At 36.0% G+C, this 72,089-nt stretch overlaps 3 protein-coding genes and 1 pseudogene across 10 annotated transcripts; 1 reads left to right on the top strand and 3 right to left on the bottom strand.

Annotated features, from left to right (window-relative positions):
- Window positions 1–14,785: 14,785 nt before the first annotated feature.
- On the top strand, window positions 14,786–39,699 carry LOC114295692 (Thioesterase superfamily protein). Of its 3 annotated transcripts, none has more exons than XM_028239997.2 (4): window positions 14,786–15,112; window positions 30,230–30,376; window positions 37,609–37,791; window positions 39,340–39,699. In XM_028239997.2, exons 1-3 carry the CDS (start codon window positions 14,915–14,917, stop codon window positions 37,750–37,752), a joined length of 489 nt encoding a protein of 162 aa, XP_028095798.2. In that variant the 5' UTR covers window positions 14,786–14,914; the 3' UTR covers window positions 37,753–37,791; window positions 39,340–39,699. The 3 variants fall into 3 exon arrangements, with proteins under 3 accessions (XP_028095798.2, XP_028095797.2, XP_082725821.1); XM_028239996.2 differs by lacking the exon at window positions 14,786–15,112 and adding an exon at window positions 26,023–28,808; XM_082869695.1 differs by lacking the exons at window positions 14,786–15,112; window positions 37,609–37,791 and adding an exon at window positions 26,622–28,808.
- Window positions 33,736–35,078, bottom strand: LOC145790370 (F-box protein At1g67340 pseudogene; annotated as a pseudogene).
- Window positions 39,700–40,382: 683 nt separating the features above from the next.
- CPFTSY (signal recognition particle receptor protein, chloroplast (FTSY)) lies at window positions 40,383–64,519 on the bottom strand. Of its 6 annotated transcripts, none has more exons than XM_028239992.2 (12): window positions 64,069–64,519; window positions 61,551–61,655; window positions 61,228–61,301; window positions 61,064–61,122; window positions 60,780–60,817; window positions 58,859–58,979; window positions 58,661–58,729; window positions 58,476–58,558; window positions 45,356–45,424; window positions 41,671–41,733; window positions 41,166–41,293; window positions 40,383–40,757 (listed from the first exon to the last, which is right to left on the bottom strand). In XM_028239992.2, exons 1-11 carry the CDS (start codon window positions 64,357–64,359, stop codon window positions 41,180–41,182), a joined length of 1,086 nt encoding a protein of 361 aa, XP_028095793.1. In that variant the 5' UTR covers window positions 64,360–64,519; the 3' UTR covers window positions 40,383–40,757; window positions 41,166–41,179. The 6 variants fall into 6 exon arrangements, with proteins under 6 accessions (XP_028095793.1, XP_028095792.1, XP_082725820.1 ...); XM_028239991.2 differs by having other exon boundaries at window positions 41,169–41,293; window positions 64,069–64,503; XM_082869694.1 differs by lacking the exon at window positions 45,356–45,424 and having other exon boundaries at window positions 64,069–64,459.
- Window positions 64,520–69,003: 4,484 nt separating this feature from the next.
- On the bottom strand, window positions 69,004–69,862 carry LOC114279334 (ABC transporter B family member 1-like). The gene is made up of 2 exons (XM_028221567.2): window positions 69,699–69,862; window positions 69,004–69,594 (listed from the first exon to the last, which is right to left on the bottom strand). The coding sequence occupies exons 1-2, from the start codon at window positions 69,858–69,860 to the stop codon at window positions 69,394–69,396; spliced, it is 363 nt and encodes a 120-aa protein (XP_028077368.2). The 5' UTR covers window positions 69,861–69,862; the 3' UTR covers window positions 69,004–69,393.
- Window positions 69,863–72,089: the final 2,227 nt, after the last annotated feature.

Below are 72,089 nucleotides of genomic sequence, written 5' to 3'. Positions count from 1 at the left end.
AGGTGGGAGGTAGAAAACAATTTCGGGGGCAAAATTCCCTAAGGGGGAGAGATTGTGACATTTTGTTTCCAGGTCCGCTCGAGCGGGGAAAACGCCGCTAGAGCGTAGAATTGATGCCCTCAGTATTTTGTTACGTTACAGGCGTCTCCGCTCGAGCGTGGAAAGTCCCGCTCGAGCGTGAAATGCTAGCATCCAGTAATTATACTGTAGCTCTACTGAAACCTCTGAGACTCTTCTTTCTCCGCTCGAGCGGGGAAGTCGTCTGGACGCTCGAGCGTGGGAAGTCGCGCTCGAGCGGGGAACACGATATCAGCTTTTTAAACACTGCGATTCTAGATCATTCTGGGACATTTTCTTTTTCTATTCTCCATCTACTCTCCTTCTCTCTTTGAAACCCTAAATTTCTACCATCAAATACCTTACATACACTTGAAATCCACCCGAGATCGTTTACTAGGGGCGAAGAACACTTGAAGGGTATCATTGTCAACCGATTGGATTGTGGCTTAGCGATAGATCCGTGAAGGAGTTTGGATATTTAGTTTGATAGTTGAGGTAGGGACACTTTTATCTTTGTATTTCTTCATTGTTGAAGGGATTCCATGGCAATGTGTGTGATGTGTGAATTAATTTGGGGATTTTATTAGATTAAACCATTATTACATATGTCTAACCTCTTGTTTTATAATTTGTTTGAAATTTCTCAAATTCCTTTTCTAAAAATGAATGTAAATGTTGTTAAAACTTAGATTGGTGACAAGAGCGATAAAACCCCCAAAATTTATAAAACCCTAAGTTCTATTTGCATAGGAATTACTTGATATAATGAATTCTTTCTTGATTCATGGAAATTGAGGAAGAATGGAGAGAAGAAAGGTGGGGATTGATATAGTTAAAGAAAGGGTTACTGAAATGTTATTGTTTGATAGATTTTGTGTGATGGCTATTTATGATAATGTTGAATGTTGTATTATGGGACTGGAATGTGATTGAATTGTCGAGAATGCATGAGTCCATGTGTGAGTTGGTGATGTCTAAGAGTGGTGTTGTGTTAGTACCTGCGGGGGAAGTTTAAAAAGATGCCCAAATGCCCTGTCTAGGCTTATCGCTGAACGAATGTGGGAAAAATGTTTTTGGGTGTCCACACAGTCCTGCCGTATAGTAGTTGGCAAAAGTGGAAAAACGGATGATTTTCTTAGGGTGCCCACTTCCCGCCATATAGTAATCGGCGAATGTGGGGGTTGTCTTCAAAAAAGTAAAAGGTTGTTTTCATTTGGATCCATATAGAGAAATGTGTGGTTTGATTTCCATAATTGTAGATACTAAATTGTTGTGCATGATGATACAAGCTACACGAGCCTCATTGTATTTTGTGTTACTGTAGACACCCCATTTTTGACCGCCCTTAAGACTTGGGCGTTACTGATGGTTTACTTGGTGGTAAAAGATGTGCAGGGCAAAGGTTCAATCTCTTCGGCAAGGAGAGAGCCAAATCCCAACTTCACACCCATTTTGGATCAAAACTATTTTGAATGGTTTTTAGACCTTAAAACCCTCTCTTTCAAAACATTTTTGAAATAAAGTTTCTGCGATGTTCCGAGGCTCGCATTTTGTCAAACGTTGCGCTTTTCGGTAAACCGAGCAGGGACGAAGTGGAAATGAATGAAAGAGAGATGAAATCTTTGAAAAATCTTTCAAAACACTTTGTTTAGGGGTTTGGAGTTGAAGAAAGGAGGGGAAGAGAGAAGAAACCAAGTTGGAGGAGAAGACAGGCATGAATCTGGGTAGAAGGGAGTCGAGCAGTCCTCGCCGAATCGGGCTTATTAATCTGCGTACTTGGATTTTAGCTATGGGGCCACCACCGTCGGAAAGCTCACTTCTGGGGCTTCATTTTTCGCTCAAGAATCTCTTAAAGCCAAGTCCGGGTGGGGGAGATACGATCAGTTGAAGTTGGGCATCATCCCGGTTGGATCGAATCTGCGCGGCTTCACCAAAAAGGGCATAACTTTTTGCACAGGACGAATTTTAATGCAAGGTTTGCGCCATTGGAAAGCTAACTTCCGGGGCTTCAATCTAGACATCCACCGGCCATTTTTTGACCTTGGCAGCACCTATCGAAAATCTATTTATCCAACCGGAAATTTATTGTGCCAACCGGCAATTTATTGTGTTGACCGGCCATTTTTGCTGGCCGACGACCTTCCGGAGTTTTCTACAGATTGAGTGGATGCCAGCTGTGCCAGCTGGAGGGCACAGACTGGATCCTCCATACACGTGTATGGAGGATCTTTGCTCTTGGTTTGAAGCTTCTAAGAGAAGCTTTAGTCTCTTGGCTCTATAAAGGAAGCTCTCCTCTTCCTTATACCAGGTTAGAAAAACCAGCTGGAGCATTACATATAATCCTCCATATATCTATCTCATCCAAGCCTCCAAAGTGCATTATCCTTGGCCATTTACACACCAACCCATAGCACCATACCTCCAACCTCCATTGCAGCCATTTGAAGTTGTTTTTCAGAGCCTAGGAGTGCTGCAACTCAAGCCAAGGAGCAGCCAAGGACAAGTCTTCAAGGGTAAGCTTCCATTTTCCCTTTTCTAGCATTTTCTTGATTCATTCATAAGCCATTCTTGCTTGCTGTTTTGGGCTCCGACCCTAACTAGAACTAGGCTTATTTTGAGCCATTTTTTATGTTTGATTAAGGGCCTTTACCTGCTTGAGGTCTCCTTGTTGCACTTGCTTCATTACCCCTTTGTATGCCATAATCTTGCATAGCAATTTTGGCCTACATGTGATCTGTTTTGGAGTATGATGTAAACTATAGATAGGATTATTTTAAGCCCTTCTTTAACATTGAAGAAGGGCTCATCACTGTTTGGGACCTCCATGCGCCACTTGCCATTATACTCCTCTTTGGTCCCTATTCTTGCATGGTTTATTAGCCTATTGTGCTTCTATTTTTGGGCGATTTTCAGAACTGAAAACAGTCTTACCTTGGCCTGCTCTTCATGTTTCATTGAGGGTATTTCACTGTTTGAGACATCCTTTATATACTTTGTGTTATATCTCTCTTTTTGGCCATATTTTGCATGATATTTTTGACTTGTATGCATACTGTTTAGGGTCCGGCCATCAACTGTAGAGTGAAATATTTTTGGCCCCTCTTCAACATTGTTGAAGGGCCCCTTTGTGTTTAAGGCCAGAAACCACTACTTGCTTCTTTGTCCATCTTTTGGCCCTTTTCTTGCATGAGAGCTTAGCCATACCTGTGTTGGTTTTTGTGGTTTTCCATAAACTGTAAAAGGTCATATTTTGGGCCCCTCTTCAACATTGTTGAAGGGCCCTAAGATGTTTGGGGTCAACAGCTGTGAGTTGCTTCTTTATCTCACATTTAGGGCCATTTTTGCATGCTAGTTTTGCCCTATGTGTGTTTGCTGTTTGGCCTTGTTTAAAACTAAAAAAATGCTTGTTTTGGGGCTGCCTAGAATCTTTCTTCACATGTCATAATCGAATAATGCATGTTTTATATAGCTATAGGCCAATGCATGGGCCTAGTTTTGCATTTCGGTTTCATTTCATGCATCGGGTGCTATTTTGCCATCTTTCGGGGCTGTTTTATATCACATTTCAGTGCTGAAATGACATGCTTGTATGCCATATTTCATGCCTCGCCATGCCTTGCTAGAGTTTCATACTATGCCTTAGGTTTGGTCCTCGGTTTGCATGCATGCGTGCACGCGTTTCGAGAGTCTCATTTTCATCTAATGGCCACTGATGTGGGTGCGGCTGAGGTCCACTCACATTGGTGTAAGTCCATCTTGCATTGTGTATGCCATGTTTCAATGCGTTGTGCATGTTATGTTGTTAGCATTGTGTGTGCCATGTAGTTATATTGCATGTTTGTATGTTTGCTTGCATGTTTAGGTCGCATGTGCATTGTTGTGCATTGCCTCGCCTCTTGACCAACCATGATTGAGGTTGGGTCCCTTGTATGTTTTGTGTGCATTGCATTTGACATAGAAATGCATACTTGACTCTTTGGCCATCATGCATCGAAATGGGTGATTGGTGGCCCGAGGGTCGAGGGCCATGCTCCCTTGAGTCCAATACATGATAGGAAGTGTGTCCATGCATACACTTGCTTGAAATTCCATGCCATACACTGTCTGTTCTTGTTGCTGTCAAAACCAGATTCTGCAGGAACTTTCTGCCGACCGGCAGTATTCAGTGCCGACCGGCAATCTTTCCTAGGCCGGTAGCTTCATCAGCAGCCGATGGGAATTATACACTACCGGTGGGAATTTCCCCCAGCCGGTGGTATTTTGCAGTGTGCAAGGAACCTGTCCCAGAATTTTGGCATTTTTCAGAAAAGCAAGACAGTAAAACAGAGGCAGCAATGGTATGGTGCGGGCTTTCCGGGCGAGACGGATTCGAGCATGCATTATTTGCGCATCCCGAGGCGGGGGCTGTGGCCACCTTCCCTTTTGTTTACATTCATTCTGCTAAGTAAATTAGAAATTCTGTAATAATTTTATTTTCTTATCATTCGGACTGTAATATTTATTTGGTCCCTCCGAGTGAGGACAGTTATGTAATAAGTGTGGGTGCGTGGGTGCGTGTGTGCATGTCTTCCAACCCCACGTCTTTCTTCCCTTTTATTTACCCGCTTATGATGGTAGACTAGGGCATATTTAAATTAACATACCTTACGCTATGAATGCGTGCATTCATACATTTGTCTTGCATGCACCGGGCTCGGTACATCATGCTAACTGCATTTGTATTTCAATTCCAAATTGAATACGTGCATCACTTGATTGCATGTCACATGCCATGTTTAGGTTAGCCGAGCCTATTCTAATTGCATTTTGTATGTGTTGCATTAGACATTTACACATGGACTTGGATCATGCATGTTTGTTAACAAGTTCTTTGTTTTGGCGCGGAGTACTATGTAAGTATTTTAATGCTTTAGCATATCGCATGCGTGTGAATGCTACCATGACAGAATGCTTACCATGTGGCTAGATGCTTATGTGATAAACTGTTTGAATGCCTGTGGGTGAAGGTTGGATTGTTTGAGTTGGAAAAACTCTTTGAAATCCGTATTTTAACCTACTTGCGAGTAGCAAATTCCAAAGCGTTTTTCAAAAACAAACGGATATGCAATGTTTATTTCCAAATTAGGCAATCTAGTCTATACTTGTTTGCTGCGCGCATAACATAGTAATTCTAGGCTAATAACGGGAATAAGAACACATAACGTTTTCAAAAATGGATATCACGGTTAGTAGAGGCCGGTCTTCGGACCGGGCGAAAGGGGGTGCTCATAGCTGACCTTCCCCGATCGTACCCAAGTTCCCGAGCCGAGACAACTCCGGTGATGACGGACACGTGGCCTTTGGCACCGAGTCAGGGTTTCCTAAATTCCCCCATAAAAAATATTTAGGTGGCAACTTTGTATCTGGCAAAGCAGTCCATGTTTAGCACTTCTTTCAAAATCTGTTTTTCTCAAAACAATTTGCCGGATTTGGACTCTTTGGTTCAGATTTAGAACCGTGACACAAATTGCGTCCGAACTGTAGCATGAGGCCCACGGGGGCGTCTACAGTTACCTTATGAATTGTTAACGATTTATAATGAAAGCAAACTTTTCTATAATGTTTTATCATATAGATGCCATAATCTTATTCAGATGATTAGATACCTGGATAAATGTGTTCCTACAGGGCATATGGCTAAACCCTAATTTGTTTTTTAGGAATCGAAGAAGGTCAACCTCGTTGAAGGATTGGCGTAAGCACCAACCTTGTTTTCTTTTGGGGAGTTAATTGAAGTCTAGGGCTTTTAGTTGTTTGCATTTATTTTGGAAATTATGTAACAGAACTATCTATTGTATTTGTAATGTTGTACGCCGAAGGGGTTTATGTTTTGTTAAGTTATCTAGCTCACCAAACTGAGAGAAGACTTTGAACATCTGGGAAATGTACCATATGAAGTGTAGACACTCAAGTTTTAGTTCAATGGGAAAGATGACCCTTTTTGGGATTTTATGATCATGTTAATACTGTGTGTAACAAGGTGAAATTACAGGGCGTTACAAAATTCCCCTTTAGTTTATCAGCAATGATTGAGACCCCCATTTTTTGGAGACCCCCACAACCCCCTTTGGATCTCCACCATTGATGGTGTAGGCCCCACACATACATGAGTAGGTCCCACACATACATCAATGGTTGAGATTCAAAGGAGGTTGTGGGGGTCTCTGAAAAATGGGAGTCTCAAGAATTTTTCTTAGTTTATACTTAAGTTTTGAGCTCATTTCCCTCTTTAGTATGTATGGGATTACAAGATATTTTTTTTGTTCATGTGATTACAAGATATCTTTTTTCTTTTTTCTTTTTTTGTTCTTATGTGAAGGCTACCTTTTTTTTTCTTTTTTCTTTTCCTTTCTTTTTCTTAATCTCAAACAATGTTATGAAGTTGAGATCTTCAAAATTGAATTTGAAACTCTCACACTCATATTTTAGTTAGTTTTGTTGAAGGGAAAGCATTAGTTGTTATAATTGAGAAGACCCATGGCGGTAATGGACCCATGGTGATCGGCTTTCCGATTGATACATTGATAAGCTTATTCATTTTCGTTGTTATTTTTTTCTTATTTGACAATGCCATTGTCTATTAAAAAGAGAAACCATTATGTGATAGTGTGTGTTGTCCACTACTAATACACCATTACAACAGTCAAATTTTGCAGACAAATGGAGTGATATCAACCGACGATGCTAAGTTAGGATAAGTTCTATGGTAATTTATTTTTTCACTTTTTTTCCCAACCATACATACTACCAAAATTGTTAAATTCTTCGTGCTGAATTGAAAAAAAGAAAAGAAAAGTTATACTTAGCAATTCATATTTATTTTTTTTTCCTGATTCATATTCATTAAGTAGCATCATGTGAACTCACAAGTCATGATATACACTAATCAAGAGACTTGGGGACTAAATTGAAAGGTGGTTGATCATACGTATCAAGAAGGGTTATATTGAAATATTTTTGTCATGTTCAATTCCTGTTAATCCATAATTATTGGTTTCTCTGTTTTTCAAAGGTAGTTTGATGTAATTTTTCCTGTTATGATTTCTTTTAATTAATTTTTTAAAGTGAATTTATGCATTGGAGTGATTTTGTTGTAGGTCTATGTGTGTTGATGGTTGGCTCTTTCATTCTAAATTGGATGATTAATTTCTCTCGCTTTCTTTTTATTTTTATTTTTTAAAAGCTAGAATGATTACTCTTTTGTACCAAAATGTTCATTCACCATTATTTGAAGCTTTAAAATTTGATAAAGCGAAAAGGTTACTCAGTTATAACACTAATTTAGACAAATTCTTTTATTGAAGATTGTCTCATTCTAACTCACTATACATGCGTTATTTTGGCATGAATATCTTTGCTTATGTTGTACACAACATTTTTATATTATAAATTTGCTATTTCGACTTTAATTATGAAGTTTGTCAAAAAATGTAATTTGCTATTTTGACTTATGTGTGAAGTTTATATTGCGATGAAATAGTTGTTATTTTAAATTATTACAATTGATTTCTGTAGCAGTGAAATTATTATCATTTTGAATTGATTTATTTTTATAAAGTATGTCATACCAACATTATTTACACCGTGCCTTCTGACACGGGCATACACTAGTTAACTAACAAAATAAGAGACAAATAAAATGGAGAATGAATATTGTTCTTACCAAATATGAAGAATGAATAAGCTCTCCCTTGTAAAATTTTGGATTCTTAACCTGCCATCACCAAAATAAAAAATGAAAGTCATTAAAAAAAAAACAAACAAACAAACAAAATGATCCTGAAATATCCATCATGAGTTAGACAATAAAATAAAATAAAATAAAAAATCCCTAGAAAACAATGAGAATCATTATGGTAAAACACTTAAGACTTATGACAAAACAATTTAGCAACAAAAATTAAACACCACTAGCAATTAGGTTATCAACTCAAAAGCATTATAAATAAGAATAAAAATAAAAAATCATTTTTCCTAGCTCACGTGAGATATGATACATTTTGGATGTATATGAACATAAAATGAGGATACCAAAACCACTCTATATTTTGCTACTCAAAGACAAGTTTAAGAAAAAATGACAAATATATATATATACACCATGATAGATCAAACCTCGAAATTGTTAATTAAAAATATATATTTCATGGTTGTAGAAACTTTTTTTTTATGTAAGAGAGATGTTCATTCAAAATCAACTAGTGTTGATTGTAGTTATTTCAATGTGCCATCTAGGTGTGAATCAGAACGAAACTTATAGAAACAACAAACTCAAAGAGGAACAAGAAATCTTACCAAATGGATTATTTCTTGATCCTTTCGGTAAATGAATGGTGTGCAACTAGTTGCTTCGCTATTGCCAATCCCCAAGATGCCTTTGGTTGAATGTTTACACTTGATCCACCATCTACACTTCTATCTTTAATCACCAAAGTTGAGAAAATATGAAAAATGAACAGCTAAAATATGAAAAATCAAAAATTGAAAAACAAATTAAAAAATGAAACTAACGAAAGTAGTTCTTATTTAAAATTTTGACATCATACCTTGGTTATTAAAGTACTATGTAAAATATTATAGTTCAGAAAATCTAATCTAGACCAAAAAAAAAAAAAAATGTATGAAGATAACCTGCGAATTTTTGAGATGCAGCACCAATCTTTGTTTTAAAAACGTATGTGCTTTCCTCTGTCTAGATTTGAACGGATGCATACAATTTTAAGATTTAACCAAAATTATTTACAGCGATTTGATCCATGATGGACAATTGTAAATGTTATGTATATCAATAGAAGCAGACACATGAAATAAGAAAGAGTAATTGCTTTTTATTTTTCAATCATCATCAATGTAAAAAATAGGAAGACGGTTTTTTTTATTATTTATAAGAAACGAGACGGTTTGTTTATATTTTTATAGGACTCTTGAAAACATATATATCATTTTTGAGTGTTTAACTCCAAAAATAAAAAGATAGTTGATTTATATAGGATTTTTCTTGAATTTTAGAAAATATAGTAGATTTGAGGGGTTAAAATTGAAATTTTAAAGAAATAAAAAATATGACAGGTTCTTCACACTTTTAAAATAGTAGTAGATAGATTGATAGATAGATAGTAGATTGCATACCATATGAAAGTTATAATCTAAATTGGTATTTGTTACGAGATTATGATATCTAATTATAGGCCAGTGTGATAGTGGAGTTAACAAATTATCAAATTAAAAAAATTGATTATAACCTATTATGATATTTGGTTTTGTTTTGAAGAGGTGTTGTGTGTTCAGTTTACGCTAACATGTACACATTTTGTTTTTTGTTTTTTATATATGTTATGTATTCTTGTGGTAAATATTATAATTTTTTTAGTAGCTTTACGACAATTTTTTATTTAAAAATAAAGTTATACATTTTTATGATAATGTTACGTATTTTTGTTGTAAAATTACACATTTTATAGTTCAAAAAAAAATTTAATAAAAAAATGTGTAACATTACCACAAAAAAGTGTATTTTTTTTTTTGAATCACAAATTGTTATAATTTTATCAGAATATTTTGTAATATTATTACAAAAATACGTAATATGTATCAAAAAAAACATACAATAAGGTGCATATAGTATACATATAAAAGGATTTCCTAATTTTATAATTTGAGCTTTCTTTAGTGGCTTAATCACAATATTGTTGACAAAAGAACCTGAATGTTATACCTTTTTTTTTTTTTTTTTTGGATCAACCTGAATGGTATACCATGGTTCATTGTTTCTGTGTCTATCCTCTGGTATATTTGGAAGAGAGGAACAATAACAAAAGAGTACTTTTATTTTATTTTTTAAAAAAAATAGTACATTTTTTTAATTATTTTTTTTGTATTTAGTAATTTTTTAAAAATTTATTCATAAATATTTTACTTTATAAAGCACCAATAAATTTAAAAATGTGATCTTGTGAACTGTTTAGCTCTTCCCTTTTTCTTATGAATCCGAAAGTCGTAAAAATTACACAAAAGAGAAGTCACTTACCGATTTGGGTTTAATTTTTGAGAGATAAGAATGAGTTTATCTAAATTTGAAATTATACATTAAGGCAATCCGTATTATAGAGGTTTTGAGTTTTTCCTCATTCTAGAATAAATTTCACATTACGAACAAGAATATAACACTCTAATATAACACTCCAATAACGTAATATTTCAATGTAACACACTAAAAAATATCTTAGCGCAACAACATAACACTCTAAAAAAAACTCCTTAGTGTATTTTTTTTTCAAATGTAACACTCTAATTAATGTAATCTCAAATGTAATACTCTAATGTAACACACACAAAAATACTAAAAAATTCTTTAGTACACTTTTCCTAAACGTAATACTCCAATCAATGTAATTTCAAATGTAATACTCTAATGTAACACAGAAAAATACTAAAAAAAATTCATTAGTGCATTTTTCCTAAACGTAATACTCCAATCAATGTAACATATAAAGAGTCCAAATGTGAAATAAGAATTGAAATTAACCGCACCCAGTACACGATTTTGTATGCATACATGTATACATTGGTTCATACCACTTACGAATCTGTATACAAACAGTGCACACACTCACAAATCCACATCCTAGCAGTCCGCAGAAACATCAATCAAAAAACCCAACAAAAAAGACCCCACAAAAAAATGAAAACAAACACTACCCTCACCTTGTCACAAATCAAACAGAGTAGCACAACGCAAACCCAACACTGACACCAAAAAAAAACAAATAAAGAAACAAAAACGAAACACTATTTCTCGAAAAAATGATGTTTCCCACGTCAGTTGTGCTAGGCCCCCCAGTGGGGGCACCCCAGCACCCCTGTATATTTTTATTGGTCAAATTTTTTTTTTTCTTTCTTTCCTTCCAATCACTCACAGCCGCCGCGTGGGACTGGAGGTCACGGGTTTCTTCCCACGTTATACAAAAACCACATCATCAATTGAAATCCTTTTACTGTGAATCACTCTGCACAAATCACACAAAAAAAATGAAAATGTTACATACTTTATCCTCCTACACCCACATGCCACACATTAGCAAAATCAAAATGAATCACACAAAAAGGGTAAAGACATAAATTCCAATATCATCAAATCAAATAAAATATATCTTACCAACTAAAAAGGACCAAATGATTTATAAGAAAAAACACAAGATTAAATGGATCAACATTCTCTTATATAAGATTTATTAGTAATTTTTTCTAAATTTATACATGAATCTAATAGTAAAGAATTTGATTAAAATATAAATCTTTTTATTAATAAAAATTAATTTCAAAACCAAATAAATTTTATTCTTTTATAAAACTATCTATAAAAATGTACAATTGTGTGTTTGCACCCACATTAATTAATGTTGGAAATTTTAGAAAGAAATTAATGGAAATTGACTTTATTTGAATGGAAGGGTAAAACTCTTTATAGTGTATTTTCAAATGAAAGAGTGTGACCAAGAGTCATGATTCTTCAAAATGGGCATAAACACTTCTATAAGTATCATCCACATGATATTCATTTGATAAGGTGTTTTTTTTTTTTTTTTTTCCAGCAGTTAAAATATGGAAGGGCCAATTACAAATCAAAGAAGTTGATTAAAAATATTTACAAATACATCGTTTATAGTTAGGACTATTGGGATATCTAATCCCTTTCGCTTCTCTAGCTTTCATTTCTCAATATTAGTGTCAGCCCTCACTCGATCACAAATGGTCTACCACCCCAACTAGCGATTTATAGTATATCTCATATCTTGTGATGATTCATTCAGAGAGGTTGATGGCCTTTCTGATCTCATTCGTATTCCGATCGAAGAAGTGCAATTCTTTCTTGTAAAATAAATAAATACATAAATAAAAATTGTACCTTGCAAATATTCTCAATTTTCTTAAATATTTACCCCAGTTTTCACTAATTAATAATTTCAGCAATGTGAATTACACAATATACACACTAATATGTATAGATAGGGATGTTTGAGTGATGCTATGTAGAAATTACCACATCACTCGATAAAATCACGTGATCATGTGTCCATCAAGGAGATCATGTCATTTCTTCATGCCATGGTCAACTTAGGAGTAAGGCCCCATTTGGAGAGATATTAAAATAGTCAAAAAATCACTAAATTATTCTTTATATTTTTTTGTATATTTTTTTTTTTATATAAAAAGTCAAAAAATCACTAATATATAATTCTCAAACACCCTTAAACCAGTAGGAACATGTGGCGGTGGTTCCCTCCATATTTATATCTCTCCATACTCATCTATATTCTTTCTTTTTATGGGTTCAAATTCAGACTCACATCGATGATCTGAACTGTCTTCTTTGTAGGTTCTGTAATAAAGTTCATCCATATAAAAAATTTATTTCATCAGACATCTATAAATACTAAGAACATATCACATTTTGTTTTTACACTTACACCCCCTAAGGTTTGGTTTAATACATATCACCCTTGACGTTTGAAAAATTACACTAACCCCCATCATTGTAATTGTTTAGATGGAATGAAGATATTGAACTCATGCACTCTTTCTTTTCTTACATTGCTTTACTTCCTCTATTTTTCTTTTCCTTTGCTTTGCTTTATTTATTTTTTTTTCCAATGTAATTTTCTTTATTTTTTTACCAGGAGTTATTGCCTTTTATATAAGTAGAGGGGATTTGTGAAATGTGACTATTAACCACAGGGGTGGAAATGTAATTTCTAGAATGTCAGGGGGTAGGGATGTAATTGGACCAAATCTCAGAGAGTGTTAGTGTAATTTACCCTAAAATGAAAGTAGATAGAATTGTAAACTTAAACTATTTATTTTGTAAAACAAAACGTGATTTATTTCTATGTTTATAGTTATTCAATAAATCTAATTTCTTATATAGATAATATTTACTATAAAATTCATTAAGTAACTGATTTAAATCATTAAAGTGAGTGTAAATGGAAACTCACAAGAAGAGTATGAATGAATATTTACGTAGGAGAGCTTATCCAGAAGTGAAGGCCCCACCAACTCTATCATTGCTGAGAGGGAGTTTTTATGAGCATTAAGGCCGAGCTAAGCCCAGGCGTAGTAATAGGCCGTTCTATGGGCCGTGGTGAAAAGGGCTTAGCGAGTAGACCTAGTGTTAGCTCGGTCCAAGTATGGTTACAGTCACCACTATCGGAGTGATGATAATTAGCTGGGTCATAATATTCGGAGTCGAGGTATTTGGGCTTCTTATGGTGGACCTTGCTCTTGTTAGCGCGGTCAAAGCTTGCTGTAGTTAGCTCGGTCTCAACAGACAAAACCGAGGTACAAGTGAACAAGAGCTGAGCTACGTGTTGCATGTAAATGCGCTATGTTAAGTATGACAAAGGGCTAGTGTTAGCACGGTCATACTGTCATCTAACCGAGGTAAAAACATCTCACTTGGTTTAAGTAGTGAGGGGGGTGTTGAAAGATAAACATTATCTTTTAGGAGTGTGATTCCTAGGAGGACTCTACATGGAGGAATAAGAGTCCTACTAGGATTATGCCAAGCAAAAACTATAAAAGCTCACAACATAACCTATGCAGAGGTAACACACAACTTTGATTCCCGAATACACAGAGCTTTGACTATTTGTCTATTTTGCTTACTTAGGCATCGGAGAGGTATCCGGCACACACCCGTCGGCTAGCTCACATTTGTATTTTTAGGGAGTAAAGCGACGACGCTTGGAGGAGCGCAATTTGATTAACAGGATTATACGAGAAGATTATTTCGTACTCGTACAACTGCTTTGTTAGTAGCAGACATGGTCAATTTCTATTATAGGAATTTATAGCATTTTAAATCCTTCATTTTGATATTAAAAAAAATTAATAAAAATGAGATTCAATACATTTAATATACTTGTGTCTAATTAATTTTTATAATTGTTTTTTAAATGAATCACGTCTTATATCAAAATTTCAACAAATTTTTATTTATTTTTTAATTAAGCTTGATGATATTATTAAATGGGAAAGGCTTTTCTCCCGTCCAAATCGGACTGGTGGGTGTTGTTGGGCCTCTGTGAGCCCATCACGGAGTCCGCTTCGATAATCCAAACTATTTATTATATAGGACTCGTCGAGTACTTTAATTCCCGTAAAAATATCACATTGATCGGATATTGATAGCCATTTGATTATATTACATTTGTGTCAACGATAACCACTTGATCAAATCATATTTGCATCAACGGTAAGTATAATTTTCAAAATAACTTGTTTACACAAATGTAATCTAATCAAGTGGCTATTGATATCCGATCACCGTGATTTTTTACAATGATGAAATACTCAACGAATCTTACATATTCAACGATTTAGATTATCAATACAGATTTTGTGGTAGACCCATGGAGGTCCAACAACACCTCTAGTTGGGATACCCAACTGAGAAGCCTCTCCCTTGTGAAATAATGAAGGATTTGATACCAATTTTTTTTTCAATTGAATTGATTAAAAGAGATTTTTGGAACAAATTGGGTACTTCAAAAAAAAATTTAAAAATGGATAAAAAAAAAATAGAAGTATCACCATTAGAGTAAATTATTTTGAATTATCAACTTGATTTATTAAAAAAAATAAAAATAAAAATAAAAATAAAATTGAAAAGTTGAGATGCCCTTTTATGTTGAAACTTTTTCTTTTTGTGCTTTAGTCAACTTGGAATGAATAAGAATGAGGAAGGAAAAAAAATGGGGAATGTGTAGTGGACTGATGAGTATATAATTGAGAGAGCCAAGATAAGGATTGAGGAATGGAGAATAAGGGCATGAGCAAAGACGATGTCGAAAGTTTTGATGCTTTTATGAAACGGGTCGGAGCCTCCGATACCATTGCTCCAGAATGCGAAACCAAGGATTTCTTCTCCGATTTCATGAGAGGACTCCTCAAGGTCGATCGCATCGATCGTGGCCGAGTCTCCTGCTTCCTCTCCGTCAAACCCTCCGCTACGGTACTTCATCTCTTCTTTACCCCTTTTTTTCTGCTGCTTTTTCTTCGTATCCTCTCCCAATTCAGATCCCCTTCTGTTTGGATGGTGAGAAAATGTGTTTCTTTATTCATACCTGATAATACATGAAAACAAAAATCAATATGCATATAAACATCTATAGTTAGTTACATTACAAATCAATCTGCTAAAAACGTTTAGATTGCCAATATTATGCACTCGTTTTTTTTTTTTTTTTTTTTGGACGGAAAGGAATATATAAAAGCAGCAACATCAGGAAACCATTACATCATTTCTGAGAATTTCAGCAAGAGTAAAGGGAGGATCTGAAACCCAACATGAAGGTGGTAGCCCCTGTTTAGCATAAGTCGTTGCTACCCAATTCGCTGCCCTGTTGTGGACTCTCCTAGTCCATTTGAGCTTCAGATTGCACTGGTTAACTTGGTGGCGAATGTCAAGCAGGATTGCTAGGACCTCCCAAGGAGGGACGTTCTCAGAGGCTCCTAACTTGATGACGGCTTGGTTATCACTTTCAATGGTGATTGATGAAAGATTAGAAGCTTGAGCTAGACTAGTTGCCAACCGGACAGCCTGTGCTTCAGCCGCAAAAGCAGAGGAAGATTGAAAGGATGAGACCATTCCGTCAATGAGATACCCCGCTGAATTTCTTAAGATAGCCGCTGCAGAAGCCTGTGAAGTGCTTTGATTGAAGCTTGCATCACAGTTGATTTTAAAATCACCAACTGGTACTGTGTTTGGCGGGGGATCCCGTCGAGGTTGTGGAGGAGCATCGGATCTAGAAGAAAAGGATCCAAGACCCAAAGTTGTCCCTTCCCTTCAGGCATGGGCAATTTGATCAATGGTGTCTTTTGGGTTGACTGGGAGAAAAAGAAAGCATTCCTCGTCTTCCAGATGTACCAACCAATACAAGCTATTTTGCTCAAGAACAGACTGCCTGTTGCAGTTTGTCTGTCTTTTTCCATCCACTCCACTGACCATTTGAGAACGTTTGCCACATCTCCTTTTTCAATACAGAGATTGAGTAAGCTACCAAACCACACCGACTTGGTCCAAGTGCAGTCAAAAAGCACATGTTCAACTGATTAATCCTCCTTTAAACAAATGGGGCAAACCTGGGATGTTGAACACCGACGTCTGTACAGATTTGCCCTTGTAGCCAACAAATTCTTTCAAGCCTGCCACCAGAAATGTCTGATTTTTGGTGGGACTTCCATACACCAAACGAATTTCCAAAAACCATCCAGAGTATGGAATGAGCTTGTCGGCTGGTCCCGAGTGCTTTGCCACCCAATACCCAGACTTGACAGAATAAATCTCCGTCCTGTTGTGGTGCCAAACCAATGAGTCTTCTCTATCTGCTCATGAGATGGGAATAGACCGGATTACTTGGATCTCCTCCGGGGATAGAGAATTTTTAATGTTTCCAACCTGCCACTGTTTATGGACGGGATTGATAGCGTCTGAAACCAGGTTAATGCTGCAATGTGGCGGCTGTAGAGAGGATAGCTTGAAATTTCCCATAGGTACCCACTTGTCTTCCCAAAACAGAATAGATTTCCCATCTTGGACTTGCCACCAAATTCCTTTGGAAAGAAGAGCCCTCCCCTCAAGCAAGCTATTTCATGCCCAAGAGGCTTTAGCTCCTCAAGAGGCTTGGAGGAAAGTGGAGTGAGGAAAATACAGTCCTTTAAAGATCTTGGCCCAATAAGAGTGTGGATTGGAGAGCAACCGCCACCCTTCTTTAATGAGCATAGCTTGATTAAAAGTAGAGAAATCTCTAAACCCCAAACCTCCAAGGAGCTTGGAATGGCACATACTTTCCCACTTGGCCCACGAGATTCCTTTGTTCATCGGGTCGCCTTTCCACCAAAAATTCCGAATTGCTTTGTTGATCTTGTTGCAGAAATATTTCGGGAAAGAAAAACAGGCCATGGCGTAAGATGGGATAGCTTGGACAACAACCTTGATTAAAGTTTCCCTTCCCGCATGGGATAGGAGTTTACCCTTCCACGCTTGCATCTTTGCAGACATTCTGTTGACCAAAAAACCATAAGCCTCAGCTTTTGAACGACCCCACCAAGATGGTAGCCCTAGATATTTAACCCTTGGGCTGGCTAACGGGATATCCATCAGAGTGCACAGCTGATCTTGCAACTCTTGAGAGGCATTTGTCAAGAAAAAAACCTCCGACTTTCCCAAGTTAATTAATTGACCCGAAGCACTGCTATTGACATGTAGGGTACGTAGCATATTCAGGCATTTCGTATGACGGGCTCGGAGGAATAGAAGGACATCATCCGCAAAGAACAAATGCAAGAGGATGGGACAATGCCTATGCATCTTGATGCCTGAAAAATCCTTGTTAGCAAGGCCTTTGTCAATTAGTTTAGATAGAATTTTAGCCACTAACAAGAACAAGTATGGCGACAGTGGATCTCCTTACCCAAGTCCGCACAAGGGTTTGAAAGAAGCCCCTTTTTCCCCATTGGCAAAAATGGAGAAATGGACGGTAGAAACACATTCCATCACCCATTTTATCCATATTACATGGAAACCCATCCGTTCCAGCACAGTTTGTAGAAAATCCCACTGAATACGATCATAAGCCTTATTAAAGTCTAACTTTAAAGCTAGATCAGCCTGTCCGCCCCTCTTTTTCTGTTTCAAGAAGTGAAAGCCCTCGTGGGCCACCAAAATGCTATCTTGGATTTGCCGTCCTGGAACAAAAGCTGCCTGGTTTGGGGAGATAAGCTTGTGAAGACAGCGCTTATGCCTGTTAGCCAAGATTTTTGTGATGATCTTCATTTTGAAATTGCATAGGCTAATTGGTCTATAGTGATTCAACTTCTCCGGAGCCACAATCTTGGGGATCAGAACCAAATTGGTATGATTCCACTCGGTATTGAGGGAGCCGTGATCGAAAAAATCTTTAATTGCCAAACACACCTCCGGACCCACAATCGCCCAGTGTTTTTGGTAGAAGATGCCTTGAAAGCCATCTGAACCTGGTGCCTTGAGAGGGCCTAGTTGAAAAGCAGCTAGCCTGATCTCATCATCTGATACGGGTTTGATGAGCTTCATATTCATTTCAGTGGATACCTCCCTTTGGATAACCAGCAGAGCCTCTGAAAGATCACGCTCATCAATTGCTGTAAACAAATTTTGAAAGTAGGAAAGCAGATGGTCATTAATCTCATCATCAGATTCTAAAAGACCCTCCTTCTCGGTTTTAAGCTTAAGTAGTTGGTTTCGTTGTCTTCTTTGGATGACCGTGGCATGGAAAAAAGAAGTATTCCTATCCCCATAAGTTAGCCAATTAATTCGAGAGCGTTGATGTTGATACATCTCCTCTTGACTCAGAACTACTGCCAGCTCTTGTTGCAACACCCGATCTAAAGCCATCCTATCCACTGAGTAAGGCTGTGCTTGGAGTTTCCGAATTTGCTCTTTCAACTCTCTAATTTTTAGGCGGTTATCCCCAGAACTCATCTTACTCCAAGCCAGCAGTTTGTGGCTACAATTTTTGAGCTTTTGAGACAAATGCAACATAGGAGAGCCGACTGATCCCCCAACCCACGATGAACTAATGACCTCCTCACACTCAGGATGAGTAGTCCACATATTCTCAAACTTGAAGATACGAGGAACTCATTTTGGAGGCACAACACAATGTAACAATAAAAGACAGTGATCGGAGTCGATCAAAGCTTCATGGAAGACCTGGGCATAGGGGAACATTTGTCGCCATTCCATTTTCACCAACACCTTGTCTAAGCGTTCTCAAACATTCGCATCACCCTCTTGATTGTTTGTCCAAGTGTAAGGAGCCCCTTTAAATTCCAAGTCCATCAAATCACAATCAGCTAATAAGTCTTGGAACATCTGCATCCGATTTCTATTACCTCCCTGCGAACCTTGTTTCTCCCATGACCATCCAATTTTGTTCAAATCCTCCAGACAAAGCCAAGGATACTCATTCTCAATTGCTAGTTTCTGAAGGGTGGTCCAAAAAGCTCATCGATCGTCGATCGGACCATATTATGCACTCATTTGGCATAGCAAATTTTGGGGCTAAAAGGATATTTTAATCCTAAAAATATAAAATAAGTTAAAAAGTTAATAAGATAAAATGTCATATTTAAACCATAATCATTTCATTTTTTCTCTTACAAAAATATATTAAAAAAAACTTAACATTTTTAGCTAAAATAGTTAAAAAGTCAACCCACATCCCAAACGAACCCGGTTTGGCTTCTCAAATTGGTTTGAAAAAGTGATTGACTTGGTAAATCAATTTTGAAACTACTTTTGATAATTCAAACTGTTCGCATTTTAGAAATTATTAATTAGAATATTCATATAAAAAATCAAGATGTAACTATATGTTTGAATCAAATTTATATTATAAAAAAATAAATGGATTAAAATTATATTTATCCTCCTTTTGAATCAAATTTGTATTAAAAAAAATAAATAGTTATTTTTAAAATTATTTTTGTCGTATATTTTTTTAAAACAAATATAATTGATAAATATTCTACCAATGAGCCTTAATATGATTGATAAATATTCACAAAATACATAGGCCTATTTTGGCAACTAGGGTAAAAGTCAATTTTTTTAATTTTTTGACTTATTTAGATCACATCACATTTCAATTTTTTTTGTACATTTTTTCAAAAAAAAAAAAAAAAAAACCATAAAAAACTAGCCAAAAAGGGATGAATTCTTATTTTGGATGGATTTTTTGTTTGAATTTCTTGAGTTAGCTACGTATTATAGATATTGACCGTAATATTATGTCATTACCATGGACCAATGGAATCAATGGAGCCAAAAAAAAGAGATTCACCTTTTAACGAAATAAATAATAATTTTTTAATTTTATCAATTTAAATTTAAATTTTCAATGTCTTTAATCTAAATTATTTGTCTATTTTGATTATGTAAAATTGAAAAAAAATAGTCGTTAAATTCAATAAAAATTGATATTTTAGATATTTTATGCGTATATATATGGAGTTTAATGATTAAAATATCTTTTTTCATTAATTTTAATTAACAAAAATAGGCTGATAGTTTAAGATTAAAAATAAATCAAAAAAATTAGAGTTTAAATTGATAAAATTAAAACTAAGAATTTATTTTGTTAAAATGGTCAAATCCTAATTTTTTTGGGGTAAATACAAATACATCTCCAGAGATTTGTTTAAAATACGAATTACCCATTTTGATTTTGAAAATCACATCCCAACCATAGAAGTTTATAATTTCATAACAAATGAGTCCATTTTATTAGTAAATCATAAAACCAATTAGTAGTTTTTTATAATATCATAAATATATTTCAATTAATAAATCGAGTAATTTTATTACCATATAGGAGAGCAATTAGAAATTTTATTTTTTCAGTTAATTCTATTAAATAATTTGTTTTGGCGAGGGAGTCTTTGTAATTTTTCAAATCACAAGGCAATTCGTATTTTAGGCAAACTTCAGGGGTAAATTTGTAATTTACCATCTTTTTTATTTTAATTTCCTCGAATTTGTTTTGAAAAATTAAGAGATAAAATAAAGAAGTGATTATACTAATAAATCAATTTATTTAGGTTATTTACTACCAAAAAAAAAAAGTTTACTAATGATGTTTGGTTACAATTTTATACAAATAACACAAACCATATAAAACTCTTTTTCATGGAGTTGAACTTGATATCTCACATTATAAAAGATATATACACAACCACTAAACGAAATGTCTTAGTTTTTAAACTAATAATCTAAGGTCTAATCATAAAGTTTAACTTATAGATGATACCAAATGGATCTTACATAATTTAGGAGAAAAAAAAAAAAATTATGATTTTTCTTCCTCTTGTTTTGAATAAATTGGAAAGAAAAGAAAATAAATAATAATTATGTCTCTTCTATCTTCTTTGATTATTATTATTATTATTTTGTCAATCGGTATTACAAATATAAAAAAATATTATATTAACCCAATAATAGTTAGAAAGCCAACCCGCCACCAAACTCAACAAACACTACTAGTTAGCCCAAACTTGAAAAGAAATTAACTACATACAGCTCCTATAATGGGGGAAGTACATACACCTCTACAAAAGGTATTAAACTCATCTCTATAGTAGTTGAACTTGCAATATTACACCACAAATGCAAAATAACCACTAAGTTGAATGGTTTGGTTCTTGTATCTTGTTTGATTCAAACAATATAAAAGAAAAATAAAAAAATTGTTTCACCCTATATTGCTAGGCGTCATTTTTTATTTTATTTTTTAAAATTCTATATTTAAAGTGGCAGTTTTGTTATTATAAGAAAATAGTAATTTGTTAATTTTTTCTTTTCCAATCTCTTCACTTTGGAAGAGATTCAAAATGAGGATTATAAGATAAATGATTTTCTTTTTATTTCACTCAACTTCTTTTTATTCATCCAAACATGTAGCATGAGCAGTGGTGGAGGGAAGTGGAGACTAGGGGATCACGTGCCCCCTCTAGATTTTGGTTTTTTTTTTTTTTTTTTGCAAATATAAAGAAAATATTTTAAATAAAAAAAATTATAAAAATGTTATTAGAATGAAATGTCAATGACATTTTAAAAATTATGAGAACAATAATGGTTATTTTGATTGAAAATGAAGAGATTATTATAAACCATATTATCTATGAAAATTTTGAATGTAACGGTGATTTCATTATTATTGATATACAAGTATGAGTAATCTCACTATAAAGATGTGAAATTTATTAGATTGTTAGTTATATTTGACATGTGAGGTTCACTCTCTATGTGTTTATTTACCATTAGTTTGTGATATCACATATTAATGATGACATGGTATTACCATTAGATTGAATTTTTAATCAAATTTTGTATAAAAAAATAATTTATTATTATATAATTTGTTTTAAGACTTATATCTACATTTTTTATATTGTCCGTGATACGCTAGTTATAAATAATATTATTTTTTGATGTTTCTGGAAATAAATCATAAAAACTTGTGTGAAATATTTTTGTAAAAATTTTCGATATTGTAATTAATAAGTGCCCCCTCTAATTTGATTGCTACTGAGCATGAATCAAGTGAAATGCTTTTTTTTTTTTCTTTTCTTTATAAAACACCCGATCCAAATGAGCTGTAAGTCACGATTCAAGTTATGATGTCTTATTTTGCCTTGCCCGATATGTGAGACTAGAGAGCAGCCGTATATATTCTGAATTTACACTGCTGAAATTTGCCCAAAAACCATGCCTAAGAACGGTTCTTGATAAAAGAAAGAAATAAATAAAGAAATTTATTGTATTTTCCCTCTTTCATTGTTCTTTCTCAAAATTTAAGGGATTAATAACAATGACAATAATAATAATAATAATAATAATAATAATAATAATAATAATAAGAGATTGTTTGGTGTGAGTCGGTTGCTCTTGCAGTGGTACAATGAAGAAATTATCTTATATTCGACCTACTTTATATGTGGTGTGTTATTTCAATCATAAGGGAATATTCATTTTATTAATTTATTTATTTTTAAATGATCATGTGTCTCTTACTAATAAGTAGACATAATTGCGTATTAAATCAACTTAGTAGATAATTTGTTTTTTGATAAATAAATGAATGAATTTTATTAGAGAAGTATCAAGACGATACAAATAATACAAAAAGCAAGCCTATAACAGCCAAACACTAATTAATCAAATTCTCTACAAAATCAACAACCGTCACCCAACTATGCAACATAGTGTCGCTCCAACCACAGAACTGGATGAGATACTCTCGGGAAAATAGGCTTGTTTGGTTCCAACAGTAACAGATGCTTTCAAAAACCGTCTAGGTTCTTTCTAGGAGGATTTCTTCTTTCTGTCCTATTGAGAGGATGATCCCTGGCTATCGCTTGTGGTGTTAGATTAGAAAGGTGACCACAGAGCAAATAAAAGACCTGCTCGAGAAGACCATAGAATTCTCCAGAAATGATAAGTTGAAACAAACCCCCTATTCTTAGACGGAAGTCTGGAAGTAGAAAGATCGAAAGCTAGTCTGTCCTCTCTTATTGCTTCATTTGAACCGACGTAAGGAGGTTCAATCAAGTGGTGCACCTTTCTATAGGCCTACACCTCGCCTTCCACTACCGGAATCAAAATGGATCTGCGACTCTCGAAACATAGACGTACCGCTCACCCCATATTAACCACATTAAGCAATAATTCGCAAGCATCCATGCCTTTCTACGCCTCTTCCCAACCCTTCCCCCAGCCCAACTCTGCCACACCTCCACCACCAAGTCCGATTGCATCCAAACCAAATCGAAAGTAGCAACAATGAGCATCCAAAGACGACAAGCTATTGGATAATGAACAAGAAAATGATCCCTTTGACGGAAAAAAAAAAAAGAAAAAAAAAGCCTAGTCAAGGAGCATAAGTGAGGACAAATTTTGTATACGAAAATAATAATAATAATTAAAAAAAAAAAAAAACTGAGGGGGGCACATGACCCCCTAGTCCCTCTTTATCTCAGCCTTTGACGGCAAACATACCTATTTTGACATGTGGGTTAAAAGCCAACTTTTTGGCTTTTTGATTTTTTAAGGTCACATCACCTCTTTATTTTTTTACACGCTTTTTTTTTAAAATGCCAAAAAAATTAAAAAGCTGACTTTTAACTTATTTCCCAAATTTGGCTTATGTGGTACCAAATTGGTATCTAAGATAGTAGATTGGCATTGTAAATGGCTAGATCTGAACGATTGCAGTGAAGATTGGCGACGATGGAGATGGTAAATGGTGGCGGTGGATTGGTGACAATGAAATGTAGATCGGAGATGGTAGGGTGTAAATTGACAGTGGTGAAATGTAGATCAGTAACGGTGGAGGTGGTTGGTGAATGGTGGCAGTAGATTAACAATGTTGTGCGTTGATCAGTGACGATGAAGGTGGTTGGTGAATGGTTGTGGTACTCAGTGAACATTGGCGGTGGCTAGTGATGGTGTGAAACTCTTGGAGAGAGAGAGAGAGTTGTCTTTTGGTTTCACAAAATAAATAATGATGGTATAATAAGTATTTTAAGGGTTTTAAGTATATTTAAAAGATGTATAAAACTTAGTATTTAAGTCTAATGGATCCTTCCATAATTAACCCTTCATGTATTTGTGTTTTGTGGGTTTATCTCAAAGAACTTTTTAGTAGCAGCAAGTTTTGTGAGAGTCCATACTTCAAAGTGACTGAAGTAGAGAGATGTACAGAAAAATAAGGTGAGTGATGTGATAATTTATAGTGATTTTTTGACCTTTTAACTAAAATATATAGTCCCCAAACAATAAAATTAATGCTTGGTTTGGGAATAATTAAAATAGTTAAAAAGACGTTAAAAAAATTGCAAAGTTAAATAATTATACAAAAAAATTAAAGATTATATTTTTTTTCTTTATTTTTTGCATATGTTTTCATAAAAAAATTAAAAAATCATCTCAAATATATTAAAATTTTCAACTTTATATTTTATTTAAAAAATCAAAAAAGTACTAAAATATAAGTAGAAAAAATTATTTGGTGGTGACGACTTTATGTGGTATTCCACCTTGATTCTCATTGGTCAAAATAGTGAATTGAGTACTTAGGCCCCCGTTTGTTTTCCTCTTTCACAGTCCGGAGTGGACTGTGAATGATGAACAGTAAACAAACCTCCTGTTTGTTTACAGATTTGGGGAATGGATTCATAAGCCGGAGGGCTTCAGATGGGCCTTGCATATTGGGATTATTAGTTTGCCTCATCCCTTGGTATTGAAAATTAGTCCGTTGGTATTAGGAGAGTGATTTACTTGTTTACCCTCTTCTCTTCTCTCTCTCTCTCTCTCTCTCTCTCTCTCTCTCTCTCTCTCTCTCTCTCTCTCTCTCTCTCTGTGTTCTCTTATCATATATATATATATATATATGTATTTCATTCGGTTTTCTCACTCAACCAAACAAAAGTGTAGACAAAAAATTAGATCAGTAAAATTGAAGAGTAATGCTCCGATCTTCGACTAAATCAGACAAAAGAGATACAAATCAAAAGACATACACGATATACATATACATATACATATACATATACATATACATATATATATATGAGCAGATAACATATATACCTGTGATCTCCTCAGTGGAGGGATTGATTACGGGGATATGTTTCTTCTTCACAGGCTCTCTCCATTCACCGTTGATAAAGAGCAGACGAGTAGGTATTGCGATCGGCATTGACTCTCTCTCTCTCTCTATGTCGGCCTTACATGGGTGAACTCACAAAGTGAGGCAATATTTTTTGTTAATGTTTTGAACACTTTTGTCAAAACCATGGGTTGGTTTTGGAGAAACCATTGGTTGGCTTCTTTAATAATTATAATAATAATAAAAATAGATTAATAGTTAAATTTTTTATTATTTTTAATTATATGATTTTAATTTTAATTTTTTGAATAGTTTAATTGGGTAATGCATTTATTAGTTGGTATAAGTTTAAATTTAATACTAATACAACAAGGGTATTTGTATAATTTTATATGTCCTATCTCTCAAAATAAATATGAATTATTACTAGTCCATTGGTTATCAAACAAACACATTTTTCTTATTCTCTTCACTAGCAGTCTCCTCACTAACAGTTCCCTCAATATTAATCCCCTCACTATCAAGCACCTCTATTCTGCTTTTGAAAATAAACGAGGCTATACTGTCTAGTTTATGGAAGACAATATGACAAATGTGTGTTTAATAGTGTCGAGCATTGTTACTAGACCACCAGATAAACACTATAATTAGAGCTTTTGCTATTGTGAATCTTACATATATTTTTATGTCAATATTTTTTAATATTTATTTGGAGTTTTTTTTTTTTTTCAATGAATAGAAAAAAAGATAAGTTTAATCTCAAAATTTTTGAGGCAATAGTCTCGAGGTCTATTTTTTGGGCTAAAGGGTCAACAATTTAAAAAATAATTGTCTATCTGTCCACGTCATATATTTGCCTACCTGTTTGACAATGTGTCATTCCTTTATTGGTCCACATGTGATATGTCTATCTAATCCATAGGAAAATGTTTGGGACCCTCTTTTAAGGAGACCCTCACCACCCCTACAGTGATGTAGACTGATAATGTGTTTGTATTATTTTTTTTCTTTCTCTTTCTTACTTGGACCAATCACAAGTGAGTGGGAGTTGAGGGGATAATGTTTGTAGAGTCATTACTGCCAATCTATATATCTATTCATATCACTATCACTATCACCAATTGCTGATGGCGATGCCTTTTTCAATGGTGATCTAGCAACAGCAAAGTAAAAATGAAAGTAATATTTTAAAAATAATTTCATTGATTATGTTTTTATGTCCATAAAAGATCAATCTTTGGATCTAATATGATATTCTCATAAAAATAGACATATCACCAATAAATTTTAGAAAAATATCGGGTAACAAAAAAAACTTTAACAAAAACATAATACTTGCAAAAAAAACTTATGTTATTAAAAAATAAATAAATAAAGTTTGGTTAAAAAAAGAGGGGGGGGGGGGATTACTGTTTAGTGTGATTTTCCAAAAATAATTACAGATTCATGAAAAAGTCTATAACTTTAATTATTAAAATTTATAAAGTTTATCATTAATGTGAATTTTTTTTATTTTTTTTTACAAACAACCACATTATTATTATTTCTCCAAAAAAATATCAAATTTGATATGATATTTCTTTTTAATAGAAACAAATATAATTTTAAAAAATTAAAAATATTTTAGGGAAATTATAAAATAAATTAAGATAGCGTTTGATAGAGTTTTCTACGTATGATTTGAGAATAGAGTTGTATTTTGAGTTGTGAGTTTTGAAATTATGATTTAAGTGTAAAAAATTTGTTTGGTTATGAGTTTTGAAAAGAGTTTTGGAGGGAGTTTTGAGTTTTTGAAATTAGAAAAGTTATTTGATTCAAAAATTTACAATTCATAACCAAACACACAATCTAAAATTCTATTCAAAACTTATATAAAAATTTAAAAAATTCCAAAAATATTTTTTTATTTATAATATAAAAATAACAAGTGCCCAAGAAAAAAAAAAAAAAAAAGCCGATTTAAATAGGTGTGGAATTTTTTGGGGGACGTCCGGGTTAGTCAAATTTTCTCACCTAGAAAGGAGTTTTCAAAATTAAATGTGGAATTATAATTTGAAAGTTCAAAACAAACACCACACTCAAATGAGTGGGTGGAAATATGTTTGAATACATAACCAAATACAGCCTAGAGTTTGACTCTTATAGCAAAAATAAAAAGTTTTTAATTTTATTGATTTAAATATTAATTTGTTTTATTTATTTTCAATCTAAATTATTTACATATTTTTGTTAAGTAAAATTGACAAAAAAATATATATTTTAACCATTAAACTGAATGTAGGTATACATAAAACAAGTAAAAGATTCTTTTTCATTCAATTTAATGATTAAAATACAAATTTCTATCAATTTTATCTAATAAAAATAGTTAATAATTATATTAAGAATAAATAAATGAAAATTATATTTTAAATTGATAAAATTAAAAACTGACAATTTATTTTGTTTACCAGAATGTAACCTATAGTTTTTATTTTATTTTATTTTCCACAAACATTTATTTAATATTTTCCTCAAATTAATTTTAAAAGTCAACTCCTCTTCCAAAATACACACACAGGGTATGTTTGGTTTGAATTTGGGAGATGAGTTTTAGAGATAAAAAGTACGAAAAGTTGTTTGGTTTGGTTTTTTTTCAAAAGATGTTTTGAAAATTTATTTTGAGAGAGAGTTTTAGAAAAAATGATTGATTTGATGTGTATGAGAGAGAGATTTGTTTGGAAAACTTATAAACCAAACAAGTTTTGGGAATTTTTTTTGAAAAAATTTGTTTGATTTGATTACTTTTAAAAACTTATTTATAGAGAATTTTTCCTAAAAATTTTTGAGAAACACAAACCAAACAATCTCTCTTGTATTGTATGGATTATTTTGAGAAGATAATAAAAAGTGATTTTTTGGCTTTTAACCAAACTTTTGGCTTTTTTAGACAAATGATTTGGGAAGTTGGTAAAAAGTGACTTTTGACTTTTTTGATTAATGTTTATTTATGATGTCAAATCATAATAAAATAATCAAACTACCCCCATTTATTTAAAATATTTACAACTTCACCTATGTAATACATTTTAACCCATGAGAGTAAAATTATAATTTCACCGTTGGTTAAAAACTAACGTCCCAAATAAAAAAAAAAGACAAAAAAATTAACTTTTAACTTTTACTACCAACAAAAAAAAAAAAAGTGACTGCAAACTATGTTGCCAAAACAGGCGTATGTATGGATGGGGATGTGTAGTACTAGTGTGTATGACAGGAATGGAGAATTCCTCCTCCGCTACTTCCACCACCACCACCGTCTCCGCCGCCGATAAGGGCATGAGCTCAGAATCTGTGAAACGATGTGGTGGTTTCTTGAAAGGGGTTGGAACCTCTGACACCATTCCTCCGCAATTCGAGGCCAAGGAATTATTCTCCGATTTCATAAGGGGACTCCTCAAGGTCGATCGAATCGAGCGCGGTCGAGTCTCCTGCTTTCTCTCCGTCAAACCTTCCGCTATGGTACCAAATTCCACTCTTCTTCCTCCAAATCAGATCCCTTTTGTTTTTTCTTTAGTCCCTTCACTCTCAAGAAGTTCTGTTTGGTTGCTGAGAAAATTCGTTGCGTTTTGATTTGTGGGAAAACTGAAGGTTTTAAAACAAAAAAACAAAAAAAGAAAAATTGTAAAAAGATAGTTTTCATGTTTTATGTTGTCCTGGGTCCTGTTTGGTTGCCGGGAAAATGCAAGCGGAAGTAAGTAAAATTATTCTTTCTGGTTTTGGATTGATGGTAAGTCTGAGAAGCAAAACAAAATGAAGATAGGAATCTGTATCTTTAAATTTGTATTGGCTCCTGAATTATGTGAACTGCAACGTGGCTTAGTCTTCCCCCCCTTTTTCGCCTTTTTCTTTCCTTCTGCAAATCAGACCCCTTTCGTTTTTTCCTTCACTCTGAAGTTTTGTTGGGTTGGTGAGAAAATGCGGTGACTTATCTCCGTTTTGATTGGTGGGAAAACTGAAGGGTAAAAAGGAACATTGTAAAAAGATTGAATTTTCATCTTTTATGTTTTCCTGGGTCCTGTTTGCTGCTGAAAAAAATTACAAACAGAAGTAACAAATTTTAAATTTAGAGATCCTTTCTGTTTTTTTTTTTTTTCTTCCCCCTCACACTCTGAAGTTCTGTTTGGTTGCTGAGACAATGCGGTAACTTATCTCCATTTCGATTAGTGGGAAAATTGAATGTGAAAATAAGAACATGGTAAAAGATTGAATTTTTACATTTTGTGTTGTGCCGGGTCTTGTTTGATTGCTGGAAAAAATGCAAGCAGAAGTAAGTAAAATTAAATTTAGATCCTTCTGGTTGGATTGATGATAAATTTTTGGAAAGAGAAGAAAATGAAGATAGGAATCTGTATCTTTAACTTTGGCTTGGGCCATCTCCAACCCGTACTCACATTTTTACTCAAATTTGATAAAAACTTGGTTAAAATATCATTTGATATAGAGTACTCCAATGGCTTAGTTTGGTTTGGTTTGGTTATAGAGTACTTCAATTGCCAAAATCAAAGTTTTGAGTAAAAATTCGACGAGTGGCACAATTGTAAATTTAGAAGCTATAATATCATCCCAAATTGTCTTTAGAAATTTGAGTAAAAAAAGAGCCCCCCTTAATTTGTGGAGTAAAACTCATTTTGGTATGAGTTTGAGTAAAGGAGTGGAGAGAGATTTTGATCATTGTTACTCGAATTTAAATTTGATATGAGCAAAGGGTAAGGATTGGAGATGCCCTTAGTTGGGGTTGAAATGCTTTTTCACTGTTTATTTCCTTTTCAGTTTTTCAAATACATTGCATTCATGATTCATGATATATATCGTGTTTCCCACACCTCACTTCAGACCAAATTGAAGGTTTGATGTTTAATTAATAATAATGTGTTATTTAGAATGTTTATGGTGGATTGCATGGAGGGGCTGTTGCGTCTGTGGCAGAGATGGTGTCAATTGCTTGTGCCAGAACTGTTGTAGGCAAAGATAAGGAGCTCTTTCTTGGAGAATTGGGCATCTCTTATCTGTCTGCTGCTCCCCGCAATGTGAGTCCTTCCATTTTACATTTTCACAATTCTCACCATGGGTTTTGCATGAATTGATGCTTCTTTCTATTAGATATGCTTTAAACCAACATTAATTGTGTTTTTTGTTATCTTCCTAATTTGGGTTTGTTGAATTTTACATTAGTTTGCTCATTTATGATAGTGTTCTTTTCATGGTGCCTGGTGATTTTGGTTTGGACTGTGGAAGCAATGATTTTCGGATATTTTGTTTCCAATTGGATTGATAAGCCTATCTGGGTTTTTGTTTTTATTGCTAGAGAGGTTATGGTAATAATTGCTTTATTCTGATACTACATCAACATGATTATTTATGATTATTGATTTTTCTCAGGATTGCATAACTCAGCCTTCGTCTTAGTTAGGCCTTTTCTATATATGAATTGGATGATTGTTTGAAGTGAAGACGTGTGATGGAGAATGTGAAGGAGGCACAAACAAGAGTTTGAGTTATATAAGAGTTTAAATTTGTTTAGGACTTTATTTTGATTGTAATTATTCGATTTTGTTACTTACCCTACATATGGTGTAATGATTTTATTAGATTTTGGTATAATTGAATTGATTAAGAATTTTCTCTTTCTTTGGCAATCCTTACCTCTCTTTCTTCCTCATCTCCTCCTTCGCAGATTTTCTTCCAGTCAGTCGATTCTTCTCTTTTGCTCTGCAGATTTTCTTATTATCCCCTCTCACTCTCTGCAGATTTTCTTCCGTCTCAGTCTATTCTTCTCCTTTCGCTTCTCCTTTCCCTCTTTGTTCTCTGCTTCCCTTCACTATTTCCCCACTGGTTCTACATCAACTTGCTTTTGGAGTCCATGCCTTGAAGTGTTGGATGTTGATGTAGGACGTGATTTTGGGAATTTTTATGTTTTTAGTATTAATATTTTAGAATTAGTATTTTATTTAGAATATTGCAAGTTAGTATAAATACTTTAGGATTATTAGGTTTCTTAATTTGTTTGATTTTGTTTTCCTATGAAGCACGGGTACGGGTACGGGTACGTCGATACGGTAAAATTCAAAAAAAATAAGGTACAGGTACGGCTTGGTATGCTTGTAAAAAAATATTTTTTTTAATTTAGAGCAATGCAAAAATGAATTAAATGCTTTAATTTGTTAAGGTCCAACCTACAATTAACATTTAATGCCAAAAGTAAAGGTAAATCAAAATTAAATGTCAATATATTAAATAACTTACAAATCATAATTTAATTTTAAAAGTATGCTAAGTATAAAACAAAAAATAAAAAAAGAAGTCTAGTGAAAAGAATTTTATCTCTATAGTAGAAGAAATTTTTTTCAACTGAAGTACGGTACAGCTTGGGTATATACTAGGTATGTTTGGCTACGCCAAAAATTAAGAAGAAAAAATTTGGGTATCTGTTTCGTGTATCCAGTACGTATGCAGAAGTAGCATACAAAGTATCATACGCCGGTAAGTATCCCGTACGAGTACAACATGTTTTTTTGAAGTACCCATGCTTCATAGTTGTTTTCCTAATTTCTTAGGTTTTGTGTTTTCCAAGAATGAGATTAGTTTATTGTTTCCTAATTTTAGATATCTTGGTGTCCAAGTTTACTTGGTCTCTAAGATTTAGATTATTATAAATAGTTATGTAAGCCTTATGACAAACAATTTTTATTCAACTTTTATGCAATACTATTTAGAATTTCCTCTTCCTCGTGGATTCAAGGTTCTATTTTCTCGTGGATTTGATACCCTATTCGTTTACTAGAACCATATCTAGTCTCCCTTGTATTCCGCTGCATCAGGTGTTGACTAACCAAAGAATACGTATGAAAGTAATATTGTTAAAATCAAGATTTTAAAATGGATTAGTAATAGAAGACAAGATGCAATAAGATTAAAGTATCTATGAGAGTTAGTGGTGGCACTATTGGGAAGAAGACTGCGGAAAATAAGCCAATTTTATTGTTTTGGGACCAAGAGTTGGCTAACATGAAGGAATGCCTTGATTCTTGTTGAAGGTTCTATATCTCACTATCCATTAAAGGCGATGGCCCTTGATATAGCTGAATGGGAGAAGAAAATCAAATTTATGTAGTTTGGATAAAGCTTTATTTGGTTGAATAACATTTTTATTTTGTTGGATAACATTTTGTAGTTGGGATAGAGCATGCTATTAGATGTAGGGGTCTAAATCAAGCCATATATCTCAAGATCGGCTCAAGGTTACCTTGCCTAGGACTTGTTGAAGGTGGGTTTCAAGGTAAGATGAGTAGAGCTCAAGCTTGAGTCTACCTACAGCTTGTTTGGTTTGTGAGCTGAGCTTGAACAAGATGCTGTTTGGCTCGATGTACTTGACTTGCGTGACATGCATGTGAAAAGGGTATAGTTCATAATATCACATGAGCATAAAGAACGTTCCAATGGAATCTTTGACATCACCAGAGCAGAAAAACCAAAGCACCACTGCAATAAAGTTCACACAAACACGTCACAAGAAAGTAACCTTATAATCATGCTTTCTTAAAAGCTGTCATATTATCAGGTCACTATAATAAAGTCTTTAACTCATACTTAGGCACTAGTAACACATACATGTAGTACCCCTCTAATTCTACTAATTTGACTAAATAATATTTTGTACAGAGATGAGCAACTGGACAATGCAGGTAATTATTTGAGCCAAGCTGAGCAGAGCATTCAACACCGTGTTAGAAACTGAGCCAAGCTTGAACGTAACTTTTTAATATTTGACCAAGCTTGGACAAAGCTTTCTAATATTTTGCATAACTTGCACATTGTGAAAACTATATCGAGCTAGGACTGAACAGCTATGAACTTATCTTGAGTTAGAAGGAATATGAAATAGTTAATTGCATTTTTATTTAATTTTGTTCATGCATTGATCAGTATGTCAACATTTATGGCAGGCAGTAGTGCTTCCATGTCACAGGCATTCTTTGGATGCAGAATCTGTAGTGGGGCTGTTTGGTGCAGCTTATGGAGCTGCTTATAGCTTTTTTATTGTGGAAATTTGTGCCAAAGTGTTTGATATGGCTTTTGCTTACAGCTTATGAGCCAAAAATAGCTTAAATAAATTGGAAAAAGTTGGATTATTGAGAAGCAGGGAGAGGTGTTTTTAACTTCAGTTTTTTTATTAACTTTTAGCTTGTTAGAGGCTGCACCACACATGCCCTATGTTAAAACCTATCACCTACTTCACCCACTTAAACCTACTCCACTAAACCTAACCCACTAAACCTAACCCACTACACCACTACCACCTCCACTTCACCTACTCCTTACCTACTACACACTCACCCTTTTCTATATATAGGAATCATGAATCATTGTAATAATAAAAACATTATATCAATTAATAATATCAATCATCAATACATATTTCATTCTCTCTATTTTTCCATACATCAAATTTAACATGGTATCAGAGCTAGGTTAAGAACCTAGTAATTCTACTTCACCGGCGGGTGGCAGCCTCGCCTTGGCCGCCCGCCGGACCTCTACACATACCTTCACTCCGCTGCCACAAATTCCATAGCTGCTCTCTTCTATGCCAAACTGAAGAGCCCCAGGGCCCTTGTGAGCAAAATCATCCAAATCCGACTCCCTTGCCCCGAACCACTCCGCCAAGAACCGGTTCGCCGGGTGGACCTCCCTGGAAGGAAGATTGCATCCAAAATCACTCAGCAACGGGCACCCGGAGTCCGGACTCGGATTATTATTACCCGTCAAAGGCCTGTTTCGTTGTTGGTGGTTTTGCAACCCCTGGGTGACGTTTTTGCGCGCCCCGTAACCGTCTTGGAGGCAGTGCCCAAGCTCGCGGAGCGCATCGACGTGGCCGAGGTAGGCGGCGCGTGCGCAGAGCGCGACTCCGGCGCGGAGGTCCTTGTTGGTTTTCGAACCACCGCTGCCGTTGAACTGAATCACGGCAAGGGAGTACAGCGATGGCGCGTGAGACCTAATCGCCGCCTTTGCCATCAAAGACGCTCCGCTTCCTCGGTTTTGTAGACAGTAAAATCGGATCATGCCGAGAGTGTAGGAAGCTTCAATGTTGCCGGCGACGACGCATTGTTTCAAAAACCGGTGAGAGTTCTCCGACCAGTTTTTGGCTCTGATGGCGAAAGTTTCCGAACCGGCTTTTGACAGAACCAGAGGATTGAGACCTAGCTGGTTCAGCCTTTTGCATGTGAGGAAGATAGTGATGAAATCGGACGGGGAGCGAGAGGAAGAACTGAGCTTGCAGAGGATGGAGATGACGATATCGTCGGGGGTTGGAATGGACTATTCAGCAACCAGCAAGCTTGTCCTCCAATGGACATTTGATAATCTGATCGAAGCTGGCGATCTCGTTGTTGTCATCCATGTCCTCTCCCCCAAATCCGATCCGACCAATAAGCAGCTCTTTGAGGACACTGGATCACCTTTGATACCTCTGGAAGAATTCAGAGAGAATAATGTGTGCAAGAAATATGGACTGACTCCTGATGCAGAAGTTCTGGATATACTTCATACCATGTCAAAGACCAAAGGGGCAAAGGTTGTGGCAAAGGTGTACTGGGGGGACCCAAGAGAGAAGCTGTGTGATTCTGTGGGATATGAACCCACGCCCACTTTCTGAATATAATATAACCCACTCTCTATCTGATGTTTGTCCTCCACAATGGACAACCACCCACAATGCCTTCTCTCTCTCATCTTTCCACTTTCCAACCCACCATTCTTTTTTTTTTTTTAATCACCCCACTCTCTCTCCTCACTTTGCATCCACCGTCCAAAATTTTTTTTTATTCTAAAGCTTAATTGGTGCACTCCTTGTTCCCCACTTTCTTTCTTATATATATATATATATATATATCTCTTTTTATTATATATTTAAAAAAAAAAAAAAAAAAAAAACATAATCTCTCCTCCATTTGATTTCAAACTCTATTATTTTTATTTATTTTCTCCAAACCACTTTCCTTATGTCCCCCATCTTTCATTTTTTATTTCAAATAAATTTTTATTATTTCTTTTCTTTATTTTTCTTTCACATTATTTTTAATCTTTTTTCAATTCCATTCATCCCATATAGCTTTGCACACCAACCATATTTTATTCATCTCCGGAATTAACCCCGATCACAATTTTACACTAAAAAAAAAAAAAAAAAAACGACCACACAAAACAAACCAAACAACCACATCCACAGGCGGGATTCTTCTCTACTCTGCCGCCGATCTTTTCTTCTTGCCCCCGTCCTGGGCGGCCCTTGCCGGTGTTGCCTCCGTGTTTCCCACTCTACTGGGCATGATCACTACTCCCTGCTCCTCCACTGCAGCATATGGTGGACCTCCAAATCGGAACATCACGGTGGCCTTCCGCTTCAGCTCCTTGTTTTCTGTCTTTAGCACACTTATCTCTGCTCGCGCATCCTTATACATGCGTTGGAGCAGAGCCAGCTGGGAGTTTAACTGTTGCACCTCATTTGTCCTGCTCTGCAGCCGGTGCGACAGGTTTGTGACCGCAGTCATGGTTTCCACACATGACTTCAGAGTATACTGATTGGCCTCAATATCAGTTTGCACCGCCATTTTTTGCTCCACCGACCGCATCGGAAAGTTCAACGGCGCAAAACTAGAGGTGTTTGGTTGAGGTTCACTGGCCACCGCACCAGTTATTTCTCTTGTGGACTCGTTCAATTCTGGAAAGAGCGTGAGCAGACCACGGGAAGAGGAGGCCATGTTCTGGGTAGCTGGACGGGAAGAAGAGGTCATGTTGCTGAGTGTTTCAGAGACGGGTTGGTTACAGAGTATTACAGAGTTTCTCTCTCAGTAAAGGAAGAGTTTTTTTCAGAGGATTTTCAGAAGTTTTTTGTCTGCCTCAGCCTCAGCATCAACCTTGGTTAAATAGACGGGGCAGCCACGCGTATCGCGCGCCACTTGACGCCAGACGACAAACGGGCGCGCCAGCCAAGGCACTCACGTGCCTCGCCATCATGTCCGGCACATCTTTTTATGACTTGGGCACGCCTTTTGATGGCACGCCTTTTGAAAGATTGGGCACACCTTTTGAGGGTGCGCCTTTTTAGGGGTCCGACAAGACTCTGTAAACTGTCCCGACATTGATTCCGGTTAGCTCCTTCATGGGTCCGACAAGACTCTGTAAACTGTCCCGACATTAATTCCGGTTAGCTCCTTTATGGGTCCGACAAGACTCTGTAAACTGTCCCGACATTGATTCCGGTTAGCTCCTTTATGGGTCCGACAAGACTCTGTAAACTGTCCCGACATTGATTCCGGTTAGTTTCTACTGATTCCGGTTAATTTCTACAAGGGTCCAGCAAGACTCTGTAAACTGTCACAACAACTGTCACAACATTGTCTGCTACAACGGTCCGACATGACCCCATAAACTGTCTTCTGCATCGGTCTGACACCACCATACAGTGTCCTCTACAACGTTATGACACCCCCATACCGTGTCCTCTACAACGTTATGACACCACCATCCAGTGTCTTCACCAATGGTCTGACACGACCATACAGTGTCACCTATCCTCTTTTATTTTTATGTATTTTCTTGTTTTGTAACTCTCTCCAAACTCAAGTTGGTTAGTTCCTATCCCCCTTGAGTTTGCGGGGGGCTGTTAAAACCTATCACCTACTTCACCCACTTAAACCTACTCCACTAAACCTAACCCACTACACCACTACCACCTCCACTTCACCTACTCCTTACCTACTACACACTCACCCTCTTCTATATATAGGAATCATGAATCATTGTAATAATAAAAACATTATATCAATTAATAATTTGCGGGGGGCTGTTAAAACCTATCACCTACTTCACCTACTTAAACCTACTCCACTAAATCTAACCCACTACACCACTACCACCTCCACTTCACCTACTCCTTACCTACTACACACTCACCCTCTTCTATATATAGGAATCATGAATCATTGTAATAATAAAAACATTATATCAATTAATAATATCAATCATCAATACATATTTCATTCTCTCTATTTTTCCATACATCAAATTTAACACCCTATATACACTGACCCAAGTTATGATATTTAAGTTGTTGATTTTGAGTGGCTTATATGACTATCCAAATATGCTTGATGCTTGCAGAAATTTATGGTATTGACGTCATTGTTATCTTTTTGTTTTCTTTTTGTTTACTTTTGTATAACTTCTTTTCTTTTAAATGGGGATTTTTTTTTACTCACAGGCAGAATTGAATGTTAATGCATCTGTGGTAAGAAGTGGGAGAAACTTGACTGTAATTGCAGTTGAGTTCAAAGTCAAGGACTCTGAGCGTTTAGCTTATACTTCTCGCGCTACCTTCTACAACATGCCTGTTGCAAGTTTGTGAAGTTCCCCTTATGCCAACACATGAAGGATGAATGTCTAGGTATGTGATATTGTCCTATGACATGCCCATCACAAATTCCTTAGAAATATCATTAATTCATTTTTTTCCTTCTTATTTTGACATCCCATTACCATGCTCTGAGAATCTGAGATGTTGCTGGTCAGTGACACTAAGAATCCGATAATAGAGCTATATAATATTAGTTGTCCCAAGACACATCCTGAATTTTTTTTTTTGCACTTGTGGGATGAAAAGATAGCTCTTGTAAATCTTGATGAAAGTATTTCATGTAACCTAGGAATAATTTTCACTTCTAAAATTGTTGTAGTTGTCCTCATAAGGCAGTCAGATGTTTTCTGCATCTAGAGGGTGTGGATATGGAAGATAGGAGCTAACAGGTGCATATTGTTTAGTTAAAAACAAAAAAACAAGAATGAAAAAGCAAAAGCAAGCAAACACGTTCTGTCTGTGTCCTTAACTGGTGTGAGAGCATCTCCAATGTGATAGTTAAAATTGTGTACTATATATGACAAAAGTGAGACTCAGTTTTGCTTGTTTGTTTGTTAGTTTAGGTAGTATGTGTGTTAAGTGAATAATGTATTTTTATATGTAAAAAATGGACCCCACCAATTTCTCATCTGTCTTCACCTTTTCCTCTTTTCATTCTCTCCTTTTTCTCCACCTACTCTCTCTCTCTCTCTCTCTCTCTCTCTCTCTCTCCACATTGTTAATATGCTCCTGGCAATTAACACACATTAGCAAACAAATGTGTTTAGAGAGCCCATTGGAGCACAATTTAACGGAAAAAACCTGTGCTAGCTGACAAAATCAGTTAATCTATGACACTAACAATGAGTTTGGAGAATTCATTGGAGATTGCTCTGAGAAGGTAGAGAGTACTTGCTTACTTGGGCCATCACGAATCACCATTTCCAAGCAAATGGGTTTTCTATGGCCCGTCCTTCATCTTGCTTTTGAAGGATTCTTTAGCCAATTCATAAGATTTGTGGGTTGTTCTGGTTGCTTTTTACATTTATACCGGGTGTGTGGTTGAATCTAGCTGTTTGTATTTAACATTGCTTCCTCTGAACTTACATGAATTATGTGTTCTTGATTTCTTTCATTTCCTATCATTCATTTATGACTTTGTGCCACAATTTTAAGAGTATTAAGGGTGAAATTGTCTCTACACAAATCTGCAGGAATTGCTTCTTTTTTATTATTTATGAAGTTACTTATTTAGTCGAACCAAACAGACTTTTTACTTTTGGCTTTTTTAGCCAAAAAGCAGCTTATTTAGAGATTGCCAGAGAGTGAGTATAAGAATCGCTGATGATGCTAAATCGCAAAAGTTTCTTTACTGTTGATTTTATAAGTCTTGATAAGATCACTTCTAAACCGTTGTAATGAGAACAAACTTTTTCTTCATCATGCTTGGCAGAAGCTGAAGGATTGAAGTGAAATATACCAGCTTTTTTTTTTTTTTTTTTGGTTCATTATGTTACTGTTAAATTTTTCACTTGATTATGATATGATTTTGTTGTGCCTGTGGTATTAACAGTACTTTGAAATTTCATGCTGAAACAGATATGTTCGATGATAAAATGGCAAATGATGGATTGATGCAGTAGAAGTGCTAACTGCTTGGAATTGGAACACTGGAACTACCATTTATTAGATGCCGATGCAAATGTTGAGATAATCTCAAACATATGCAAAGAGGAACAAATAAGGAGATAATAAATTATCCAGTATGTTGCTAATCATATTATGTTCAAGCAGTATTTGACACCAAAGTTCCCAAAAAGCTTAGTTTTATGTACAAGACTTTTGCACATATGTATATTTGTGTAATTGCTAGCTCTCATATTAAATTGGAACTAAAATATTAGTTCTATTCATCAGAGCATATATATCCAATCTTGAATACTTGATGTTTGATCGGCACATGGCCATCATCAACTTTTACATGAGAGAGAGAGAGAGAGTTATGATGAGTTTTGTACATTTTTGTTTTATGTTCTTGAAAAAAGAAAATTAAAAAAATTGACTCAATTTGTTTGATAAACCGTCTCTGAAAATAGTTTTTGAGAAATTTTCTTAAAGCACACCAAATTTGTTAGATATTTTTTAAGTTACAAAATTTTTGAAATTTTGTTTTTCTCGAAAAATATTTTCTGTAGAAACTATTTTCTTATATTTGATTGAGTCTTTAAAACTAATGTATTAATGATTGTATGGGTTGTGATGGGTATTGATGGTTGTAGCAGCGAGGTAGACGTAGAGCGGTGATAGGTTGGAGGTAGTGGTGGTGTTGGGAAGAGGATGGGGGTAGCAGTAATGGTGACATTGGTAGTACTACAGTTTGAAAATGTTTTTTGTTTTTTAAAAATAAAAATATTTTCTGCCCATATAAGCTTGTTTTTTGTTGACTACGAAAAAAAATTCTTAGACTTTCGTTTTACATTATACCAAATGTCAGAGAATGCAAAAAATATTTTTTCGTCCAAACAAATGGGGGGTGAGCGTGAGGAAACCAAGAACAACTCTGCTCACCGGAGGTTGGGAGCAAACCAAGAGAACAAAACCAAGATTTGCAACAACAGGCATGAAATTTCAAAACAATTCAATAATAAGCAATGCATGAAATCATTTCACTTGATATTGCTTTTCAACTGGACATATTTGTTTCATACAAAAAGGCAAGTTAACAAGGTCACTGATCAACAGGAATGAGATCAATTCTTACCTTTCCCTTAATTACTATCTGTCAGCCAAACATGAAAAAAAATTGCATACAGACCCGATCACAGCTGGAATTCTGCAGAGGCAATCTCATCAGTTTACAAACACGTGCTTTCAATCCGACCTCCCAGTTGCTGGCTTCCAGAATACCCCTTTGCCTCTATATGCAAACACCAGATGATTTTACTTACTAGCCCTTCACCATTGATTGTGCAGTGGTTTCTACCAAGATCTTCCAAGAATTATGAAGACGAGAAGCCCTGTGGGAGAGAGGAGCATATGAAAAGAAGAATTTCAGTGACTTAAAGGATGCTGGGAAGAATAAAAAAAGGTTTCAGAATCATGTTGTTTGGTTACTTCGTGAAATTATAATATTGGTAAAGAATCATGTGGGGGGTCTGAAAGTTAAGTACACCGTCGAACTTGGTAAGATTGTTATTCTCTATCATGAGAATATCAAATATAAAAACACCATGGGTTATTTTAAGGAGGATCAGAATGACTCCAAAAACCAAAGTTGATTTGACACACTGTTTCTAGATGCACAAAGTGAAGCACTAGTGTTGGTCTTTTTAATCTACTTTTCTTCTATATCAGACAGAGAGAGAGAACCATTTGGGATTATGCAGAAACTAATTTAAAAAAAAAAAAAGGATGTAGATACCAACCACCTTGTGAAGCCTCATGAAAATACAGCATCGACAAATGTTTCGGCATCAAAGGGTTGCAGGTCTTCTACACCTTCACCCACACCCACAAACTTTACGGGGATACCAAGCTCATCAACCACGCTAACCTGCAAGCAGAGATTACAGTAGCACATAATCACCAAAATCACCCGTTGATATATATGTATGTATGTATGTACTAGAGGTGTGGGCATACACTAAATGTGTGTGTAGTTAGCCAAATCATGGCAGTTACTAAGTTTGCAATTAGATCTAAAAGGGTATTTTGGCAGTTAAATAAGGCTAGTTACATGAGGGTAATTTCGGAAAGAGAAAAGATGTGACATATTCACACCAAGTAGGTTGTACACTTTATATACTAATATAGATATGTAGTCAATATACATATTAACTATCTATCTAACTATATTGTATGTTAAAATTGAGGAACTCCTGACCATCCCTATAAAATGCTTTAACAAAAAATACTAATTTGCGAGTTTACCACACAGCCACCTCTAGCAGAGCCATCAAGCTTTGTCAAAATCAAACCAGTTATTCCAACAACCTGCAAATGAAGTTTCAGTCAAACAACATACATTAAACATCTTTTGCGCACAATGGAAGCAATACTTTTGGTTTTGGTTGGTTGAACAACTGCAACATTTCATTGAAATGAATAATATTATCTTACTGTGCTCAGAGAATGATAAAAAGTAGAATAACAATGCTGATTCAAAATATACATAAAATAAATGGCATGCAAGCACAGACAACCCTCTATGATCCTTAACACTCCTGCAAAACTAACACTGAAAAACAAGAGGTGAAAAAACATAAAAAGAGTGGATAATTGGTGGGGAGGTGGCTGGTGTGGAGCCTTCTGGGAGGATGGTAGGCATTGAGCCAGCATGAGACCACCGGATGAGGGGGATGTAAGAACTGAGGCTATCTTAGATGGAGAGTGGCAGTGAAAACCTTTTGAGCTTTCCGAAGAGGGTTGTGACTTATTATGTAGCTGCATGCATGGAGGACACCTCCTACTGTAGGAGGCTGGACCATGTGAGCTAACTCGTATATGAGGTTGCAGTAGGTGGTAGGTATGTTCAGCCATACAAAGCATAACTGTAACAACCCTCACTTCAACTTAGTCATACTTGCATACATTTATGTATGATCTTGTTTTGTTATGTGCATTTGCAAATCCTGTCTTGTTTTGCTTGAGTGTTGCTTGCATGCTTTGTTCTTGCCTGGTGTGTTGCCGAAGTCATCTTAAGCCTAGATACCTTGGAACCTTTCCACACTTAGAACTATCTTGGAACCACTTCGGTTGACCTCCATCTTCACCCTGGTATATTGGCCGAGATGTCGTCATCTAGGCCGAGGTGTGTGTCACCTAGGCCGAGATGTTATTATCTAGGCGTTCTAGATCCTTGATCCTTGCACTTAGTGATTTTGTTCCTGGAATGGTATGACCTAGAGCACATCTAGGCCAAGGTGTGGCATAGCTTAGTCAAGTGTTGTCCTTCCAAGCCGATGTTGTTGTCACCCTACTTGCCGAAACTTTGCCCTTAGCCGAGATCATCACTTGCCGGGTGCTCTTGCCATCTAGCTTGTTGAACACACTTTGTCATGGTCATGTCTTGTTAGTCAGTCACCTTTTTTAGTAGAGCCAATCAGCCGATGCCACGTGTCCCAGCAGAGGGTTAAGTCAGTGACTGTCGAGAAAACATATCATTTTTGTATCAAATCTTATCTTCTAGAGAGAGAGAGACTCTAGGAAGAAGAAGGAGAAGCTTTTGAGTGGAAGAGTGGACCTCCCAGCTTGACCGTGGGAGTTTGAACCGTTAGATTCAAGTTTTGAGGTTAGAATCTTAATCTACTCTTGTTGTTCTTATTAATCGTCTAACTGCATTGCATGATCGAACCTGTTCTGCATGCCTTGCATTGATTTAAAGTCGGTTTTAGTAAGAGAAAATAGTGTTCTTATGTTCTTGAAGAAAAGTCTTGTTTTGATCCGAAAGTTTGTATCAAGAACCATGTTTTTGTGTTTGTTCTCACAAGATCCTTGAATATGGGTGCCCAGGTCCATGTTTTCGAACTCATAGCACAAAATCTCAGACTTTGTAATAACAAGATATGATTTTAGCATGCATGTTCTTCATCTTCTCCATCTTCATGTTCTTCATGTTCCTCAAAGGGAAAACCAGATTTTCCCGACTTCGCTTTTGAATGTAGCCGTCGGAACCACACCTCGGCGAGAAGGTGTGGGACCTCGGCCAAGACCTGGTTGATGCCCAGCATATTTTCCCCGAGATGAAAAAATAGTGTTTTGTTTTGATTTAACTTAGTTTTGATGAACGCCGAGATCATTCGTTTGCATGTGAATCTTGTTTGAAAGTACGTTCAATAGACTTTGTCATGTATTTGTAGGACTCGGACTTTTGCCTTGACCACGACGTTTGAAGAACTAAGTGAGTGGTATTTTTAATAAAGCTATGTTATCAATGTTTTGATGAGCTTTGCTTTGCTTGTTTTGAAAAGTGTTTGTCAAGCATGAATGATTGTCCCTATTTTGTATATCAAGTATTATATTTGTTTTGATGACATTCTCGGAAAGTCCTTAGTGCCAGGGGACTATAATGCAACTGCACATCTTGTTTCGAAAGTCCTTAGTGCCAGGGGACTATAATACAACTGCACATCTTGTTTTGAAAGTCCTTAGTGCCAGGGAACTATAATGCAACTGCACCATTGTTTGAGATATCTCCCTTGCTTTGTCTTGTTTTGCCACTGATGGTTTACCGCGTGGGTTTGTTTGTCCGGAATGTCATCATTTGTAATATGTCGATGCTAGTAAGCACCTCTTGAAGCTCTGAAGATTTGCTAGATGGACGAGGTCCATCCCTTGTTATATAAAGTTTCGATATGTATCGTTTTGAAAAGACTTCGACTATTATTCATGCAAATCCCTTTATTATTTATATCATTCACTGAGTATCCAAGCTCACCCCCTCTATATATATATGTAGGTGATGAGCAAGAAAGCGGTGACGCCTAGATGTGATTCGCGAGCTTGTTTGGATTTTTGTTATGTCGGAAATCTTGAAAATTATGCTTCTCGACTTGTAATACTTGTAATACTTGTATTTTGCATACGTCGGCTTGAGAAGCCTTTTGATCAAGATGTAATATGTACTTTACTTCATTTGTAACTAAGTTGTAACCCATGTGGAGGTGTATGCCATTTCATTCGACTTACGCACAGTTCTTATGGACTAATTAGATTTGTATGTTTTGCTTCCGTACTTGTAAGCCCCATATATTTATACTCTGGTTGTGTGTGAATTTTGAAAGTCGGCCTTCGGTAATCTCGGATTACTGGCCATCACGGCACCATCCTACTAGGGGCGGTTTGGGGTCGTGACAATAACGTCTTGGTAATACCTGGTTGTCCTCTTTTGGAATGAGGGGATATCGAATGAAGGGGATAGCGAGGCACCTTGATGGACCCTCAACTCTAGTCTCCAAGCCACAAGTCCTCTGGTCCGTGTGGGAATCATAGGTTGCTCGAGCATCCCATGACCGCAACTCCAACTCCAAAGGGGTTCTTAGGCCCTGGGGCCAACTGGAGGATGGAAAACCATTTGTGTGGTCAAACCATAGATGGTTGGCATAACCTTAATTGGGTGAAATTTTCATTCGTGCTACAATGAAAAATGGGTGCCCTACAGAAATTGTAACGACTTACTCTGGGATGAGGAAACATGAGACGATAAAAGAAGAGAAAGGTGGTCCTTAGAGCATTTACAAAATTTGTGGACCTCTCTCCCTCTCCAAAAAAAAAAAAATTGCAATTTATTTTGGGTGAAGGTGAAGAAACAAGCCTTCAAGCATTGTTTTTGCCAAAATATGCAGAAAAAGACAATTGCCAATGCTAGCTGCGAAAGAATAATTTAATTCAAAAAGATACATAATCCATAGCTGATTCAGTAGTGATGTTTTGCTGAATGCACATAACTTCACAGGCAGTAGCAAGACAAGTCTGACATTCAAATTGATCACCTTTCCTAGAAATACATATTTGGCTTAAGCATAGGACATGACACACGTGATACAGAAAGATATACAAAAACATAAACACTCTTGATAACAATCTTTATCAAAAGGCAAAGGCACAGGGTAATTACCTCATTGAACTCCCTTGCTTGTGGAAGCATATTCAAACCAGTTGTTCCATCCAGAACTAAAAGGATCTCCTGTAAAGATTAGGAAATAATTGTGGATAAAAATGAATTACCACATGACAAGGAAGATATGTAAATTTGGCAAAGTCAAAAAGGAATCTCCATCACATGATCCAGATATGATGAATACAAAAAAGTTATGCACAATATTGTGACACTAAGAGACAAATCAAACTGAACACAAAAGATGCATTAATAGCAGATGTATAACTTGTAGGTATAGGGAAAAGAAAGAGTTAGAGAATGAGGTAGACTTCATTCCCTTTTATATTGACAATACTGAGTAATTACAGGAGTGCCATAAGGCATAATATAAGTAAACACAATTACACAATCACTTACTTCCTATTCTAACTTACTTCCTATTCTAACACTCCCACTCAAGCTGGTGCGAAAATGTCTCTCATTCCCAACTTGTTAAGAATGCCATAAAATGGTTTGCTCCCTAGCCCCTTGGTGAGAACATCGGCTAGTTAGTCTCTAGTCTTCACAAATGGAATACATATGATACCACTAATGAGTTTTTTCTTGATGAAGTGCCTATCAATTTCCGCATGCTTAGTTCTATCATGTTGAACTGGATTATAAGCTATGTTGATTGTGGCTTTATTGTCACAGTATAATCGCATGGAGTCATTCTGATGGATTCCCAAGTCTTCCAACAATAGTTTAATCTATAGTAACTCACATACACCCTGAACCATAGCCCTGAATTCTGCCTCAGCACTAGATCTTGCAACCACATTCTGTTTCTTACTTCGCCATGTGACTAGGTTGCCACCAACAAATGTGCAATATCCGGAAGTTGATCGTCTGTGGTCTTACCATGTGAAGAGTGTTTCACAAACAAGGTATGATCAGCTTGACTTTGCTTGAACCCATATTTCAGCATAGCTTGAGCAAACCTTTCGAACCAAGCCCTAGGAGACTACTTTAGTCCATAAAGTGACTTTCGAAGCTTGCATACTTTACCATTGGACTTAGCATCCGTAAAACCAGGAAAAATATCCATATAGACCTCTTCTGTTAGATCTCCATGAAGGAAGGCATTCTTCACATCAAATTGATGAAGTGGCCAATCCAAATTTGCAGCAAGCTATGAAGCATGGATACTCCGAAATGGCCCCCGTACGCGTATTGGATACGGATACGCGTCCGATATGCCGGGATACGTATCAGATACGGTAAAGAAGTATCCCATTTTTTTTTTTAATTTTTTGAATTTCGGATACGTTTGGGATACGCGAGGATACTTCAACGATACGCTTGGGATACTTTGGGGATACGACAGGGCAAAAAAATAATTTTAAAAACTTATAATGAGAGAACAGAAGAGAAATTAATAGATCTGAACCCAAGAAATTAACAGCAAGGTTTCGCATTGAACCAGACGAACAAAGCCCGAGCACTAATGGATCAGAACAAGCATCAAGAGTCTTCAAGATCTTTTGATTTCGAGTCCAGCTTTGACCAAGATTCACCCATGGCCTAAGAAAGGATTAGTGTTAAACCACATATCTCTGAATCGAAGATCGGAAGCGAATCGCTCAACAACGATCTAACTCGATCTGGAGACAGAATTCAAAGCTGAGAAATCACCCATGGCCTAACTCGATCTGTCGTCTTCGCCTTCTTTTTTCTTCCTTCTGTCTCCCTTGTCTTCTTCCTCCCTCTCTCTTGCTTTGTTTTCTTTTCTTTACCCAGCAGATGAAAAGGATGTTGATTTATTATAATTTATATAAAATAGGTTTGTGGGGCCCATCCACCACCATCTCACTAACCTTTAATAATACATTCACCTCCTGCCTCTTACTATCATAATATTATATATATAATATTTTAATATTAAAATACTCTACACCAATAAAAAAAAACAAAATTGTATTGTGTTTATTAATTTTATTATTATTATAATTTTATAAAAATTAATATTTGATTATTCAATGTTAATTTTATCATTTTTAATATTTTTAAAAGTTAAATCAAACCAAACTATTCATATTTTATATTTTTTAAAATCAAATCAAACCAAATTAATTATATTTTTTATTTTTAAAAATCAAATCAAACCAAACTAAATATATTTTTTTATTCAAAAATATTTGAAAAGTTATTTACAAATTATAAAAATAATATTTTTCACAAACGTATACTCGCCGTACCCGTATCCTAATTTTTCATTTTTTGTCGTATCGCCGTATCCGTATCGTATCGTATCCGTATCCCGTATCTGTTTCCGTGTCCGTGTTTCCTAGGCAGCAAGAGAGTAAAATTCTCACAGAATTCATCTTAACAGCCGGTGCGAATGTCTCCGGATAATTCACCCTGTAAGTTTGAGTGAAGCCCTTAGCAACCAATTTTGCTTTGTACCGATCTATGGAACCATCCGCTTTGTGTTTTACCGTGTACACCCACTTACACCAAACTAGATTTTTGCCTCTAGGTAACTTCACTAACTCCCAAGTGCCACTCTTGCTGAGAACTCTCATCTCTTCCATCATGGCATGCTTCCATTCAGGAATAGAGAGCATCCTGAAAATTGGTAGGTAGACTCACAGAAGACACTTTAGATAGAAAAACTTTATATGACGAAGACAGATTAGAATTAGAGACATGATTAGTAATAGGATGCTGAGTACATGACCTAACCCTCTTCCTATTAGCAATGGGAACATCAAGATCTGAAATATCAGGAATAGGAGCACTAGAATCAGAATTACTAGGACTCTCAGGAGAGCGGTTTGGCTCTGGACACTCATCCGGAGAAGAAGTTGGCAGTAGAGGAAGGAAAGTAGTCTCTTGCATCTAGATGACTTGCTATCTATCCTTGTCCCTGATATAAACTCTACTTGCTTCCTTTTCCTCAACAACTGCTGGCTCATCATCCTCTATTTGTTCAGCCACTAACGGAAGTGGAACAGGAATCTCTTCACATCAAGGCTCCCTCTGAAAGGATGACTATGATACTGAGGAGGTCGGAAAGTAAGGCTGAGACTCAAAGAAAGTGACATCCATGGAGACAAACCATTTGCAAGTGGGAGGATGATAACACTAATAACCCTTTTTGGTGGCAGAATAATCCAAAAAAACACACTTAAGAGACTTAGGATCTAATTTACCACGAGTGGACAAATGATTATGGATAAAGCAAACACAGCCAAAAGTCTTAGGAGAAATGGAAAACCCGAAAGAGGTCGACCCGAACAAAACTTGAAGAGATGTTTGTTTTTGAAGGACTTAAGTAGGAAGACGATTAATCAAATAAGCGGCAGTGAGAACCGCCTCCCCCTAATAGGATCGAGGAATCCGCATCTCAAAGGATAGACAACAGGCGACATCAAGGAGATGGCGATTTTTGCGTTCTGCAACACCATTTTGTTGAGGGGTATTAGTGCATAAAGTCTGGTGGATAATGCCATGAGTGGCGAAGTAAGTGGCAAGACCAGAGTCAATATATTCCCCCCCATTATTAGAACGTAGAATTTTAACAACCGCCCCAAACTAAGTACAAACCATTTTATGGAAGTTTTGAAACATAGAAAACACCTCACTTTTATCTTTCATCAAATAGACCCAAGTGGCCCAGGAACAATCATCTATGAAGCTAACAAACCATTTGCGACCGGTTAAAGACACAAAACGAGATGGACCCCATACATCGGAATGAATCAAAGAAAATGAAACGAAATTTTTATTAATAGGAGCAAAAGAGGCTCTGTACTATTTTCCAAGTTGACAAGACTCACATTGAAAATCTGACACATTATTTTTCTCAAAAACAGAAGGAAATAAATGATTAAGTAATAAAAAAGATGGATATCCTAAGCGACGGTGCCACAGCCAGATGTCTTCCTTGGTGGATAATAACTAAATAGATGAATGAACCAATTTGTCGGTCTAATCCAAAATGTAGAGACCATGTTTCTCTCTACCACTGCCAATCCTCTTCCTCGTGATGAGGTCCTGAAAAAGACAATGATCAGGAAAAAACGTTACGCTACAATTTAAGTCACGAGTAATACAACTCAAAGACAAAATATTAACACCAAAATTTGGAACATGGAGAACAGTGGACAAATAAAGGAAAGACGTAGCATGAATTAAACATTTCCCGGACACAGATGACATAGTACCATCAGCAATACGCACTTTTTCCTGATCTAAGGAGGGATTATACTCTGAAAATAAATTAGAGCCAGACATATGGTCGGAAGCACCAGAATCAATAATCCATGGTACAATCGTATGAGAGAGCAATGCATATGGGGAGGAAGCCAAGTTACCTAAATTGGCAAAAGAAGAAGAGGGTGCACCTGTAGTAGAAGTGGAGGTTCAACAGTCTAGCAAGTGGCGAAGAGCAATCTCAAAATTCAAGGCAGATAACCCCGAAACATCAGCAGCAGAGGAGACAACTGGAGATGAAGATGGCAGCTCAACAGTGTCTGAAAGATGTGCTCGTGCATTGGCCCCTCGACCTCTAAACTGACCAGACCTACCCCCGCGAGTACCAGGATGATCTCCTTGGCCACCAGAGGGGGTTCCATGCAGCTTCCAACAAGTTTCTCGTGTGTGGCGAGGTCGACGACAATAGTCACAGTAAAGATTATCCTTCTCAGAGGAAGGACGAGAACCATGAGTCATACAGTCGCCATCACGAGAGGGTGCAGAAACTAAGGCCGAGTGATCAATAGTAACAAAAGAAAGCATCGCAGAGCAACGACTCTCCTCATTCTGCACAAAAGCAAAGGCTTCCTAGAGAGAAGGAAGCACATCCATACCAAGTACTCTGCTTCGAACTGGATCATTCTCCACATTTAAGCCTTCCAAGAACTTGAAGACCCACTCTTGTACCACAAATTTTCGGTAACCAACAGAATCAGTGGGACAAACAGGCTTGTGGTCCTGAAAGTGATCAAGTCGCTTCAACCCATTACTAAGGAAGGTAAAATACTGAAGAATAATCATCTCACCTTGGACAGACCTTTCAATGGAGCGACGTAACTCAAGCCTGGGAGAAGTTCCCCTTCCGGGAGTAACCTCCCAAATATCCTGGGCAGTGTCCATAGACAGGTAGCCCTCGTCGATCTCCGGAACCATAGAATGGATCAACCAACCCATAATCAAAGAATTGGTGATCTCCCACTGGTCATAACAAGGGTATGTGATACTAGGTGCCTGGATCCTCCCATCAACATATCCCATCTTCCCTCGGCTTTTCAAGAAAATAGTCAGACTCTGCAACCACGCTAGGTAATTCTGACCGTTGAATAGAGAGGTAGTGATTTTAAGGCCAGGGTTGAGGTTATCAGTCATAGTGGAAGGGATAATAGAACTATCGCTTTGAGATCGCTAAGAGGTATGAGATTCACTGATCAAATCTGCTATGGAGACTCCACTAACAATACCTCAAACACGATGCCAACTATAAACCCGGAAGATGAGTGGAAGGAAAGACACAACTTCTCCTATGAAAGCATAAAGAAGAAAAAGAACTTTTTTTTTTTAATTTTTTTTTTTATTTTAAAAAAAATATAAACAGACCAAACAGGACAAAAAAACAAAAACGACCAAGGTCAGACCAGGGCCATTCGTGAGGCTAGCCGATCACCCAAAGAGGACCCAAGGCCCTAGGCGACCAATGGGGAGGCCTCGATGGCCCTAGTCAAACCCCCAGGAGCAAGCGGTAGTCACCTAGGAGCCTAGTTGACTAACCAGGAGACCACGATGGCCCTAGTCGAACACCCAGGAGCAAGCGACAACCACCAAAGGGCCTAGGCGACCCACCAGGAGACCACGATGGCTCTCTACAAACAAGAGAGGGCTAACGACTGTCCTAGGCAAGGGTTTGGGTGGCCTGGGTAGTCCTGCGGTGGAAGAGAAGGAGGTTGTGATTGACTTTAGGTACCTTCTAATGAGGCTCTGATACCATGTAAGTTTAGAGAAAAGAAAGAGTTAGGGAATGAATTCATTCCCTTTTATATTGATAATATTGAGAAATTACAGGAGTGCCATAAGGCATAATATAAGGAAACACAATCACACAATCACGTATTTCCTATTCTAACTTACTTCCTATTCTAACATAACTCATTCAAAAGAAAGGTCAATGCAACAATTAAATTTAGAATGCCTTTTAAGTGACAAAAAGCTAATTGCAAGCATCAAGAAGGGGAAAGGAGATAAACTATCAATGACAATGTCAACACAAGACAAACCCAAAGGTTGCTACAAAACATAAAATTATTAGCTCCAAAGTGTAAATTCTAGTGAAGTGCTGCCAACAAGCAGTAACAAAGAAAAATTATAATCAGCTACGAACTTGCCAAGACTGATAATGTCATTTTCAAAGAAGCCAACAAGAAATCTTATTGATCATGGTGAACATTGTAGCTTTTACAAAAAAAAAATGGCACTACTATAAATTTAATTTATTCAAAGCAGTGTCTATGATTAACAATTGTAGGTACTTATGTCCACCTCCACTACATGGCATCACCATATCATCTCCATGTTGGTTAGTGCTGGAAATTTGTGTTAATGTATATAATAAGATAGTGGCATGTATATAATATGATAGTGGTGTTGGTAAAGGATAGTGGCATGTATAGAATATGATAGTGGTGTTGGTGGTAGATAGTGGCATGTATATAATATGATAGTGGTAGATAGTGGTAATATATAATATGTAAGTGGCATATAATGGGTTATAATGATGTTTGTAATATCTCCTATATAAGGAGTGTCATTTGGTCTTGTAAGATAAGAAGTTTTGAATATAACAGAAATATATTCCTTCTTCCTCATATTTTCGAAGTTCTTCTTCCTCATATTTTCTAAGTTGGTATCAGAGCAACAAAAAACACAGCAGCCCTAAAACCGTCATAGCCATGTCGGAAGTCACGTCCGAAACCACTTCAACCCCTGCCGCTGCCATTCCGGTGAAAACGTCCAACTCTCACTCTGTCCAAATCACCACCATCCGCCTAAATAGTGATAATTTTCTCCGCTGGTCACAATCTGTCCGGATGTATATCCGTGGGCAAGGAAAGATCGGTTACATCACTGGTGACAAGAAGGCTCCTGCTGTTAATGATCCGCTGTTTGACAGTTGGGACGCTGAAAACTCCATGGTTATGACATGGTTGGTCAATTCCATGGAGGAGGATATAAGCTCTAATTACATGTGTTATACTACTGCACAAGAATTGTGGGATAATGTTAGTCAGATGTATTCTGACCTAGGAAATCAATCTCAAGTTTTCGAATTAACTTTGAAGTTGGGAGAGATTCGTCAAGGAGATGATTCCGTCACCAAATATTTCAATTCGTTGAAAAAGTTGTGATAGGATCTTGACATCTTCAACACATACGAATGGAAATCGGTTGACGACTGCAACCACCACAAGAAAACTGTGGAAGACAGCCGTATTTACAAGTTTCTTGCCGCCCTCAACATTGAGTTCGATGAAGTGCGAAGAAGAATTATTGGCAGACCTCCTCTCCCATCCATTGGCGAAGTATTTGCCGAAGTCAGAAGGGAAGAGAGCCGAAGGAGCGTCATGCTTAAGAAAAAAGGTACTGGTGAATCAATTGAAATCTCTGCTTTAATTAGCGATGCTGCGGCCAACAAGGCTGCAAATTACCAGCGCAGGTTTGATGATAAGCCACGGGTCTGGTGTGATTTTTGCAACAAGCCTCGCCATACACGCGAAACGTGTTGGAAGATCCATGGCAAACCTGTCAACTGGAAAAGCAGCAAACAAGGAGAGAAAAATCGTGACTTCCTACCGCTAATGAAGCCGATTCAGGTCCCTTCAACAAAGAGCAGATTGATCAACTCTTAAAGCTGATAAAATCCAACTCCTCATCCGGTACTCCTAGTGTTTTGTTGGCACAAACAGGTAGAAATCCTAAAGCCTTCTCTTGCCTAAACTTCTCTCCGTGGATCATAGATTCCGGTGCCTCCGATCACATGACTAGTTTTTCCCATTTATTTAGTACCTATTTCTCTTGTTCTGGTCATGACAAAATCAGAATAGCCGATGGTAGTTTTTCACCTATTGCAGGAAAAGGATTTATTAAACTAACTGAGAAAATTAATCTCAATGCTGTTCTTCACGTCCCCAACTTAGCCCGTAACCTTTTGTCTGTCAGTAAACTATCTAAGGATTCTAATTGTCGTGTTACATTTTTTGAATCCCATTGTGAATTTCAGGACCAGAACTCGGGGATGATGATTGGGCGTGCTAGGATGCTTGAAGGTCTTTACTACTTTGATGAAGTACCTGTTAGTAATAAAAAAGCTCAGAGCTTTACTAGTACTAGTTCAATCTCTGTTCGAGAAAAAATAATGCTATGGCACTATAGGCTAGGACATCCTAGTTTTTTTTATCTGAAACATTTATTTCCAGAATTATTTAAAGGGATTGATTGTGTTCTTCTTTTCATTGTGAAAGTTGCATTTTTGCAAAATTTCATCGCTCTACTTATTTGCCAAAACCTTACCAGGCTTCCAAACCTTTTTATTTGATTCATAGTGATGTTTGGGGCCCTTCTAAAATCACTACTCTTTCTGGTAAAAAATGGTTTGTTACATTTATTGATGACCATACCCGCTTATGTTGGATTTATTTGATGAATAAAAAATCTGACGTGAAAAATTTATTCACAAATTTTTACAATATGATTGAAAACCAATTTCAAACCAAAATTGGTATTTTACATTCTGATAATGGAACAGAATATTTCAATGAGCAGTTGGGTGAGTTTTTGGAAAAAAAGGGGATTTTTCATCAATCTACATGTCGGGATACCCCTCAACAAAATGGCATTGCAGAACGAAAAAATAAACATCTACTTGAAGTAGCACGTGCTATAATGTTTTATATGCATGTTCCTAAATATTTATGGGGTGAAGCAATTTTAACAGCCTCTTATTTGATAAACAGGATGCCTACAAAGGTGTTAACATACAAAACACCTTTTGATTGTCTCAAAACCTTTTTTCCTGACACGAGGTTGTTTTCTGATTTACCCGCCAAAGTTTTTGGATGTACTACCTATGTTCATGTTCCCAGTCAATTTCGTTCAAAACTTGACCCCCGTGCTATAAAATGTATTTTTTTGGGTTATTCCTCAAACAAAAAGGAGTATAAGTGTTTCGATCCTCAAACTAAGAAATTTCATGTGAGTATGGATGTGTCATTTGTGGAAACAAAATCCTATTTCCCCAACACTTCTCTTCAGGGGAGAGACAAGTGGAGTAAAAGACCGTTTTTGGGATATTTCTATCCCGCTCCCCAATGTCATTTATCCTACACAAAAACCACATCTGTCTGATAATGATCACTTAGGAGAACCAAGTTCTATGGTGCCTAGTCAAGAAGATTCTTGTTTAGGGGGAGAAGTACTACAAAATGATCTAAATCCTGAGCTTCAGGTTTATACTAGGAAGCGATTTCATCTGAGGAATAATGACCCGAATGTCCATCCTAATGACCCGAATGTCCACCCGAGTTCTGGCATCGAAATTTTAGGTAATCCTATTCCTTCTATTTCCGACCTTGATGTTCCTATAGCAATTAGGAAAGGTGTCCGAAATTGCATTAAACATCCTATTGCAAATTACCTCTCCTATCAAAGACTGTCTAAAAACCATAGAGCTTTCACATCTAGGATTTCACACTTGTTTGTTCCAAGGAATATACAGGAAGCATTGGATGATCCGAATTGGAAATTAGCAGTCATGGAGGAGATGAATGCTTTAAGGAGAAGTGGTACTTGGGAGATAGTTGATCTACCCAAAGACAATAAAACAGTTGGGTGTAAATGGGTGTTTACGATAAAATGTAACGCAGATGGAAGCGTTGAGAGATACAAGGCGAGACTGGTGGCTAAAGGCTTCACTCAAACTTATGGGATCGACTATCAGGAGACGTTTGCTCCTGTTGCTAAAATAAATTCCATCAGAGTACTGTTATCTCTTGCAGTAAATTCAGATTGGCCTCTACATCAACTTGACATTAAAAATGCATTTCTCAATGGTGATCTTGAAGAGGAGGTGTTCATGAGCCTACCGCCGGGATTTAAGCAGAGACTTGGAAGCGACAGAGTATGCAGATTGAACAAGTCATTATACGGACTCAAACAATCACCAAGAGCGTGGTTTGAACGCTTTGGGAAGGCAGTTATCAGTTGTGGCTTCTCGCAGAGTCAAGCAGATCACACAATATTTTATAAACATTCAAAAAACAGTAAAATTGCAACTTTGATTGTTTATGTTGATGACATCATTTTAACTGGTAATGATGAAGCAGAGTTAGCAGCCCTCAAAGAGAAACTCGCAAAAGAATTTCACATTAAGGATCTGGGAGCCCTCAAGTATTTCCTCGGAATGGAATTTGCAAGATCCAAGGAAGGTATATTTGTTAATCAGAGAAAATATGTTCTTGATCTCCTTGGAGAAACAGGTATGCTTGGTTGTAAGATGGTGGAGACTCCAATCGAGCCTAACTTGAAGTTACAAGCTGCTAAGGCTGAAGAAGTCAAAGAGAGGGAACAATATCAGCGACTTGTAGGGAAATTGATTTACTTGTCTCATACGCGGCCTGATATTGCCTTTACAGTCAGCATGGTAAGTCAGTTCATGCACTCACCAGGGGCAGAGCACTTTGAGGCCGTTTATAAGATCTTAAGATATTTGAAAGGAACTCCAGGGAGAGGCTTACTGTTCAAGAAACATGGACATCTTCAAGTTGAAGTATACACAGATGCAGACTGGGCAGGAAGTGTTACAGACAGGAGATCAACATCCGGATACTGCTCCTTTGTAGGTGGGAGCCTAGTTATATGGCGGAGTAAAAAACAGAATGTGGTAGCTAGAAGTAGTGCAGAAGCAGAGTTCAGAGCTGTTGCCCATGGAATCTGTGAAGTAATGTGGATTAAAAGAATTCTTGAAGAATTAAAGCTTTCTCACCCGACACCTATGAAGGTCTATTGTGACAACAAAGCAGCTATATCTATAGCTCATAATCCAGTTCTACATGATCGCACAAAACATATAGAAGTGGATAAACATTTCATCAAGGAGAAAATCAATGCTGGCATAATCTGTATGACCTACCTTCCAACAGGTGAACAATTAGCTGATGTGCTAACGAAGGGACTACACAAGAAGCAATTTGATAAGCTGACTAGCAAGCTGGCTATGGAAGATATCTTCAAACCAGCTTGAGGGGGAGTGCTGGAAATTTGTGTTAATGTATATAATAAGATAGTGGCATGTATATAATATGATAGTGGTGTTGGTGAAGGATAGTGGCATGTATAGAATATGATAGTGGTGTTGGTGGTAGATAGTGGCATGTATATAATATGATAGTGGTAGATAGTGGTAATATATAATATGTAAGTGGCATATAATGATGTTTGTAATATCTCCTATATAAGGAGTGTCATTTGGTCTTGTAAGATAAGAAGTTTTGAATATAACAGAAATATATTCCTTCTTCCTCATATTTTCGAAGTTCTTCTTCCTCATATTTTCTAAGTGTTAGCTTGTGCCAACATGTCAGCCTCGTGAGGCAACACATGGACCAATAACATATCTTTGTGTGCTCCCCTTTGGGTCGAGCCAAAATGGTCAGAGCAGGCATGCACGGTATCCTTGCTTATCCAAAGAATACTAAGGCACAAACCAGATTGCTCACAGCACTCCCTGACACGGCAATTGAGCAATCATCTTAAGAACATGTTATTATTTATAACTACCTCTACAACAGTCTTATTGGCACCCAAGGCTTAGCATACCTAATCATTGTAGTCCCATGATACCACCTCCAACTGCCCATGGCTGCTAACCCCTATGGTTCGCCCCCTATAAAAGGCAGGTTTCCCCTTGCAGTAGGTTGACAAGCCAACCCCATCTCCTTTGCAAGCTCAAAAGCATTCCCCCCCCCCCCCTTTTCTCTCTCTCTCTCTCTCTCTCTCTGTCTAAGGCTGTCTTAGCTCTCTCCTCTTCCACCTCCGGTGATCCCTTGTCAGTTAAGTGTGTATCATCTTCCCATATGACCCAACTCCGGCCACTTCAAGCACTTCCTTCCACAACAATCACATGGTTGTTAAAATTTCAAAATTTCTTCCCTAACGGTGTACAAGCTCATTCTAGAACTTAGAGTGTGGCTCAAGTGGTTGTACCTCTAGATTTTGAGGAACGTTTGGAGTTCAGGGTTATGGACAAGTATGGAACACCTGGTTGTGCTAACCTAACATACTAACCTACTAACATCTTACCTAGTGCCCCCCAAAAAATAAACAAGCTGATTCCACTTAGTGTCAAACCACTTTTGTGTACCCGTAGTTAGAAATTGATCTCTAATTTGTATCCAAGAAGATAAAATGCGAGATAATTCCCCCCTCCCCACTAAAATGGCAGTTACGACTGCTTGGATCTACGGGAAAAATAATTTCATAAGATATGAGCCACTTTCCCATACTTCAAAATATGACATTTTTCAATATATATATATATATATATTCTCAAGTGGCACTTGTTGATGGCCTCCTTGAAACAAAAACCTACCAGCATTAATTTAGGGCTGAAAACAAATTGAGTTGTTCATGAACAACTCAAGCTCGGCTCGTTTGCATTTCGTTCAAGATTGTTTGATTGTGTATTCAAGCCAAGCTCAAGCCTAAATTCAAGCTAGACTAATATACAAGCCGAGCTCAAGCCTGTATTCAAGCTCAAGCCTCTTTTGCAATACAAAATTACTAATTTTTTGGTTTTGATTCGACCTTCAAATTGAGTTCCAGCTTGATTAATATTTAACGAGCCGAGCTTGAGAATGAAAACATAGAACATGTCCGTAGTATTAAACATTCAAGAGGAGGTGCTTGGGGCCACGCCCGCGGGCTCTGCCCGAGATTTGCCCGATCCACGTGGAGGGGGAGCGTTGCATGAGTCCTGGGATTAGTCAAGGTGCGCGTAAGCTAACCCGGACACCCGGTCATCAAAAAAATATATATTAAAATTCAAGAGAAAGGTGCAAAAACTAGAGCTTACATTGGGTGTGCCAGGAACAACTTTACTGACAGCTTTCTTGCATGCAATTAATTCTTCCATCAGGCTGTAATTAGTGTGCAGACCTAAAGAAAAAGAAAGAAAAAGAAAAAAAAGGTCTTACTGAATTACCACCTTGAAACTAAATATAAGCAATACTAGTTACCATTAGAGTCCTCTATACTCACGTCCAGATGTGTCGCACAAAACAACATCAAAGCCACCTTCTTTCCCTCTTTTAACAGCCTGTGAAAGAACTATTCAGAAAGAACTTCAAGATCATATCTTAGCATTAGCACCATGTCAATCATATGTTCAGGGACAATCTGATTACAGAAAGGAGACGCCAAACTAAATTCATCAGGCATGCTAGTTTAGTTGTCAACCTGATGATGCTTTGGCCTTCTCTTTTTCAGCGACAACAATCTCACACCCCGTCCTCTCAGCCCAAATCTCCAGTTGATCACTAGCAGCTGCTCTAAATGTATCACCTGCTGCCATTAATACCTGACAATTTCAAACCATAAAGCAACAAAGATGAGACATCTGCTTGTGCCAAAACTTCTTCTCTTGTGAGCATAAGGATGTGAGGACAAACAAGGTCTTTTCTGAACTCTGAATATCAAGAAGCTAAACAAAATCCTTTTAATTATAAGATGAATAGTAGGTGTTGTAGATATTGACAATACTAGTGCCAGTCTCCTATATTATAAGGTATCACATGTTAGAACCCTTGCATTTCCTTTTACCATGTTCCGCTGGCCTCCCCTTGATAAACGATTAAGAAACACCACAGGAATGAAGAGAGCACAGCACGATTAAGAGACTATTTTCAATGCCTCAACGCAGAATTCTGATGCTTTATGCTTAACCCATACTCATTTAACTTCATGATAGCAGACAAGAAGGGTGGCACATATGACATGGTTATTTCTGACCTCATTGACAAACAAACAAAAAAACACCACCCCCTCGCGCGCAAATAATAGTAACTAATTTCAACAATAGATACTTTAAGAAATTAAAACACAGATTTCAACCAATAGAAGCACTTAGGAAATAAAAATTTGGGCAGATGAAAGCATGTCCTCACTTGAATAGATAATATGACAATCATTTTTGTTAATGTTAATCAACTGTCCTACCAAATCTGCTTCAACTTCCTCCAGCATCAGTCACAAACTACATGCATCGTACACAGCCCAAGCATGAAACTGGTGCTAGTATGTTTGGGTTGAGTTTGCTTTTGGTTTGGCATCAATCCAAAATAAAATGGATTTGAACTGCCTAAGTCATTGTCATTCATGGATGCTCCAACATAGTACCATATGACATTCTTTCATCTATCTTCAACTATTCCAGTCCAAAACCAATCGTCTGTTTTTCCAGGTAAGTTGACTTTACTAACCTGGGAGTTTCCCAATCGAGGTATCCCAGACCAATTATGGCCTAACTACCAATGGAGGGTTGCCGAACACTACAAAATCTTTTGGAGCATTCAAAGCCTCGCAGGCCAATCTATCCTCACATCCATTGGCTTCCCTACATATGTGATTAACCGGACAGCTCCATTCCCTATTTAGAAGAGATCTGATCTCCAAACTGATTATAATCCAGATGCTAGTTCAGTACCAAGAAGCCGAAATCCTTTGGACCAAGCTAAACTCAGACCTTGATGAATAGCCCAGAGCTCAGCCGTCACGACTGAAACTTCCCCCAAGTAAACCCCAAGAGCCATCCCCCTGAGCAGTCCCTTATCAAACCCCCAACAAAACCACGGCAAGAAGCCTCACCCACAGCCCCATCCACATTAACTTTCAGTGTTTCACCCAATTCATCTCCGGCAGATTCCATTTAACACGTACCACTTGATCATGCTTCTGCAGAATAGAAACTCATAGCTACCTCCGCTTTTGCTATTTCCCGGTTTATAGCTAGAATGGAGGTTATTCATAAGGCTATTTCACCAGAACTAAATCTGATCTGCCACACAGATGAACCATAGGACCTAGTTTCCCATCACCCAGTCTGACCACCACTCCTGATGAATATGTATATCAATCCAGTTCTTCAGTGGGAAAACAAAAAATAGGGTCCGCAAACTAGGCTGTACTAATCTGGACCATATGTATCGTGGTAGAGAACAGTCCCTAAGTTAACTTCAAGCCTTGTGAAGTTACATATGACATGTCAAGTCCAATTGAAGAAATCGAGAGTAGATAACATTCTGGTGTTATTTATCAAGTCTAGGTAAATCATTCAGCTGAATACTATTGCAAAAGGAAAATCAAGATAACAGTATCTCACCTTAGCCCCTTCCTTCTTCAATCTGTGGGCCAGCTTTCCTGTAATCAAGAAGTTCATCAGTTACTTTATTTCTTGTATCTTCAATATTTGAAGAGAAAACAACAGATTCATATATCCATCTGTCATCATAATAAGTGTCACTGGAGAAAGATTTCCTAGAGAACACAACAAATTCTTTCTTTTTTTTTTTTATTATTCCCCGCAAAACCATATATTGATAGTAAGAAAATCAGCTGACATTTTTTAGGATTCATTACCACCTCAGTTCTACTTCTATGTCTTACCAAGAGATGTCGTTTTTCCACCTCCATTGACACCTACAATTATTATCACAGCTGGTTTCCTGGTAGTATAACAAAAACAAAACAACAAAGACTTTAAATTAGATCCAACCCAATTATCAGCACAACAATCAATTTAAAAATTGAAACCTAAAAATATCCCAAACCTGAATCCAAGTTGAAGCTCTGTTTTATTGCCTTTCTTAGTTACCAAATCCAACACACACTTCTTCAAGGCATCCTACAACAATAAAAATCCACATTAAAAATCAAATTAACCAATGCTGGTCTGTTTGGTTGGTTAGAAAATTTTACAATGACATTTAAATCTACACCAACATTTAGAACCCAATAAGAAAAACCACTCCAACAAACCCACATTAAGTGAAATAGGCAACGAAAATTTCTTTTCCTTTCTTTTATTTCCTTAAGTTCCTAAGCAACCAAATGCAGGGCAGGTTGGTGTAAATTTAAAATTCAGAATGATTACCTTTATCTCGCTTCCCGATTTGAGGTTCCCAGCATATATATCATCCCGCAAGCTCTCCACAATCTTAATAGTAATCTTTGGCCCAAAATCAGCAACCAGCAAAGCCTAAAATAAATAAATAATAGTAATAAAACGATAACCTCCAAATCGTAGTTATAAAATTTTCCACAACTTCTTAAAAAATCAAACAACTAGCATGAACTTAAATTTCAAATTCCACTTGTTTATATAGTAAATAAATACTTCCACATTTTCAAATCATAATTATATACTATTTTCTGCATTTTCTTCAAAATTCACACTAGGGATGGCAATGGGGTGGGTAGAGTAAGTATTACCCTCCCCTTCCCCAATCTCCAATTTTTATTTTTTTCCCATCCCCCATCCCCACTCCCCAACAGAGACCAATTTCTTACTACCACCCCCGCCCCTCAAGGGGATCGGTTTTCCCCGCCCCATTTGCTTTGCTTTAGGTATATCTTCATAATATAAACAAATCAACAGCAAAAATTAAGAATTGAAAAAAGTGAGTGGAAGAGACAAATTGATTAAGATTGTGTTTGGTTTATAGATTTGAGGATAGATTTAGATAGATTTTATACACCTTTTTTTCTTCAAATTTCTTCTCAAATTCATGAACCAAACACAGTCTAAAAATAATAATTAAAAAAAAAAAAAAACCCAATTGAAGGCTACTAAAAATTTCTCTTCTTTTCTAGCAAATTCTCAGCAATCAAACATAGGAACCCAACTAAAGTGCAAGTACCTAAGCTTTTCATTTGCTCACACAACAAAAAAAAAAACAAAAGCAAACGTAAAGGAACAAACTACTATAATTTTCCCTTCTTTTCTCGCAATTTCTAAACAACCAAACAAAGCATAAATTATGGTTTCAACTCTCACCTTGCAAATGACTCGACCCTCACCACCATCACTTACCTCTTCCAAGTTTCAATTCCTTAGTCCTCAGTCTAGAGCTACTTTCACTCTCTATATATACATACACACACGCACATATATATATATATATATATATGTCTGTAATCTGTAATAGTAGCTTCTTTTTTTTTTTTTCCTGACTCAAAACCCTATTAAAGTTGTCTACTTTAGGTTTGTGATTTCTTTAGATGCTTGATTTCCTGTGAATTGATCCAAGTGGTGTGTATGGCATATGCAAACCAGAATCAAGGTGCTTTTATTCCGTATCATCAATTGATTGATCTTCGCTCTCTGAACCAACCTATTACCTTCGACTCGCCTGACGAACCACTTGTGGTCGAGGTGGCAGAGGTCGATGCTGAGCCTCTCGGCGGCCATGGTTCGGACCTTGAGCTCTGTCGTTTCTTCCAAGTCCGCATCTTTTAAGATTTCGAAAACTGTTTCTTCGATTTTTTTGCTTGACCTTGACTTGGAGACAAGGGGACGGGTAATTCACCAGTGGGTATTCACCAACCCAGCCCTGAAAAAATTGGGGATTGACCGACCAATATTATATCCGCCCCGTGGGGGAAATTTTGGAGAACTCTGCTCTAATAATAGCAAGGCGAGGTGGGTCTCCATCGGATTCAGGTTTAATTGCCATCCCTAATTCACACAACACATTAACAACTAACATGAACTTCAATCTCAAACTCCACTTGTTTATTCAGCAAATACTTCCATGTAGCTGCTAAATTGCTGACAATATATATCAAAATATTCATATATGCAAACATCCATTCATGAATATATTTGTATATACATGGTTAATTTCATTTTATCCACTAAACTATTGTCATTTTTTCTATTTCATCACTAAACTATCAATTTCATCTATTTAGTTTCTGATTTCGATCCCCATCCCAATCAGTAAGCCTAACCTAATGGGCAAAAAGCTAATTTTACAACTAAAATAATTTAAATCATATCAGGGTTAATTTTTAATTCCGCCGGGGTTACTTAACAACTCCGCCGGTCCCAAGCCCAGGTAATGAAGAAGGGTTGTGTACACGTAAAAAAGCTGCTTAGATCCTATATGACATGAAGCCAAAAAAGGGTTAATTTCATTTTCTGCCTCTGAATTATTGTCAAATTATCTACTTAGTCCCTAAACTAGAAATTGAGTACATAAATTAAAGTCCATTAGTTCCTAAATTAAAATATTTAATTCAAATCAAGTTAATGGTCGAAAGGATTACAAAAATAAAATATAATTAATAAAATAAAAGGCATTACCTAGTTAAGAAAAAAAATTATTCTAGAACAAGCTTAAATTTCTATTATATCTTTGCGCAGGCTTAATGTTACTAATTTGGATAACCTTTTCGAATTGGACTAAATTATACATACATTGAGCTGAAATTAAAATTCTAAACACTAAAATAGATTAAATTGATAACTTATGGATGAAATTAAAAAAATAAAAAATAAAAAGACAACTAGAAACTCAAAAGACTAATGTAAATAGATGATGGATAGAAAAAATTGGATAAAAGTGAAATTAACCTATGAGAGAGAGTGAGGAGAGAGAGAGAGGGACCTCTTCTAATTCGTCGAGGACGCGGTCGGTGTCGGAGAGATTCCAGTAGAGGAGGAGCTCGTCGATGACCGCAAGGTTGTCGCGGGTCTTGGAGAATCCGGAGAAGAGTTTATCGACGTCGCTCTTGGCCTTCTCTTTGATCAAACGACCGAGTTTGGTGAAGAACCCGGTCTGCCCAGCAGAGCATCTGAACCGGGAAGGCCAGACTCGGGTGGGCTGAATCGGAGAGTACCGCCGAGTTCGAGGGAGGTTGAAGACAACTGTACTCATTGAAGAAGAAGCACAGGCCATTTGTGTACTTCAAAAACCTTCTCTCTGCTCGAAAGCTTCTCTCTGCTCTCTAAACTGTCAAGTGAGGATAACACACCTCCCAACGACCGACGAAGGCGCTGTTTGGTGAACTTTTTTATTTTACTTTTTTTAAGTTAGAAAATTGATAATCAAAAAATTAAAAATTAAACTATAACACACCTCTTTTAGTTTTCAAATAATTAATTTTTTAAAATTTATTTAAATTATTTTTGATTAGTAAACTATGTATAGAATATGCACCAGATACTATCACATAAATTTTAAAATTAAAATAAATTATAATCACCCTTTAAACTAGCCGAAAATAGCTTGGGTTAATTTAACCTTTCTTTGATGGAAAGATATAAAAAAATTAGGAAGTAAAAAAAATAATTGTAAATTTATAAAATGAATTTTTATTGATAAATCTCATTTAAAAGTATTCTAACTCAATAAGTCCATGAATGAATTTTTTAACTTACTTAGTCCTATGTATTTATATTTTTATTCTATAAAGTCTTTTTTTCTTGATTTACACTATTTTCTTAAACTTTAATATTCTTATATTTAATATTGATATTTAATGTTGGGGAAGAAAGAGAAGGGAAAAGACCAAGGTATCGAAAATTTCATACACAAATTAGATAACATTGATGTTATTATTTTATATTATTATATAATGTGAATATATTTTCAATTCACAACACATTAAAAACTAATATGAACATTTTCTCTCATCTGGTGTGAATATATTTTTAATTGACAACACATTAAAAATAATGTGAACATTCTCTATCATCTGATGTGAACGTTCACAACACCTTTTCGAAAAATTCTCTCTCATCTAATAATGTAGTGATGCGAACGTTCACAACATGTGAATATTCTTATTTTTAATTGACAACACATTAAAAATAACGTTCATTATATTTTTAATTGACAACAGATTCTTATTCACAGCATGTAGTGATGTGAACGTTTACAACATGTGTCTCTCATCTAATGTAGTGATATGAACGTTCATATTTATATGTTTTAGTATGAATATTCACATCATGTAATTGACAACACAATGACAAAAATTCATTTCAAATTAATGTGAATATAATAACAGTCAATATCCTGATGTATAGGAACTACCAAAATATAATGACAATTAACATTAAATATTAACATTGATAGGAGCACAAGAGATTGAGGGTGTTTAGGTCTTCTTACCTCAAATAGGATCTAATGGAATAGTTAAAAAGAATATGAATTAATTGAAATAAAACTCTTACAAAGGAGATTTATTAAAAAAGCTCCCTTAATAACACTATAACACTTATTTATACAAGCGGGAATTACTTAACAGTAAAATAAAAAAAAAAAATTACGTAGGTACAACTCAAACTTTGTGGAGATGCGACTCTAAGTTGCACCCCTCATGTTTGTATAGTTTTCTTTTTTTCTGTTTCACTTTTGAGTAATTGGCCCTTTATGCAATCTATTGCATAAATCACTTACTTTGATGGATTTGTAACTTACTTTGATGAGTTTGTAATTATCTTTATAACTTGAGAAATTCTACGTACATAATATTTTTAGCTTATTATACCTTTTATTTTTATATTTTTTATTACATTTTTATCTTTTTGTGAAATTATTACTGGCATGTATTTGGTTTATGGATTTGATGAGAGATTTGGAAAAGGAAAAATGTGATAAATTACAGTTTGCCCTTTTTATGTTTGACCGCTTTCCCACTTTGGCCCTTAAAATTTATTTTTTCATACTTCGGCCATTTATGTTTCGAATTTTTTCATTTTACTCTTGAAGTTAACTTTTGTTCAAAATTAGACAAAAAATGCCACAATAGCTATCACATTATATAAAAAAATATATTATATTAAAATTTAAGTTTATGTTATAGGTATATATAATAAAATATTTTATGTCATGTAATTGTCAACGTGTCATTTTCTATTTATTTTTTAACAAAAATTAGCTTTAAGAGTAAATTGTAAAAAACTCAGGTGAGTTCGGTCGGGTTGAAAGTTTATCCAAGCTTAGCCCAAGTTGTGCTGAGACTTACCTAGGTCCGCCCAAGCCCAAATTGTAACCCAAGTTTGTTTGTCCAAGTCCAATCCGAGTTAAACCTAAGTTGTCCGAGTTATCCAAATTGTACATGAATTTTAGTTTTTTTTTTTTTAAAGTTAAATTATTAATTTATTAAAATTAGACTCTATTTATGTATATATTTTTAGAAAATTATTAATAACATCAAAACAAATAATTTATTTAATGTAAGAGAGATGTTGCTATGATAGTCTTTACAATTTATGAGTGAGAATAAAAAATATAAGATTGTCTTACTTGTACATATAATATATATTCAATATAATTTAATAATTTAAATTACCTTAATATCATGTAATGACTAAGAATTTATATGCATATTTAATATTTATATATATATATATATATATATATATATATAATTTGGGTTTCAGGTTACTCGGGTGTTTAATATCTTTGCCCAAACTCATCCAAATTTAATACGGACTTCCAAAATTTTGTCCAAACCTGTACTAAATTCAAAAATATATTGTCCTAACACTAAAAAAAATTCAAGCTAGGCTCGGGTTGAACCCATTCAAGTTACACTCCCAATAATGTGTTACTCTAGAATACACATTATTTCATTTGTATCATATATAAGTTATAACGTTTGTGGTGTTTCCTCTTGGACAGCCTCGGTTCACCAACTATTAAACACATCTTTAGGAAAGCAAATAAAAGTGTGGATGCTCTAGCAAACTATGGAATGCTCATGGTAGATGGTGATTTTCATGTTTTCTCCTCCCCTCCAACCACCTATATTTCTTGGACAGTAATGAATTATTATGCAATGGGGATGTTATACCCTAGATCTATGTACAAGTTTATTTATGAGTTTGGCTTATCTTAAGTTATCATCTCAATTTGAGAGAGTATTTGGACTTGATAAGACCATTTTGGAATCGAATTTGATAATTCGAATTGTTCACTTATTAGGACTTATTGAGTAGAATATTCATACAAAAAATAAGATGATTGGATATCGGTAGTTATATACTTGAATCATATATGTTTTAAAAAAATAGACGACAAATATAATTTCAAGAATAACTATCCATTTTTTGTAATATAAATTTGATTCAAACATGTAGCTACTATGTCTAATCATTTTAATTTTTTGTATGAATATTTTATTTAACGAGTCTTAAAAAATGAACGGTTCAGATTATCAAAGCGGGACATAAGATGGGCTCCACGGATTCCTCAAATTATTTCACGTTAATCTCAGTACAAGAGAAACTCAATCCTTTATTTATCTATAAAGTCTCTATTTACCACAAAAATAGAAATAAATAAGTTGTGGTGTTGATTACCACAAATGTCATAACTAATTTTTTTTCAATTATAAGTAATAAAAAAAAAGAAAGAAAAAGTGAGTCATAAATAAACAACCATATAAGGTATAACTAAAATGATAATCACACATTTAATGGTTATCAACAAAAATATCTCTAATATTAAAATTACGAAACTAACCCTCCCATTAACGTCGTTAGTCACAGGAGAGGTCAATGTAATTTCAAAAAAATAACAGGAATCCGGTGTAATTGTCAAGAACCTCAAGAGAGATGACTGTAATTTACTTTTTTTTTTTAATTTCAATCCTCTACTCAAACTTAAATTAGAGAAATTATAATTCAATCCACGTCTCAAAAAATAATTATAAATTCATAAAAAAATTGTGATTTTAATTATTAATATTTATAAAATATATCACTAATTTATAATTATTATTTCTTTTTGGTACATACCATTAATGTGATATTTCTCCTATAAAATTTTGTCATGGGACCCATTGGCAATGCCATAAAAAAGTTGCATGTTTGAAGAAAAGATTTGTCTTTACTGTAACTTGCATGAGGTTTTGTCTCGAAAAAATTTAAAGCTTTTTATTTTTATTTTTGCTATAGGAAAAGCCTTCTATTTTTTTAGAAAATTATAAAAATATAAAAAGATGACAAAATAATTACATTTTATTGGGATGTTTTCCCCCATCTAAATAAAAAAAATAAAAAATTGGAATGTTTCTAAAATTACAAAACAAGCGGAAAAAAATAAATAAATAAATAAAACTATAAGAAAATTTGTACTTTAAAAACAATCACTACTAAAATTTTGACTTTTTGCGACAGTAAATTGTCATCGCTAATACTCCTAATGCCGTCGCAAAAAATTTTTTGCAACGGCAAGAGGGGGGTCGCAACTGGGGGCGTCGCAAAAGAGTTTTTGCGACGGCACAGTGCCGTCGCTAATGTTTTGTGACAGCACTTTACAGTCGCTAATAATGTTTGAAATTTCTTGACTTTTTGCGACGGCACTATTTTACCGTCGCTAAAAATGTCATTTGAGATGGCAAAAAATACCGTCGCTAATAGTCTTTTTTTTTTTGCAACGGCAAGAACCGTCGCAAAAAGTATTAAAAAAATAATAAATTTTCTATTTTTTGCGACAGTTTAGTGTTGTCGGAAAAAGTAAAACCTGTAACAAAATTAATAAAAATAATTAAAATTTTCTGTTTTTTGCGACGGTGTAGTGCCATCACAAAAAAGAAAAAAAAATCTGCAATAAAATTATTAAAAATATTAAAATTTCTCTATAATAACATAAAAATTCCTATATAAAAATAACAATTTCTCCATAATAAAATATTCTTCCATTCATAATTACACATCAACAAAATTATCCCACTACATAATTACACATCAAGCTTAAAAACTTCTAGAATTAGCAATACCCAGATACAAAAACAGAGAAAATTTACAAGGAAACTATGTCCATTCTCAATACAACAATGCAAATTCGAGCTATTGTCTGCATTGTTAGCTTAAATCAGCAACAACCAATTGAAAAAACAGAGAAAATTTAATTTTGTGGGTACTTTTTTCTGAGTAAGTAGAAAATGAACAAATGTTGGAATTTTCAATCTTCTTTCACCTATTCTGCAATGTTTCCTGCTTCAGAAAGAGCTTCTTGGCTTTTGGAAGAGAGCTTACCTAATGTGGTGGTGTGGACACCTTCAATTACAGCAATGAGAGGAACCACAGCAAGAGTGACAAGTGCTAATTGCCAAACAGCAGTGAAACCCACCACAAATCCAGACACAAATGTTGCCATATAATGTAAAAAATTCCCCAACTGCACAAAATCATACCCAAAAAAAAACAAGCCTGTTTAGAATAAATTTGCAAAACTTTGACAACAAAACATTGAAACCAAATGGGGTTTTTCTTTTCATTCACCTTCTCGCTAATGGCGTCCTGAACCATCACTGCATCAGTGTTAATGGCGAAAACGACAACGGAAGTTCGGACCTCTGTATCGAAAAATGGAATGTCTTGATTCAGCGCTGCTTCTAAGTACTTAATCCTCATTTTCGTCGATTGTCTCTCCCCAGTCCACATCCAACACGAAATCTCTGTAACCATTTTTCAATTCCTTTCAATTTCATTGCAAATTTATGAAATACAAACCTAGAATCAAATACCCAAATGATCAATCTATATATATATATATATAACTCACCTGCCCATGAAGATGCTCATATTGCAGCCCCAACAAGAAGGAAGTAAAACGCATACTGCAAAAATTCACAATAAAAAACACTTTCAAATCCACCAAAAAAACAAAAAACCAATATTGAATTCATGTTTTTACCTTGATAACTTCGTGTGTCATCTTATCAATGTTGTTTGCATTAGACCCAAAATAATTCACAAGATCGGCGAAGAATCGAAGAAACAGAGGCAACGAAGAGCCATGAACAATGGCACCAACAGTCCTAATTGCCATCAAAACTGTGTGGGTGATTTTCTGATCACACTGCCCAACTCAGTATTTAGCTGGAGAACACTGACAGAATAGATGACACCTGGCTAACCTGCAACAGAAAGAGAAGATTCTGGCGGTGGTTTCGACCACCCGGGGGCACTCCGACAATCAAGTCAGTATATCTCTCAAAGATAATCAATAATGTTAAACTCAATTTTCAAAGCATAGGATTGCGTACCTTAGACCTACGGGGGTGCCTCTCTTTTATAGTTACCTCAATCCTAATCCCAATAGAAGCCTGACTTCTATGGATTCCTGTTTAATACTTACTTTGGACTCCTTAAGAGATAGAGATAAACTTCCTAAGAGCTTTATTCTTATCTTGGCTAAGTCTCCTCTCTATTCTAGGACTTTTGTCCCTTATCTCTTATCCGCTTATCTCGGATTTCGATATCTTCGGAGCTAACCTCGGCCTAACCGAGATCACCTCAGCGTTATGACCCTGACACGTAACACCTCGGCTGACACGTCGGCGTCACCTTGCCACATGTCGGTGCTCAAAAATATATCCCCACAACTGCCCCCTAGGTTCTATTACCTCGATATTCTGAGGTGATGGAACCTATATCATTCCGTTTTCCCAATACGTCGATTTTTAGTATCTCAGCCGAGATCATTATTTTGGCCGACATGTCTTTGTTGAAGAACAAAAACTTCAAGAACCCTTTCACGCGTATGAGTTGTCATACACCCTAATTCAACCGTTTTTAACCACGCGTTTCCTTCTTATTGGTTCGTACCTGTGACGCGCCCGTAAGCCGTCTCTCTTTCACGTGCGCCGTCTGACGCGTACGTTCTTCCAGGCGTATTGATTACTTTTTGCTGCCGTTTTCAATTTTAACAAAACATCTCTTCGTTTTTTTTCCTTTCACCTTATTTTCGTTTCTAGAAAACTTTTTCTCTCTCTAACTTTCTCTTCTCAAGTCCGCCATTGTTCAAGCTTCCTTACTCTGAACCTTATTCCATTCACCCCTTCTGGCGTGTTTTGCATCATTTCGTTGTCTCTACGACCGTCGTCTGACTTCGGCGATCTTTACACCGGCTTCATATTTTATGGTAAGCAACTGTTTTCGTCTTATTCTAGTTCTTGATTTTTTATGGAATTTCTTGTTATTACTGCCTTGCTCAAACATTTAATTTGCGAATCATACATCTGAATGCGTTGATTTTACTTTCTGCTTATACCTTGAATACATGTACTGTTCATAGTTTTCTTGCACGTCTTGCCACTGTTCTTGGCCTTCAACCCTTTGTATTCTTCATGTTTTTGATAGTCCATCTCTGTTCTTGATTCTGAAACTTCGCCTTTGTTTTCTGTTTTTTGTGTCTTTTCCAGATCTGTGCCTTTGATCTTCATCTTCATAGTTTTAGGTTTGGGATTTGTATGTAGTACCCACATTTTACGAAAAATTGAAACATCCCTTACAAATTCTTGCACCAGTTCAAACCTAGGTTTTTTGCCGAGGTCCCAATAACCCTTTTCGAAAACATCTTCTTTCTCAAATCCAATACCTTTAGTTATCCCGATATCATGGGTATGTGGAAACATCGGGCAGACACCCCTTCTAAGCTAGACTTTTTTAGGCAAGAGTTTGAAATCCCAGCCGATGTCAATTTGAGGTTGGCTGGGGATGATGACTACATCATGCCTACCGATCACTCCATGCCCTTCCCTGTAGTTGCCTTTATTGAGTGTGGACTTCGGTTTCCACTTGACCATTTTTTTCGTCAAATCTTTCACTTCTATAAGTTGAACCCAATGCAACTCACTATTAATTCTTACCGAGTTATTACTAGTACCA

This window comes from Camellia sinensis, chromosome 5 (genome assembly GCF_055761805.1).
Source record: "Camellia sinensis isolate YWXY chromosome 5, ASM5576180v1, whole genome shotgun sequence".
In the NCBI taxonomy this organism is placed as follows: domain Eukaryota; kingdom Viridiplantae; phylum Streptophyta; class Magnoliopsida; order Ericales; family Theaceae; genus Camellia; species Camellia sinensis.
The sequence above is the reverse complement of the archived record's forward strand: the minus strand, read 5'-3'. Positions and strand labels throughout refer to the sequence as shown.

Coding starts and splice junctions, on each gene's coding strand:
- LOC114295692 (XM_028239996.2), top strand. CDS start 28,524: ATGTATGGATGGGGATGTGTAGTACTAGTGTGTATGACAGGAATGGAG. Junction 28,809..30,229: donor CCGTCAAACCTTCCGCTATG/GTACCAAATTCC, acceptor TGTGTTATTTAG/AATGTTTATGGTGGATTGCA. Junction 30,377..37,608: donor TGTCTGCTGCTCCCCGCAAT/GTGAGTCCTTCC, acceptor TTTTACTCACAG/GCAGAATTGAATGTTAATGC.
- CPFTSY (XM_028239992.2), bottom strand. CDS start 64,359: ATGGCCTGTGCTTCTTCTTCAATGAGTACAGTTGTCTTCAACCTCCCT. Junction 61,302..61,550: donor AATCGGGAAGCGAGATAAAG/GTAATCATTCTG, acceptor TTATTGTTGTAG/GATGCCTTGAAGAAGTGTGT. Junction 60,818..61,063: donor TGGAAAAACGACATCTCTTG/GTAAGACATAGA, acceptor TCTTGATTACAG/GAAAGCTGGCCCACAGATTG.
- LOC114279334 (XM_028221567.2), bottom strand. CDS start 69,860: ATGTGGACTGGGGAGAGACAATCGACGAAAATGAGGATTAAGTACTTA. Junction 69,595..69,698: donor AGGACGCCATTAGCGAGAAG/GTGAATGAAAAG, acceptor GATTTTGTGCAG/TTGGGGAATTTTTTACATTA.